Source organism: Nyctereutes procyonoides, unplaced genomic scaffold, assembly GCF_905146905.1.
Source record: "Nyctereutes procyonoides isolate TBG_1078 unplaced genomic scaffold, NYPRO_anot_genome, whole genome shotgun sequence".
NCBI lineage: Eukaryota > Metazoa > Chordata > Mammalia > Carnivora > Canidae > Nyctereutes > Nyctereutes procyonoides.
In genome coordinates, this window is record NW_026575155.1 from 4,375,648 (window position 1) to 4,447,736 (window position 72,089).

The 72,089-nt window shown below is 36.3% G+C and overlaps 4 protein-coding genes across 4 annotated transcripts; 2 read left to right on the top strand and 2 right to left on the bottom strand.

The window, feature by feature from the left end:
• Nucleotides 1–25,281: 25,281 nt before the first annotated feature.
• LOC129502161 (keratin-associated protein 13-1-like) lies at nucleotides 25,282–26,108 on the bottom strand. Its single transcript, XM_055313642.1, has one exon. The coding sequence runs from the start codon at nucleotides 26,050–26,052 to the stop codon at nucleotides 25,555–25,557; it is 498 nt and encodes a 165-aa protein (XP_055169617.1). The 5' UTR covers nucleotides 26,053–26,108; the 3' UTR covers nucleotides 25,282–25,554.
• Nucleotides 26,109–32,487: 6,379 nt separating this feature from the next.
• Nucleotides 32,488–33,348, top strand: LOC129502155 (keratin-associated protein 13-1-like). The gene has a single exon (XM_055313635.1). It carries the CDS (start codon nucleotides 32,531–32,533, stop codon nucleotides 33,056–33,058), a length of 528 nt encoding a protein of 175 aa, XP_055169610.1. The 5' UTR covers nucleotides 32,488–32,530; the 3' UTR covers nucleotides 33,059–33,348.
• Nucleotides 33,349–39,682: 6,334 nt separating this feature from the next.
• Nucleotides 39,683–40,579, bottom strand: LOC129502101 (keratin-associated protein 14-like). Its single transcript, XM_055313541.1, has one exon. The coding sequence runs from the start codon at nucleotides 40,525–40,527 to the stop codon at nucleotides 40,021–40,023; it is 507 nt and encodes a 168-aa protein (XP_055169516.1). The 5' UTR covers nucleotides 40,528–40,579; the 3' UTR covers nucleotides 39,683–40,020.
• Nucleotides 40,580–44,252: 3,673 nt separating this feature from the next.
• On the top strand, nucleotides 44,253–45,302 carry LOC129502203 (keratin-associated protein 15-1-like). Its single transcript, XM_055313724.1, has one exon. The coding sequence runs from the start codon at nucleotides 44,293–44,295 to the stop codon at nucleotides 44,734–44,736; it is 444 nt and encodes a 147-aa protein (XP_055169699.1). The 5' UTR covers nucleotides 44,253–44,292; the 3' UTR covers nucleotides 44,737–45,302.
• Nucleotides 45,303–72,089: the final 26,787 nt, after the last annotated feature.

Sequence of the window (72,089 nt, forward strand, 5' to 3'; positions counted from 1 at the left end):
GCAGACCAAGTACTTAAACTTGTATAAGACTAAGATAAATAGCAGGTTACTAAGGAATAAAAACAAATTACAAAAAGACATTATCCCTAAATAGTGCTATAATCAAGGTTCAAAGAATATCTTACTCATTATTTCCTTCGACCCTCAAATAGATCTATGACAAAGACTCCTTTCAAAATTCAGATTTGCTTGTTTGCTTAGAGACAGAGGGAGAGGAAGAAAGAATCTTAAGCAGGCTACACACCCAACACAGAGCCTGATGCAGGACTCTATTTCACAACCTTGAGATTATGACCTGAGCCAAAATCAAAAGTTGGATGCTTGAACAAGTGAGCCACCCAATGCATCCAGGTTATTTTAAATAGAAGGAAAGGAACACAAAGCAGATCAGAGGCTTCCTAGTCATGAAAGCCAGAATTGTCTTTCCAGATATTGCCAAATATTACCTGGGGGATAGAAGGCACAATCACTCTTAATTGAGAAATATTTATCTAAACTAGTGCATGGAGAGAAATGGAGATAAAAAATAGAGAAGGGAATTCATGCAAATATGGACCACAATGAAAAGATTTAACATACTTATATTTGGGGTCCTGAACCAAGTAAGAAAAAGAATTAGGGAGAAAATATATTGGGGAGAAACTGCAAAAATTTTCCCAAAAAAGTCAATATAGGCTGCAAACAAAAAGTTAAAGACAGAGAATACCATGCCTACAAACTAGTAAATCTGATGAATACCAATGACAGAAACATTTCTAAGAAATCTGAGAAAGAAAGCTGATTTTTTTAAAAAAAAAGTGACAATAGGACTAAGATATGAATTACTTACAAAGACGATTGAATAAAATATTCAAAATTCTGAAAGAACACAGATGCCATCCTAGAATAATATTGTGCTAAAAAAATGTGTGCTTTAAAATTGAAGATAATAAAGACAACAAAAAATTGAGAGAATATCTCAGCTTGAAAGAATTGCAAATAGGTTTTTAGTACCTAAAATAGGTACTAAAAGTTGTCTGTGAGAAAGAAAATATCTTTACCACCAATACAAAACAGTCTGAAATTCAGATATTAGCTGCCTTCTTCTTCCACTTCTTTCTTGGTCATGGTATAGCTTCCCAGTGGATGTATTTACCATTTTTGCAGGACACAAGTAACTCCTATCTACATTGAGCAAATATAACAGAAACACTTTCTAGATAACAAATAGATAACACATTATCTGATGGCATCAGCTTTAATATTCCAACTCATGCCTTTTAAATGCCTGGTTACTTGTTAAGATGATTCATCAAAGTTGAATCCTCTGGATGGTTAATAACAGGTTGAATAGCAACTCCCATAAAATAATTATATGGGTGGCAAAAGTAGGAGCTAAAATATATAATGGAAATCTGATAGTTGCACAAACCACAGATATGAAAAAAAAATGAGGTAGAATAGAGAGATAAGAATCAAATACATATTTGGAAGCCATTATTTCCACAACTCAGAGTCAACATTTTCATTAAAAAAAATGTGTGTGTGTGTATATATATATATATATATATATACACATACATAAATATGCATAAATATATGCACATGTATATGTTTTAGAGAGAGGGAGAAAGAGAGAGAGGGAAAGAGTGAGCATGAATGGGGGAGGGGAAAGAGGGAGAAGAGTCAGAATCCCCATACCCAGCATAGAGCTCTAGTCAGAGCTCCATCTCACAAACCTGAGGTCAGGACCTGAGCTGAAATCAAGAGTTGGATCCTTAATCGACTGAGCCACCCAGGTGCCTCTTTATCACTTACTCTTAAAAGTGGAATATTATGGTTTTTCTATCTCTACCTCAATATGGCATTCCAAATCTTTGAATTGGACCTGTTAGTCCTTTTATGTTTTATATATACTCATATGTATATATGCACATACATATATACATGAGTTTATATCTACCAACCTATAATTTTCCTATTATTTTATTTTTTAATTGCTATTCCTTTCCTTTTCTGCTTTTTAAATATTAGTTAAAAACCTTAATATTCTCACTTCCCCCATTTAAATGTAATATTTGCAGTGTTTTACTGATTTTAAAATGTTTTAGAAATTTCAATGTACATTCTTGATTTATTTCTGTTTTAATATAAATTATTATTTTACAACTTTCCTAATAATGCTAAAACCTTAGAATGCCTTATATGAAACGCATCTCTTTTTAAGCATTATTATCCTTGTGCATTTTAATTCTACATATGTTTTAAAACCAAAAATAATTTCAATTATTCGTTTGTAAATTTGTACTCAAATGTAGTTTATGTTTACCCACACATCTACCTTTTATTTCTTCTTACATTCCCATATTTCTTTCTGAGAATATTTTGTTTGTACCTAAAGAGAGTCCTATAGTATTTAGTTTAGAGAGCTCATTAGAACTAGGCATTTCTCCAAAGAGATACAACTGGCCAACAGACACATGAAAAAATGTTCAACATCACTCAGCATCAGGGAAATACAAATCAAAACCACGGTGGGATACCACTTCACACCAGTCAGAATGGCTAAAATTGACAAGTCAAGAAACAACAAATGTTGGTGAGGATGTGGAGAAAGGAGAACCCTCTTACACCATTGGTGGGAATGCAAGCTGGTGCAGCCACTCTGGAAAACAGTATGGAAGTTCCTCAAAAAGTTGAAAATAAAGCTACTCTATAATCTAGCAATTGCACTACCAGCTAATAACCCAAAGGATACAAACATAGTGACTCAAAGGTGCACATGGACCCAATCCCAATGTTTATAGCAGCAATGTCCACAATAGCCAAACTATGGAAAGAGCCCAGATGTTCATCAACAGATGAATGGATAAAGAAGACATGGTATGAGATGCCTGGGTGGCTCAGTGGTTGACCATCTGCCTTTGGCTCAGGGCATGATCCTGGGGTCCAGGATTGAGTCCCACATCAGGCTCTTTGCTGGGAGTCTGCTTATCCCTCTTCCTGTGTCTCTGCCTCTCTCTGTGTGTCTCTCATGAATAAATAAATAAAATCTTTTTTAAAAAAGAAGAAGAAGATATGGGGTATTACTCAGACATCAAAAAGGATGAACTCTTACCGTGTGCAATGATGTGGGTGGAACTGGACAGTATTAAACCAAGTGAAATAAGCCAATCAAAGACCTTATCCTATGGTTTCACTCATATGTGGAGTTTAAGAAACAATACAGGGTCATAGGGGAAGGGAGGGAAAAATAAAATGAGACAATGTCAGAGAGGGAGGCAACCATTAGAGACTCAACTATAGGAAACTAACTGAGGGTTGCTGGAGGAGAGGTGGGGGGGGGTGATGGGCACTAAGGAGGGCATGTAATAAAATGTGCGCTGGGTTTTACATATAATTGATGAATAACTGAACTCTACATCTGAAACTAATGCTACATTATATGTTAATTAATTGCATTTAAATAAAATAAGATAAAAAAAGAAGTAGACATTCAGGTATCCTGCACTGGAATACTAATCTTAAGGAGATGGTCCAGGGAAGAAAGAAGATGATTGACAATAAGTGAGAAAAATGTGAGAGAAAAGTTGATGGTGCTGCAAGGCCCAAACAGGACTATTTCAGAAGAGCGAGATGTCTATAAAGGCAAACTCTAAAAAGGTGCAATGTATTTAAAAATTCATAAATTTCATCCTTTGGAAGTGTTTTGATTTGAAGAACATTTATATCCAACGAATTATAAATTTAAAATAAGGTAGAGAAGCCTGAATGTCTCACTCTGTCCTCTGTCACTTACTTCTTCCCTTCACCTCAATTGATAAATGCTCTTTGATTCTCTTTTCATGGGCTCAAATTGATCTCCATTTGCAATTCTGTTCCAACATACTGCTCTTATATCTTGCTTCCAAATACTTGTCCAAGGTTCCTTCCGTTCCTAACCTCTCTCCATTCAATTTGTAACATTGTTGGGGCCTTCTTCATTGGGCATGAGATACTCTGTATTGATATTTAATACTTGAAAAATAATTTTTGGACAAAAATGAATGGTCACAAGTAGTTTTCAATCTTTTGAAGCCTTTTTTGTCAAGTCTAAAGCTCTGCTTATAACCAAATAACCAAATTAAAAGAAAGAAAGGAAAAGAAGAAAGAAAGAAAGAAAGAAAGAAAGAGAGAAAGAAAGAAGAAAGAAAGAAAGAAAGAAAGAAGAAAGAAAGAAGAGAGAGAGAGAGAGAGAGAGAGAGAGAGAGAGAGAAAGAGAGTCATTTAATCTCCACCCTTAGAAGGAACTCACACCCCATAAAAATGAGGATCAGGTACACATACGACATATACCAGGAAGAAAAGGAGGGGCATTCCTGTCCAGAATGGCATGGCCATTTATGCAAAATGACCATAGCATTTCTGACGTAAGAATAGTTCATGGGCTTTCTGTTATAACAAAATTTATTACAGCCCTCATAAATACCATAGATAGGAAACTATGCAACTGCAATTACAGAAATGATGATTGAGTTAATACTATGCAAATGAAGGAGTACAAATATAGGGATGAAGCTTTTGTTGCTTTCAACACCTACGGCTGAGAGTATATAAATGCCACAGTCCAGAAGGTAGAATAAACCTCAGAATATTCTCACTGTGAATTCAGTATTTTCAGTGTTTTCTCAGCTGAACTCACATATCCTATGAATATGTCCTACAGCTGCTGCTCTGTAAACTTCTCCCGCTCCTATGAGGGATACCTGCACTACCCAGGTTCCTCCTGTGGCTCTTCTTATCCCAGCAACCTGGTCTACTGCACTGACCTCTGCTCTCCCAGCACCTGCCTGCTGGGGCTTCTCCCTCCACAGTGGCTGTCAGGAGACCTGCTCTGAGCCCACCAGCTGCAGGACACCCTCCTATCACCCAAGGACCCCCAAGCTCTGCAGTCCCTCCTGGATGACTTCTGCTGGGTCCAGCTTTGGGTCTAGAAGCTGCTGTTCTCTGGGCTATGGACCTAGAAGCTGCTACTCACTTAGCTGTCAGCCCAGGAGCTTCAGAACCCTGCATTATAGAATCTGTGGCTTCCCTGCATTGGGCTGTGAATCCAGATTATGCTACCCAAATTATTTTGGTTTTTAGAATCTCCAGCTATTTTGCTACGAGCCAATCTATGGATCTGGTTTCTACAGAATAACTTGTTGAACATCCAGATCTTTTTGCAGAATGTTAACTATTTTATTGTCACAAGAAACAACGCTCTTTAAGGTGTCCAAAGATTAATTGCTCACCCACTCTATGACCACCTAGTTTAGGTTTCAGATTGGTTCTTGCAAAATGTAAAATTAAGCAATTAACCTAAGTTTTAAATCATATAGCTGCATTGGTAATGGAAATTGTTTAATTATTACATAACCTTCAATTTTTTAAAGAAATCTAATTATTTTAAGTAAATAAACATATTGAACCTGGCATCTATATATATTGTTTTTATTATTTATTACATATTTATTGACTAGGAATTTCTTTTAGTATTATTGGGTATAAACATGTACACCCATATATTATGTATATATTTATACAAGATTAATTTGTTTCACAAAGTAAGCTTTGAATTCATAGAGGTTGGGGAATTTGAAATAAAATTTTCATCTTTAGTTTTTTTCTATTTATATAAATCTTGTATAAAGAAATGTCTCAAGAACTAGGAAAGCCCAATCCTTTATATCATGTGAATCCTTGCATCTCTCATCATAGGAGAAGAAAAGTACAAAAGTTGGTGGATATATATGAAGTGCAGAAAAAAAAATAAAATATAAATATACTGGTAGGTTTGCACATAAAACAAAAATTAAATATAAATCTAACTTGTGGCTTTATATTTTTAGAAAATACTAAATTTAAAGCTTGAATAACATCCATTAAACTCATCTAATGTTGGCTGGGAAAAGTAGCCAAACCTTTGAATCCCAAGAGAATGGAATTCATTTCTTTATGGTATATAAGAAGGAAGCCAATTATCCTTGCTGTAAAGATTTTTGGTTCAGGATATGTGAATATTTCCTCTGTGTTCTCCAGTGATTCAAACTACAAATGCCTGAGAACCACAGTCTTCATGTCAGTGAAAAATGGAGATTATTTATTTACTTATTTAACTTAATATTTTTGGGGGTATATTTTTTACTGGAGTTCAATTTGCCAACATATAGCATAACACCCAGTGCTCATCCCATCAAGTGCCCCCCTCAGTCCCTGTCATCCATTCACCCCAACCCTCCACCCACTTCCCTTTCCACTATCCGTTATTCATTTCTCAGAAGTCTCTCATGTTCTGTCACTCTTTCTGATTTTTCTGACTCTTTTCTCTCCTTTCCCCTTAATTCCCTTTCACTATTTTTTATATTACCCATATGAGTGAAACCATATAATGTTTGTCCTTCTCTGATTGACTTATTTCACTCAGCATAATACCCTCCAGTTCCATCCACGATGAAGCAAATGGTGGCTATTTCTCATTTCTAATGGCTGAGTAATATTCCACTGTATACATAGACTACAGCTTCTTTATCCATTCACCTGTCGATGGAAACAGAGGCTCCCTCCACAGTTTGGCTGTTGTGGACATTGCTGTTATAAACATTGGGGTGCAGGTGTCTTGGTCTTTCACTGCATCTGTATCTTTGGGTAAACACCCAGCAGTGCAATTGCTGGGTCACAGGGCAAATCTATTTTTAACTCTTTGAGGAACCTCCACACAGTTTTCCCATGTGGCTGCACCAGTTCACATTCCCACCAACAGTGCAAGAGGGTTCCCCTTCCTCCACATCCTCTCCAACATTTGTGGTTTCCTGCCTTGTTAATTTTCTCCATTCTCATTGGTGTGAGGTGGGATCTCATTGTGGTTTTGATTTGTATTTCCCTGATGGCCAGTGATGCGGAGCATTTTCTCATGTGCTTGTTGACCATGTGTAGGTCTTCTTTGGTGAAATTTCTGTTCATGTATTTTGCCCATTTCATGATTGGATTGTTTGTTTCTTTGCTGTAGAGTTTAATAAGTTCTTTATAGATCTTGGATACTAGCTCTTTATCTGATATGTCATTTGCAAATACCTTCTCCGATTCTGTAGGTTGTCTTTTAGTGTTTCTTTTTCTGTGCAGAAGCTTTTTATCTTGATTAAGTCTCAACAGTTTATTTTTGCTTTTGTTTCCCTTGCCTTCATAGATGTGTCTTGCAAGAGTTGCTGTGGCCAAATTCATAAAGGGTGTTGCCTGTGTTCTCCTCTCAGATTTTGATGGAATCTTGTCTCACATTTAGATCTTTTATCCATTTTGAGTTTATCTTTGTGTCTGGTGTAAGAGAATGGTCCAGTTTCATTCTTCTGCATGTGGCTGTCCAATTTTCCTAGCACCATTTATTGAAGACACTGTCCTTTTTCCAGTGGATAGTCTTTCCTGCTTTGTCGAATATTAGTTGACCATAGAGTTGAGGGCCCATTTCTGGGTTGTCTAATCTGTTCCATTGGTCTATGTGTCTGTTTTTGTGCCAGTACCACACTGTCTTGATGATCACAGCTTTGTAGTACAGCTTGAAATTGGCATTGTGATGCTCCCAGCTCTGGTTTTCTTTTTTAATATTCCCCTGCCTATTTGAGGTCTTTTTTGATTCCACACAAATCTTAAGATTATTTGTTCCAACCCTGTGAAGAAGGTCCATGGGATTTTGACAGAGATTCCATTAAATGTGTAAATTGCCCTGGGTAGCATAGACATTTTCACAATATTAATTCTTCCAATCCATGAGCATGGAATATTTTTCCATCTCTTTGTGTCTTCCTCCGTTTCTTTCAGAGGTATTCTCTAGTTTTTATTTTATTTTATTTTATTATTTTATTTTATTTTATTTTTTAATTTTTTTTTATTCTCTAGTTTTTAGAGGATAGATCCTATCTCTTTAGTTAGGTTTATTCCTAGGTATCTTATAGTTTGGGATGCAATTGTAAATGGGATTGATTCCTTAGTTTCTCTTTCTTCAGTCTCATTGTTAGTGTATAGAAATGCCACTGATTTCTGGGCATTGATTTTGTATTCTGCCACACTGCCAAATTGCTATATGAGTTCTAGCAATCTTGGGGTGGAGTCTTTTGGGTTTTCTATGCATAGTGTCATGTCATCTGCAAAGAGGAAGAGTTTGACTTCTTCTTTGCCAATTTGAATGCCTTTCATTTATTTTTGTTGCCTGATTGCTGAGGCTAGGACTTCTAGTACTATGTTGAATAGCAGTGGTGAGAGTGGACATCCTTGTCTTGTTCCTGATCTTAAGAGAAAGGCTTTCAGTTTTTCCCCGTTGAGAATGATATTCACTGTGGGGTTTTAATAGATGGCTTTTAAGATGCTGAGGAATGCTCCCTCTATCCCTAAACTCTGAAGAGTTTTAATCAGGAATGGATGCTGTACTTTGTCAAATCCTTTTTCTGCATCTATTGAGAGGATGATGTGGTTCTTGTTTTTTCTCTTGTTGATGCTACATCATGTTGTTTGTTTCATGAGTGTTGAACCACCCTTGCATCCTGGGGAAAAATCCCACTTGGTCATGGTGAATAATCTTCTTAATGTATTGTTGGATCATATTGGCTAGTATCTTGTTGAGAATTTTTGCATCCACATGCATCAGGGATATTGGTCTATAATTCTCCTTTTTGGTAGGGTCTTTGTCTGGTTTTGGAATTAAGGTGATGCTGGCCTCATAAAATGAGTTTGGAAGTATTCAATCCCTTTCTATCCTTCAGAACAGCTTTAGTAGAATAGGTATTATTTCTTCTTTAAACGTTTGATAGAATTCCCCTGGGAAGCCATCTGGCCCTGGACTTTTGTGTCTTGGGAGGTTTTTGATGACTGCTTCAATTTCTTCCCTGGTTATTGGGCTGTTCAGGTTTCCTATTTCTTCCTGTTCCAGTTTTGGTAGTTTGTGGTTTTCCATAAATGCATACATTTCCTCTAGATCGCCTCATTTATTAATATATAGCTCATAATACGTTTTTAAAATCCTTTGCATTTCTTGGTATAGGTTGTGATCTCTCATCTTTCATTCATGATTTTATTAATTATAGTCTTTTCTCTTTTCTTTTTAATAAGGCTGGTTAATGGTTTATCTATCTTATTCTTTCAAAGAATCAAACCAGAATCCTGGTTTTGTTCATCTGTTGTACAATTCTTCTGGTCTCTATTTCATTGAGTTCTGCTTGGATCTTCATTATTTCTCTTCTTCCGCTTGGTGTAGGTTTTATTTGCTGTTCTTTCTCCAGTTCCTTTAGGTGCAAGGTTAGCTTATGTATTTTAGTTTTTTTCCAATTTTTTGAGGGATCCTTGTATTGTGATGTATTTCCCCCTTAGAACTGCTTTTGCTGTATTCCAAAGACTTTGAATGGTTGTATCTTCATTTTCATTAGTTTACATGAATGTTTTTAATTCTTCTCTAATTTCCTGGTTGACCCATTCATCTTTTAGTGGGATGCTTTTTAACCTCCACGTGTTTGAATTTCTTCCAAATTTCTTCTTGTGATTGAGTTTTAGTTTCAAAGCCTTGTGGTCTGAAAATATGCAGGGGATAATCCCAATCATTTGGTGTCCATTGAGGCCTGATTTGTGACCCAGTATGTGGTCTAATTCTGGAGAAATTTCCATGTGCACTTGAGAAGAATGTGTATTCAGTTGCATGATATAGAAAGTTCTGCATTTATCTGTGAAATCCATCTGGTCCAGTGTATCATTTAAAGCCCTTGTTTCTTTGGTGATGTTGTGCTTATAAAATATGTCATTTGCAGAAAGTGTCATGTTGAAGTCTCCTACTATTAGTGTATTATTATCTAAGTATGTCTTTACCTTGGTTATTAATTGATTTATATACTTAGCAGCTCACCCATTAGGGGCATAATATTCATGATTTTTAGGTCTTGTTGGATAGATCCTTTAAGTATGATATAGTGTCCCTCTTCATCTCTTACTATAGTTTTTGGGATAAACTTTAATTTATCTGATATGAAGATTGCTACCCTAGCTTTCTTTTGGGGACCATTTGAATGGAAAATCGTTCTCCAACCTTTCACTTTCAAGCTGGATGTGTCCTTATGCCTAAAATGAGTCTCTTGTAGACAGCAAATAGGTGGATCTTGCTTTTTTATCCAGTCAGAAATACTGAATCTTTTGATGGGATCATTTAGTCCATTCAGGTTCAGAGTAACTATTGAAAGATATGAATTTAGTGTCATCATAATGCCTATTCAGTCCCTGTTTTTGTGGATTATTTCTTTAGGCTTCCTCTTTCTTTTACAGAGTCCCCCTTAGTATTTCTTGCAGAGGTGGTTTAGTGGTCACATATTCTTTCAGTTTCTGCTTATCTTGGAAGCTCCTTATCTCTCCTTCTATTCTGAATGAGAGCCTTGCTGCATATAGTATTCTTGGCTGCATGTTCTTCTCATTTAGGACCCTGAATATATCCTGCCAGGCCTTTCTGGCTTGCCAGGTCTTTGTGGAGAGGTCTGCTGTTAATCTAATATTTCTCCCCATATGAGTTAGGGATCTCTTGTCTCTCACTGCTTTAAGGATCTTCTCTTTATATTTGGAATTTGCAAGTTTTACTATTAAATGTTGAGGTGTTGAGCAGTTTTTATTGATTGGGGGGGAACCTCTCTATCTTCTGAATCCGAATGCCTGATTTTCCCTCCCCAAAGTAGGGGAGTTCTCAGCTTTGTTCATGTATGCTTTCTGGTCCTCTGGCTCTTTCAGTGTTTTCTGGAACCCCAATTATATGTAGATTCTTCCTTCTGAGGCTATCATTTATTTCCCTTAACCTTTCCTCATGGTCTTTTAATTGTTTTTCTCTTTTTTCCTCAGCTTCCCTCCTTGCCATCAACTTGTCTTCTATGTCACTCACTCTTTCTTTCACCTTATTAACCCTCATCGTTAGGACCTCCAGTTTGGATTGTATCTCATTTAATTGATTTTTAATTTTGGCCTGATTAGATCTAAATTCTGCAGTCATGAAGTCTCTTGAATCCTTTATGCTTTTTTCCAGAGCCATGAGTAGCTTTATAATTGTAGTTCTGAATTGGGTTTCTGACATCGAATTATAATCCAAATTCTGTAACTCTGTGGGAGAGAGTACTGTTTCTGATTCTTTCTTTTGTGGTGAGTTCTTCCTTCTAGTCATTTTGGTCAGTGTAGAGTGGCTGTGTGAGTGGGCTGAGTCAGGAATATCAAGCATGAGCTAAGTAAATTTCACCCTAGATGTTTCTGCTGAGGTCAGAGACCAGAAATTGAAAACAAAGATCAGAATGAAATAAAACAAAGAACCACTAAAGTGAAAAACAAATTTTAAAACAAAGTAGTAAAAAATAAAAGGTGAAGAATCCCAAAAAAGAAAAAAAAAGAGAAAACAAAAAATAAAAAGAAGAGAAAAAAGCAAAAGTAAAGGGAAAAAAAAAGAAAAAAAGAAAAAAGAAAAAAAAGAAGAAAAAAAGAGGCGGGACTGGGAGATGGTGATACTGAAGAAGTTGAGGTGGAGGGAGAATGTAAACTACCTGAGGGGTCCTAGAGGGTGATCCTCTTGGTTCTGAGTGTATTAAGTTCTGTATGTTAGAAGATGTTCAGTTCCAAATCTTTATATACCAGCAATACTTGTAGAAAGCCCCAACATTGACCATCAAAACATAAACGAGATAAGGAGGGGGAGAATGGGAATGAAGAGAGAGTATAATCTCCCCAAATGAACCAGCATGGTATACCACTTGGCTCTGGGTGCATCCTGGTCATCCTGGGTTTTAGAAGGTATTAACTTCTGCCATTATAGAACAAAATGAGGCAGAGGAAAAAAAAGACACAAAACAAAAAAACATATTTTGTATATCTCCCAAAATTAAATTGAGTATGTTGAAGGGATTCCAGAAGTGGAAAATGTATCTAAGACATGTAATTGTAGAAACATGAAAGTCAAAAAGGAAGAAACTTTCTAGAAGTGAAGACTCTTCTCTCTGTCACATTCCAACTATTCTCTCTTTAAATCTCAGGTCGAATTCACAGGTGTTCAGGATGATTTGAAAGTTACCTAGGTAAGTTGCGGGGGGAGGGGTTCAGGTGAGTTGAGGACCCCTACTCTTCTGCCATCTTGCCCCACCCACAGAGATCCTTTATTTTTTATTTTTTTTATAGATGTGCTAATCTTTTACAGGCCATGTATTCCAGAAAACAATACGTTGCTATTTGAGATACAATTTGATAAAAGAGATAAATCTAATAAAAAAGAATTACCTTTGTGTTGAGATAAATAATGTTCAAATAATTATTTTAATGATAAAAAATGTTCAAATACATTTTCAGGTCATTATTTCTTTAGAATCTTAAGCAGCATTCTGGGGGGGGGGGCTGTATTTTATGTGCTATGTACTAAATTTCTTTTAAACATGAGGCAATGGAAGCTTAAAGTGAGTCAAGGACTGGCCAAAGATCCTAGTTTTATAGAGAAATCAATGTTCACAATTTCCTGAAAGAGGCTACCATGAAAAGCAAAAACAGAAATAATAGAGGGTGGAATAGAGGAGGTTTAGAAAGATAAAATGGAACGAACAAAGCAGAGTGGCATAAAGTTAGCTAGTTTGTATAGGGAGCATTTGAACAGTTAATTTACAATGAAGGGAGGGTTTATTTGGCAAATAGGGCTAGATATTAATAACAGCTGCATATTACCCCATCATCTTGAAGTCTAATTAGTAAATGACAATAATCCTAAATTGCATATTCACCTATTAAATTTACTGGAATACATTTCTAGTGATAACCCTCTGGTTCCTTGTCTATTCTAAATAATTTTGTATATATCACAAAATAAATATTCTTATTAACCATTCTCATATATAGAAATGTAACATGATATTTATACCAAATATAACTTTGACAGCATCAGACTAGATAGTTTAAATGATTTCTATGAATAAGAACCTTGGTAAAGCTTGATAAAATAATCTATGCACAAACTCTAGAGCACTATCAGCTCAGAATTGCTAGATCAAAATTAAGACAAGTTTTAAGTAAAAATAAAGGGATGCCTGGGTGGCTCAGTGGTTGAGTGCCAACCTTTGGCTCAGGGTGTGATCTTGGGATCCTGGGATCCAGTCCTGCATTGGGTTCCCCACAGGGAGCCTGCTTCTCCTTCTGCCTATGTCTTCCCTCTCTCTCTGTGTCTCTCATGAATAAATAAATAAAACCTTAAAAAATTAGGACAAGTTTCACGTTAAAAAAAAAAAATGTTGGTATTTGGGCTACTTGTCTTCCTGACTTGTCCACTGATTCCAAAAATTTTAATAGTCTCCTAGTGTGAGTGAATAGAATCAGATTCCAGAGTCTTTTTTTTAAAGACTATTTATGAATTTATTTATTTATTTGAGAGAGAGGGTGCCCAGAAGAAGGGCAGAGGGGCAGAGGGAGTAGGAGAGCGACAACCCCAAAACAGACTCCCCACTGAGCATGGAGCCTGACCTTCGCTTCATCTCAGGATCCCAAGATCTTGAAATGAGCTAAAGTCAGATGCTTAACCAACTGAGCCACCCAGGTGCCCCACGGCCTTTTTTCTAAGGAGCTTGGAATACAAGCAAACATTCTAGACTTTTAAAGACTCTACTAGAATTTTATGAGTAAGTGAACATAGAATGTGCTTCATAGGAACTAAAGTCAACTACCAAATTGCATCAATCTTGATATTGTGTTAGTAATCTTACCACAAGTTGGTAAAACCAAAGTAAATTCCTGTGCAAATAGAATCATTCAGAGCCTCAAATTACCGATGGTAATTGATAAAAAATTACCAATGATACAAAAATGCAAAACAAGACCAAACCAAGAGACAACATGGAGTATAAACAGACAGGATATCCAGATAATGTACATATTAGAAATGTACAGAAAAATAATTGTGGTTATTACTTCTAAGAAATTAAAGACAGATGATATCGGGCACGTTCAGGGTGGTATGGCCGGTGAATGGGTGACGGGCACTGAGGGGGGCACCTGACGGGATGAGCACTGGGTGTTATTCTGTATGTTGGTAAATTGAACACCAATAAAAAATAAATTTATTAAAAAAAAGAAATTAAAGACAAAGTTTAAGAATTTTGACAGGAGTACAAGAATATATAAAAATGAACATGAAAATAATAAAAATGTAAAACACGATGACTAAAATGAAGGAAACTCAAATGAATTCAAGGTCAACTGAAAGAATCTGAAGCTATGGGCCAGCTTCCCCTCAGCTGAAATATAGATTATACTGATGAGCTTAGATCAGAGTGGCAACATATCTGGTGGAAGTATAGGGAGTGTGGAGATATATATGAAGCTGATTTTAACTGGGGACAGTCCTGCTTGACTCAATTCTTTAGGGAATCTTACTGTTAAACCCTTTGCCTTTCTAACACACAGAAGGAAGGACTTATATTCTCCAGAAAACAATAAATCAATATATTTGTATATGTATGTTTTTGTGTATAAATGTGTATTGATCATATAATCATGTGTTTACAAATATAGTTATAACTCTATGTACTTATAAATATTTATATTTCAAAATCCACTAATTTTTGTTTACACTATCTACAGTTCAATGAAACTTCAAAGTGTGTAAATGATAGCTGATCAAAACAATCAATAGAAGCAAATTCATATTTACTACAAATATTAGACTTAGTTGGCACAGACTTTAAAAGGACTATGATGAGTATGTAAATAATTTAAGAAAAAGAGGATATAATTAATAAGTATATGGGAAATTTTAAGAGATGGAAATAATTGAAGAAAAACCTAATGGATATCCTTAGAAAGTTAGACATAAAATTAAGTTGAAGACTTAAAATAAGGTTAAGAGAATATTTGACAAAACAGAAACAAGGATAAGTGAACCTGAAAATAGATTTTTTTAAAATATGTTATTTAATCTAAACTACACAGAGAAATAAAGACTGGGGAAAAAAGATGGATTAAAGATTTGGAAACTTGTTCAAAAACATCAAGCAATCTAAAAAAAAAAAGTAAGAAAAGTCCTAGGGGGGGAAAAAAAAGACTATAGTAAAAACTTTTGTACATTTGATTAACAACAACAGAAAGCCAAGAACAAACAAATCAATAAAACCTCCAACTCAAAAATCCAAGATCTTAGGGTACTTGAATCAGAAGAAATCCACATTTAGGCACATTGTAGTGAATTGATTAAAAGCAAAGATAAAAAGAAAATCTTAAAGTAGCTAGAGGAAAAAAGAGACATTAGTTATGGAGAATAGTAATAAGAAATACAACTAATATTAACACCAGAATGATAATTTTAAAAGGCTGAATAGAAAAAAATATATATTCAGCCTCCTAGAATTTTATATTTTATTTTATCACAAAGAATGCCAGTCTTTGTGATAGAATTTATTTCAATAGATTTTTCTCCCCAAAATGAAATTCACATGATTTACATGTAATAAGCTCTGTAATCCAAAATGATGTGATGGTCTCTTATCTGCTTATTTTCTACCTTTGGTTTGTTGTGTATTTGTGAAATTAAAATGATAGAATATATTTTTCTGTGAATGGACCTTGAAAACTTGTCTGTGCAAGGTCTTAACTGATATCTTTAGGGTTTTAATTATCTTAAAGCAGTAATTTCCTGGAAGTTCATAGTTTGAAGGTACTAGTATCTCTAATGATAAATCTCAGGAGCAGAGGAAAGTGGAATTCACTCAATGAACAACTGATCGTGTGTCTATGCTGACAGAATGAGGAACTTAAGAAGCTGAATCTAGAAAACAAAGAAATAAGTTAGTTTATATGATTTGGTCCATCAAAAAAAAAAGTAAATAGAAAACTATGTGTTTGAAAATTGAGAGAAAAAGGCCTATGAGCTTTAAGGAACTAGAATTGAATTTTCCTCATTTTGGTTAAAAGTGTCTGAATTTTGCATTCAAACAATCAGTTTCTAGCCTGATTCATTTCTCTAAGTCTGTATAAGGAGACAATCACTGAAGCTAGGTGGAAAGGGTCCAGATTCAGAAGACATGGTTCCATCTTGGTGCCTTCCCAAATGAGCTTCTAGAGCAGCCTATATGTCTGTTTCAATTGTATCTCAATATGTAATTGTATAATCTCTGATTTTTGTATGATTCCTTTCTAAACTTTTGTAAATACAATATTTCAGGAAATGATAAGATGCTAAAAATAGGGCTTACTGCAAATGTGCTAAACATAAAAATAAAATGATATCTTTGTGTTAAGCCAGGGTATATTTAAAGAAGTTTTCTGCACATTATACCCACAAGCATACCAGTGTGGAACTCACTCATTATATTCTAAGGTCCTTTTTGCATATGAGAAAATATAAGCTCAAACAGAATCATAGGCTTGTCAAAAGTGCCATTTCTTTAAGAAAATAAAATGTCCCACTAATACATTAATATGCATTAAATATCAGATACATGAGTGACTGTATAGATCACCAAGTTAAACTTATTATATAGACATGGATCTTGAGATCTAGAAGAGTTATTTTCTAGATCTCACAGAGAGTTAATGGTAAAGCTAAGGATAGACCCCTGGTTCTTAAGTTCATTTTAATGCAATTTCAATTGTGTCATGTGATCTTATCTTCTGTCTTCTCCAGTCATCCCTCTTCCTTCTTCTGCTCCCCATTGTCGTCATGAGTTTCTGGAACCCAATCTTCTCTTATAAGGACACCAGCCATGTTGGATTAGAGCCCACCCATATAACCTCATCTTACCTTAATTACCTCTTTAAGATCCCATTTCTAAATACAATCACATTCTGAGATACTGCGGGTTAGGACTCCAACCTAAGAATGTTGGGGTGCGGGACACAAGTCAGCTCACCCATTTGGTCAATGTTGTAATCATTCAAGACCATGAGGTGACAAATATAAGACTCAAAGTCATCATGTTGAGGAGAGTGGAGTAGAAGAGTTGAAAAACTCATCACCATTGCCATTAGGTAGCTTGAGAAATTACCATGATTTCTAGATTGTTACTGGGAAATCTTAAAGGAATTGTAATTATGAGAGAAAATACAAAAACAAACAAACAAACAAACAAACAAACAAACAAACATCATTTGGCTTTCCCTGACAGAAATAGAAGTGGCAATGCTCAGTACTCCTCTATGCACTTATTTTGATTACATTTGCCATGATTTTTGAAAATAGAATAATAAAAATGATCCCCACATGCACATTTCCACATGTGGGCCAGTCATTTTAGAGATCTGGACCATAGACAAAATAGAATTAACATGGAAGATTACTTTTTGACTAAATTGGAACTATCTCTAATGATTAAAAAATTATCTGATTAAAAATGTAAAAGTGGTTCTCTGGCCCAAGGAAATATTCTAGCTAAAAAGCAAACAACCGGGCAGCCCTGGTGGCTCAGAAGTTTAACGCTGCCTTGAGCCCAGGGCCTGATCCTGGAGACCCGGGATCAAGTCCCATGTCAGACTCCCTGCATAGAGCCTGCTTCTCCCTCTGCCTGTGTCTCTGCCTCTCCCCCCACCCTCTGTGACTCTCATGAATAAATAAATAAAATATTAAAAAATATATATTAAAAATAAAAGCAAACAGGCTTTTAAAGACCATCCGGGACTGATTTGATAGTCATTACACCTCAATATAATGAAATACACACAACCCCCGATTACAATGTTGAAGATAGAAATTTGTAACATCACAACTGATACTGAAGTTAGATACAATGTCTCATTTAAGGATATCAGCGTGAAAGTATAAAAACTATCATTACATCTTAAGAAATTGTCTCAATCCCAAATAAAAGCTGCTCTAGAAACAGCCAAGCACCTACCCCCCAAGTCTTCTGCAACATACCAGGATTAAAGTACAGTTCTCTCTATAGTCAAGCAACAGTGTGATTCTTGTTTCCTACAAAGGGAGCCCTGCTCTCTACAAATTCTTACTAGATCTCCCATAGGTCCTGTCCCTACCAAACTTCTGACTTTGTCTTGCTCTATTTCCTGCCCATCTGATATACTCACTGGCTCTGTAAATTTTGAACCTGGGAATTCAGTTCCCAAGGTCCTGCTGCCTAAGCAACTCTATTTCCAGGAATTGCCAGTCTTCTTTTTACCAGCCAGCATGTGGTTCTGATTTCTAGGGATTGATGTATTCAGTTTCCCAGGAAACTCATCATGAGTCATTTCTATGCAATTGATTTCACCAATTCCTATTTATTTATTCTTGTCACATTAGTGATTACAGATAACAGCTTTGTTCCCCTTCAACCTTGACTCTCATATTTTTTATTAGTCATGCCTCGGTAGTATGTTGTCAAACATCTTGTCGATACTAGTCAGTTCTCAAAATGATATTCATTCAGCTCTGCTCATAAGGAATGCATGATGAACAAATGTTCCATCATATTTTTTTTCAAGGAGAATGCATTCATTCATCTGTTACTGTTAGTGAGAAAATTTAAAAACAATATTTAATGATGTGCTTCCTGTTTCTTTGAACTTACCATCTAACGAGGTTAACCAAATAATTACTAAATTCCAGCAGCAGGTAAAGCTGTACACAGCAAATCCTCAACATATAAGAACATTTAACAATGAGATCCTGAATGTCTTAGAAGGCAACAAGGCCTCCCAGATAAAGTAGTTTATCCAGCTGCAGCTGGAGAATGAGCAGTACAGCTTGATCAAGGTAGAATGTGGAGTGAGGACATCCGATTAGAAGATGATTGTACTAATTTGAGTGAGAATGAGAAAATCTGGAATAATGAGGGCCAATAGCATCACATGTACACATCCTGCACTGCTTTTATTTTTTAACACTGTCTCTCAATTTCTACATAAACCTCCCTTTACTGTAAACCAACTGAACTTTAATTCTTCCCTGAACACACTGTATGCATTTTCCCTGCTCTGCTTTGGTCATTTCATTTCATCATCCTATACTTCCCCTTATCTGTTCTCAGAGTTCTCATGTCTTTGATATTTAAGAACGTCCCAGCTTTTAGATTCATTTTTAAATGCCATTTCCTTTATAGTGCTTCCCTCACTAAGTAAAGGTTATCTTTCAATCTTCTGAAATTGGGCTAAACTGAATTACAGTGAAATTTGAAGTGGGAGATGATAGGGATGGAACGAGATAGTGACTATGCCAATCTTGAGTTAGGAGAAATTCAATGAGTAAATTGCTATGTGTAAAGTTCCCATTTCCTGATCTGAGGGGAGTTTGAAAACAGAGTTCCCAGGTGCACTGGGGATGTGAAAGCAAGGATTTTGCTGCAGATGTCCTCTAAATTAACTCAATTAATAGTCAATTTCCCCCCATTTCCATGATTGGATATAATTTGATACCATAAACAACAGGCTCTTAAAACTAAAAAGATACATCTTTATTAATGCGAGCAGAGAAAGTAGCTCATTACACACTGATACATATGCACACAAAATCAACCACATTAACATATCTCCACATTTTTAGTCATCATTACATTATAGATTTTAGCCAGAGCAATAGAATAAAATGAGTAAAAGGCATACATATGAGCAAGGGAGAGGAAAGTTTTCTGTATTCACAGAATGACATAAAAATCCAATGAATCTATAAAATTACCATTAAATCCATTTTATTTCTATGTAATAACCAAAAATATATGAAAAATCAAATCTAAAGTATAATAAGAACAAAACATATAACCTAAGGGACACATTTCAAGATTCAAGTTTCTCATATTTAATACTATAAGATATTGCAGAAATAAATGAAATAAGACCAAAATAAATAGACAGACATCATGGATTTAAAGATATGTATTATGCCTAATTTATAAATTCCACACATTCTGAACAAAAATGCCAGCAGGCGTTTTTATAAAAAATGAAAACTGATTCTCAAATTTGTATTAAGCAAGGGAGCAAGAATGATCTTCAAACAGAAGTAAAGTTAGAAGACTTTCACTTATTTCAGGACTTAATATAAAGGTGTATTAAAATACTGTGGCACTGAAATAAGTATAGATAGATAATTAATCAATGAAACAGTATAGAGTTCTAGAATAGATTCATATGTATACTGTCAAGTTTTTTTACAAAGATGTCAAATCAACTCAAGTGAGGAAAAATATCTTAATTAATTAAAATATTAATGGATCCATTAATGGCTACATGTAAAGAACATATTATCTATATGTGTGTATATATATATATGTTGATATATGTCATAGACATATCTAAAAGCTGAAATTTTAAAGCTTCTAGGAAAAAAATAAGAGAATACCTTTCTAATCTGTGGGAAGCAAAACTTTTCTTGGAGCATACAAAAAAGTACAATAAAAGAAAAATAGGGATCCCAGCAGTTGAGCATCTGTCTTCAGCTCAGGGTGTGATCCTGGAGTCCCACGATCAAGTCCCACATTGGGCTCCCTGTGGAGCCATGTCTGCCTATGTCTCTGCCTCTCTCTCTATGTTTCATGAATAAATAAATAAAATATTAAAAAAAAATCCCCACCACCAACAAGAGAGCATTTAAAGATTAAAAGAAAAATAACTGATAAATTTGATTTAATCAAAATGAAAGCTTTTGCTTATCCAAAGTCATCATTAAAGGGTGCTGGGTGGCTCAGTGAAGTGTCTGCCTTTGGCCCAGGTCACGATCCTGGGTTCTGGGATCCAGCTCCCTGTTTAGTAGAGAGTTTGCTTCTCCCTCTGTTCTTCTCCCACCCCCTACTCATGCTCTCTCTTTTGAGCTTTTTTTGTCTCTCATAAATAAAATCTTTGAAACAAAAACCCAACAAAGTCATTATTAAGATAAGGAGGCAAGTCACAAATATGAAATTACTAACAATACATAAATCTAACAATGGACTTATTTCCAGAGTAGGTAAAAAATTCTAACATATTAGCAAAAAAAAAATTAATGCATAAAAACATGAATAAACACTGTACAAAAGAAGTCAAGAAGATAACCAATAAGGACAAGAAGAGGTTCTCAAAATCATTATTCACCAAGTAAATGAAACTTAAAAATCACAATGAGATAGCACCTTCATCCAGCAAATGGTTAAGAGAAAGATGATATCAATGTTGATGAGAATGTAGAGCTCCTAGAAATTGAGAGGATTGCTGGTGGTAGAGTAAAATGATAAAACCAACTTTGAAAATAGCATTTTCTAATGACTTTAAGCTTATGATCACTGTATGACCCAGAAATTCCAATTGAAGTTTTTTCTTAAAAAAACAAAAAACAAAAAACAGACACAAAAACACATCATATGTCCACAAAAAGACTAGAACAATCAATGTTCAACTGCAGCTTTATTGATTAAAAAAAAATTTCTTCAATCTTGAAACAATTCAATGTCCACTCAGAGGTGAAGGAATAAACACATTGTCGTCTATTTCCACAAGGGACCACTGCACAGAAATAAAATAAATAAAACATAAACACCATAGAGAATTTCAAGAATATTATGTTGAATGAGAAAAGCTGGGTACACCTAAGGACAACCAGTTTTGTCTAATTTTTATGAAATTCTGGAGGCAAAATCATTTTATAACAACAGAAATCATTACAGTAGTTGGCTCTAGTTGGCATGGATTGATTTAAAGGAAGCATGAAGATATTTTCTGGGACGAGAAACTGTTCTGTATCTTGATCAGGTAGTTATAACAAAAGTGTATGTATTTGTCAAAAGTATCAAACTCTACCCTTAAAATATGTTCATTTCATTTTGTGCAAATATTAATTGAATAACAAAGATTATTTTAAAAACTAACAAATCAGACAATCTCAGACTTCTGCCTCAAACCATTCAATGACCCTCATTGCTTTCAGAAGAAAGTGCAATTCTGAGTCAGACCACAGAAGACCTACAAAGAATGGCCCCCAAAACTTTCTGACCTAATTTCAAGTCCTTCTTTCATTTTCTCTCACTGACAAGACAAAATGGCTTTCAGTTTGATAAGACACATCTCAAGATGTGAGTCCTAAAAATACTTCTCCAAGTCCTACCTATCCAAACTCTACTAACTCTTCCAATCTTGTTTCAAATGTTATTCCTCTGAAACTTTTCTCGACTTCTAAGGCTTGGTAAGTTTCTCTTGACATTATTTTAGTATCAAAAACTCATTCATAATTCATTATTATTATAATTAAATAATTATTTATTTAGTGTTTGCTTTCTGTCTTTGACTTTCAGTCTGGATAGAACAGAGATTCCACACATTTCCTTAATATATTTTAAATTATGGAGTAATACACAAATATAATCTCATTTTAAAAAAATACATTCACTAACACATTTCCATTCCATGGACTCTGACTCATGGTAAAGGCTCAGTGAAAACGTCGTGAAAACTAATGGTCCTAAGGAAAAGTTTGACAATGTGTTCTGAGGCGCAACTAATTAGAAAAAAACAAACATGAAGGCAGGGAGTTGGGGAGGATAAAGCTGCTCTCTGTAATCACTAATGAGATAAACATTAATAAATAGAAATTGTTGAGATCAAGTGCCTAGGAGTGATTCATGAGAGCATTTCCTGGGAAACTGGTTACACTTATTCTTGGAAGTCAGATTTGGAAATGAGTTGGCAGACAGATGATCAGCAGCTTCTGGAATTATAGTTGTGGGGCATCAGAAGCTTGGGACCTAATCCCAAGGTTCAAAATCTAAGATGGTAAGCATTTGTCAAACAATGCGGCAGGAGGAAGCCAGACAAGTGCCAGCTGGTCTCCTGCTCATTGTGAGGAGTGGGATTAATTTGGTTAAAACTGAAAGATCACAATTCACTATGCTGAAATATAGAAAGAAGAAAGCCTATACTCTAGGAAATTTAGACCTGGAATGGAGGAAGGGGCAATTTCTTAAATGAACATGGCAAGACATCAGCTCAGGAGTCACTAAACTAAAATATTACTTTTCTTATCTTGGCTATCAATGTGAAATGGGATTTTAAAATTTCAGGTATAACTGTGGTATTGCCAGTTTGCTGTCCTCACCATTGAATTTTGCTCTTTGTCTGTGAGCGCTTCATAACACAGCTATTTACAATCAGTCTCTGAGGTTTTCTGGTTGTTGTTGTTTTAAGTAAACTTGCTTATTTACTAGTGTTGGGAGGCAGAATAATGATCCATCAAACATATCCATATCCTAAATCTCAGAATCTGTGAATATGTTACTTTATGTAGAAAGGTTTATCAAGGAAGTAGATGGAATTAAAGTTGCCAATCAGTTGACCTTAAAACAGGGAGATTAGCAAATGGGCACAACATAATCTTAGGCATCCTTAATAATGGAAGAGAGAAGCAAAAGAGTAGATCAGACTTGACCCACCATTGCTGGCTTGACCCACCATTGCTGGCTCTGGAAATGGAAGAAGGGGAGCATGAGCTAAGAAATGCAGCTGGCCTCCAGAAACTAAAAAAGACAAGAAAGTAGATTTTCCCCTAGAGCCTCTAGAAAGGAATGCAGCCATGTTAGCATGTTGATTTTAGCCCATTGAGACTGTACCTGACTTTTTACCTACAGAACTGTGGGACAATAAATTTGTGTTAAGCCACAAATTTTGATGGAATTTATTTTAGCAATAATAGAAAAACTAAGATGCTAATATATTTCTGAAAGCCAGAAAACTTTCCATTCCAACATCTAAAATCTGGAGACATTAACAGATGAGGCCTCAGCTTGGCCAAAAAGCTCCAGCTGCTTCTCATGACTGCTCTGCCATTGCTTATGTTTTGGGGTACAAAATTGGATTATTTCTCTTGGTTGAAGATAATGGGCAGGAGACCAACTTGGATCATTAAAATTCATGAGCAGGACTGTTTACAGAGGAGTTTACTATTTTAAATTTTATAATGCAATGGCTGATGAAATTTTTCCCCAAGTCTCTTTTTTTTTTTCATGATTCCTTTATGTTTTCCTCTGGCTATGTCAGTGTCAAGACTATTTTCTAAATATAGTGGAGGAAGAGGAGGAGGAGGAGGGAGAGGAAGATGAGGAAGAGAGGAAGCATATGAGAAAAGAGAGAGGATTAGAGAGAATGCATGGAATAAACAATTCTACTAAAAAAAATAAAAAAATAAAAAAATAAACAATTCTACTAATAACTATAATAACTTACTGTGTAAACTTGTAAAATTCTATCTAGCTCTTTTTTTCTTGCAGTTTCCACCTCTGTAGAGTAAGTAGATTGAATTTGATGAACCCTACTGCTCCTCTTATATTTCATATTTTATTACACTGGTAGTAAAGGAGGAATTAAAGAGAGCATGGTGAGATATACCAAGATAAACTTAGAAGACTGGGCTTTTCTCCAAGCTTTGAGGACTCTGCATTCTATTCCTAATTTCAGGGATGTTTGAGGATCTTATAAAATAAAGAATAGGAAAAAAATATTTAAACATTGCTTGTTCTATATGAATATCATGTCTCCGGTTGTTATCGTGCTGTCTACGTTAGTTTGTCATGCTATCTGCATCATCTACTATGTGGTTAGTATCTGTGTTACATGTTAGTACCTTCCATTTATAACACTCAGATGTAGGAAAGAAGAATGGTGCAAATAAAGGATACCCAATTTTTATTTCAACATGTAGCAGAAACAGTCATTTTCAATGATATTAAAGATTTATCATTTAGCTTATGTTCTCATCTAGTTAGATTCAGTGTATATATTGGCAAAGAACCCAGGTGCAACTTCACACCTGCTGAGTCTAGTTCCTTCCCAGCTAAGTTTGTTCCAGCTAAGTTGTTCTTATACAAATGGGGATAATTTGAGCAGATTGAAGATAGTAATTGGAGTACAGGGATTTAGTCAATTAAAAAAAATATGTAGCATCCCTTCACTGTGATTAGCTAAAGCTCATAGGTGCTCTTTTTTCTAAAACTTTACACCCACACACTAGTCTTCCATTTGAATAACCTGCATGCAAAGGCCTCATCATGTAAATCTAAATTTTGTTCCTATACTCCTCAAATTTCTCTGATACACAATGTCTTAAAAACAATGTCTTTATTATATCTTTGTATGCATAGTCTATATTCATTGTATGAACAAGATATTCAAATCTCTTGAGATTTCATTGAGAAAAAGGCTATACCTAGAAGCTGCAGGTACCCCAGGAACTGCTTAAACGGGGAAATATCCAAACTCTACCAAAATTAGTGCACAGCCGTTAAAATCTGAGCTTTCCAAAGCCCATGAACAAAAGCAATGATAACACAAATCCTAGTTGACGCATTACTAATAAATAATAACATTAACAGCATATTTGGATGGCAGTGTAAAGATTTTATTAAAATAAAATCGTTTGACTTTCCGTCTATATTTGGGAAAAATGTGAAATCATAAATTCTATCAACAATACCATTTAATTATTATTAATCTTGCAGTTTGACAGAGTTCTTCTATCAATCAAGGTTTCAGGGTTGATGAGGTAAAGTTGCTGGTGATCAGGAATTATTAGATAATTTTTGATGTAGGAAATTAAGATAATAGATAATCTCAGGACAGAACCTGTATTTCTCAAATGGATTTTGCTCTTCAACACACTAACTGGTAGAAGCCAGATCTACAGCGTGGCCAGTAAGAAGATGAGCAGAAATTCCTGGAAGGAAAATACATTGGGTGATAGACACTGGATCCATAGCTCAGAGAAGGGAAGCCATAGACTCTAAAACCCAGGGGTCTGAAACCCTGGGATCCATAGCCCAGTGAGTAGCAGCTTCTGGACCCAAGGCCAACAGACCCAGAATAAGTAGTCCACCAGGGACTGCAGAGCCTGGAGGTGCTCGGGCGGTAGCAGGATGTCTGGCAGGGGCTGGACGCCACACACGATGTCTGGAAGCTAGCAGGTTCACAGCAGGTCTCCTGAGAGCCATTGTAGAGGGAGGATCCCACCTGGCAGGTGCTAGGAGAGCAGACGTCAGTGCGGTAGACCAGGTTGCTGGGGTGGGATGAGCCACACGAGGAGCTGGGGTAGTGCAGGTATCCCCCAAAGGAACGGGAGGAGAAGTTTCCAGAGCAGCAGCTGTAGGACATGTTGGCAGGAGATGTGAGTTCAGCTGAGTGACAAAAGATTCTGTGTTTGAATTTCATCTCTGGACTGGTGGTGCATTTATATATTCTCAGCAAGAGGTGTGGTAACCTACATGGTCATCTTTTTCATAGTTGTGTACCCTCATTTACATATGTGTAACTCCGTAATCTCTGTAATTGCAGGTGAATAGTTTCCCATATCTTGTATTTACAGGTGCTATAATTTTGGTGTTACAGCCAAAGCCAATGAACTACTCCTATGTCAGAAATGCCATGACTGTTTGACATTAATGATCATCCCATTGAGGCAGGAAAGCCCTTCCTTTCCTCTTGCCATAACCTTCATGTGTTTTGTTTCTGGCAGTAATGGGCACATACTTTTCTCAAATGGTAGGAAATGAGATATAGCTATTTTTCTGCTTTGTCAATTGACCAGAGGCATAATTTTGGCTTTAATAGGAACAGACTAAATACTGACCTTACTTGTCACCATGTTTTCTCATTTTCCAAAATTATTGTCCCTCCATATCCACATTCTATTACACAGTATGTCTCAGAGGCAATGGAAAGGAGGGAAAATGTCAGCCAAAATACAAATTAGATATCATTGATGTTTTAAAGACATAGAGAAGCCTGGACATTTATTTGGAGACATGGTTACAATGAAGGACAGAGCTAAGATAGAGTCACAAGTGGAGATCAATTGGAGCCCTCCAGAGGAGAACCAAAGAGCTAAACAATATTGAAATGAGGGGAGAAAATAATTGGGTTTTAGGTTTAGTGTGTCTGATATGAGGCCTATAATCCTAACAGCTTCCCATCCACATGCATATCAACCCTGTGACTTTACTTCTCAGATTTTCAACTGCAGAAGGCTTAGTTGACCAAGGGGCACATGTGCAGCAGAGATATTAGATAGGCTCTGTCCTGGAACACATGGGATTTCTCTGATGGCTGTTGGCTGGGGATTCCCCAATGGCCTTGGGGAGTTTTACCTAGTTTGTGTGGCTGCCTTAGGCACTGTGGTCAGCCTTGTACCCAATCTGACAGCTCTCGTAGCCTTCTTCACCCCCTATTCCAACTCCTCTCACAGACATTTCCCAAATGAAATTCTTATGCCTTTAATTCCATCTTGATGTCAAGCCAACTCTACTCATATCTTCCATCAATTTTGGTAAATTCTCAGCTACAGTCTCTTCAAATATTATTTGTCTCATTTTCATCTCAATTTTTCTAGATTCTAATTATAAGCAAAATATACTACTAAACTATGTTACATATGCTTCTTATCCTCTTTGTTTTCTTTCTTTTTATGCTTTACTTTGAGAATTTCTTTTTATCCCATCTCCCAATTCATTAATTGTTCAGCTTTGTTTCATCTCCTGATAAAACATATCAATTAAGTTTTACAGATCAGTTATTATATTGTAAATTTCCAAAATTTCTGTTGCATGACTTTTGGTTTTCTGACAAAATTCCCAATCATATCTTTATTTCCTTAAATATCATTATTCCTTGATAATCTCTATTTCCTATTGTTAAATTCTTTACATAGGTATTTTAATGTCTGATTTTGGAACATGGATTCTATTCTGATGTACTCTTTTGTTTCAGTCTTTTCTTCTCATATTCCTATTATATATATATATATATATATATAATAGGAATATATAAAAATACATACACACACATCTCAGAATGATTTACCTTCCTCCAGAAAGAATTTACTTATGTTTCAGGCAGGCTGCTAGGATAAGGTCACCAGCATCCTAGATCATTTTAATCCAATCAGGGATTGAGATAATTCAAATCTGGGCTTCAGTCCTTATGAAGAGCTGTTTAACAGCACTTCAGTTTTACCTCTAGGAATTGGCTCTCTAAGGTCTGGGATATTTGCCATGATCTCAACTCTGCTAGATGCTGAGTTCCAATTTTAATTCTTTTTTTTTTAAAGATTTTATTTATTTATTCACAAGAGACAGAGAGAGAGAGAGAGAGACAGAGAGAGAGAGGCAGAGACACAGGCAGAGGGAGAAGCAGGCTCCATGCAGGGAGCCTGATGTGGGACTCCATCCCGGGATTCCAGGATCATGCCCTGGGCCAAAGGTAGACACCCAACTGCTGAGCCACCCAGGTGTCCCTCCAATTTTAATTCTTAAGTCCAGTGAATTTCTGGAATTCTCTTAGCCTCTTGGTCACTATTTTAAAAATCAACATATAATTTTAAGGGAATAGCAACTCCAGATGTTGGTTCATTTCTTTTGACTTTAGTTGTGGCCCCTGTAGTACCTCTGAGATTCTGGAATACTTAGTATTTCTCTGAAGTTTTCAGAGATGATGATGATGGTGATGATGATGATGATGATGATGATTTTATGTATTTTCACTATATTTTCTATTCTCATTGAGAAGAAGGGTTCAATGTTTTAAGCCATGTTAGTTTGCTAATTTTACATAATTTTGAAAGATTTACTTATTTTTAAAATACACAGGAATGTTTCAAATAAGTGAGGACCTACAGAGAAGGTGGCCATTGAAAAGTCTTGTTACAGTAGTTTCACTGGTAGATGACAGCTACCAAATTTCAGGAAATTCAAATGCTCTAATTGTGGATATCCAGCCTTTCTTTCCAACCCTGTCTTCCATTTCCATACCACATATGCTTTACATTGTGTCACAATACAACCTAAATTCACCACATGCCTTTATACCTTTATGCTTTTCTCATCCCATTTTATCCTTCCAGATCTTATCTTTAATCCTTCCCATATTTATTGTATCTCTGCTTTTCTAGTGACATCCCATTCCCAACAGAAGCTGTCACAGCCTGTCTATCTGCCTTGAGTAGTCATCTGTAAACTCTGAAGCTTACTGATTACCAGGGATATCTATAAAACTCTACCCAAGGACTTTTCCACTCCACAGGGGCTTTATGAGCCTGATGTGGGGAATTCTCCACTAAGATTGAGCCTCAGATGTCTGCAAATGTGCCTGGCTCACTAACACACCCCACATTGCCTTCCTTCCATTGTCTGCCAATTTCCCACTCCCCTGCAAGTAATTGCCAGTATCCCCTCCCAAATAAACAATCTGCATTTGAATCTATGTTCTTGACCACTATTTTTGTATAATTTATAGACAAAATACATACTTGGATACCTTACTAATATGTTTATTGAGAAATCATCAATTTTTCTCTACCTTATAAGACTTAAATGAAATGATCCCTAGGGAGAAATACCAAGAATATATTACAGAGAGAAATGTGCTTTAATATTGCTTATAGCACATTTAAGAAACGCAGCCATGATATCTTTGTCCAATGAATATATTTTCAAGAATACAGAATTTAAGAGTCTTCTAATCTATGTTGGAATAATAAAACATTTTGTGGCTATAGATCATAATACATAGTGAGTCAAGAGAATATTTAAATAAGAAGTATTGGCTTTTGCTTACTGAACATCTAACCCATTTAAGTAGTAAAAGAAAGATCTCCAGCCTGTTAGGGACTGTTAATTTGAAAAAGAGTAACAGGTGGGTTTCAGGTATGGATGAGATTCTTTTGGAAACATGCCTCAAATATCAAAGCCATTTTGTTCATAGCCTAGTGATGGGACTCTGAAATCAAAAGACCAGAAGCTACTGGATGCACAGCCCAGAGTGATAAATTTTATGTGAAATGTAATTTTTTAAATTGTTGATAAACAACTGGTGGAGGTCTGTGTTATATAGAACAAACAATATAATCATTGGGGCTAAGGTTAGGGAGTTAGTCCATAGTTGGGGAGTTGATAAATCCTTTTGAAATTTATACTAACTTAATGTCGATGAAGGTTTAGAAATTTAGAGACGGGATCCCTGGGTGGTGCAGCGGTTTGGCGCCTGCCTTTGGCCCAGGGAGTGATCCTGGAGACCCGGGATCGAATCCCACATCGGGCTTCCAGTGCATGGAGCCTGCTTCTCCCTCTGCCTGTGTCTCTGCCTCTCTCTCTCTCTGTGACTATCATAAATAAATAAAAATTAAAAAAAAAAGAAAAAGAAATTTAGAGCCAAGGGAAAAGCAGAATAACTTTTGTCAGAAGAATGATCCTTGAACAAGGAATCTGGAATAATTGAAAACAAATTCACTAAATTTTGTGGTTACCTAATAAATCTATGCTCCCTTTCTAACTCATAAGTTTTACCTTCAAGATTATTTTACTTTTTCTAGCTTTATTGAAGTATAAATGACAGATAAGTTATATGTATTTAAAGGATACAGTGTGATGTTTAGATATAAGACTAATTGTGAAATGATTATCAAAATCAAACTAATAAAATATTCACCATTTCACATGCTTACAATTTTTGTGCATGTGGTTAAAACACTTAAGATCACCTTTCTTAGCAAATTTTAAGTATACAAAAATGATACTAACAGTTTTACTAACTACAGTCATCATGTTGTGCATTAGAACCCCAGAATTCATTCATCCCACATAAGTGAAATCTTATATTGTCTGACCAACATTATTTTAAAGAATTGTGTTTGAAGGGAGAAAAACTGGGGAAATAAGTGTCCACAGTATTGTATCAATAGGACACTTTACCTACTTGCTGAGACACAAAGCAAGGAGCAATTTCTGTTCTGTTGAAGAACAGAAAATCAAGGACTCAGCAAGTAGCTATTTGGGTTCATTTACATCTTTCCTCAGTCCTCTTCCTTCTGGAAGGTCTACATTATGTTACTTTTAAAACTGCTATGAATTTTGTTTAGAAAATTCAATACTTTTAACATTATTTTTGTGACTTTACTACAGTTTTATTTGTAAAATAAGAAAATTTTGCTGTCAGCCATGATAGTACATTCTCCTGGCCCTAGAATATTATTCAACTGGTTTTATTTATTTAATTAATTTGTTTATTCATTTATTTATTTTAGAGGTTGGGGGGCAGAGAAAAAGGAAGAGAGACTTCCACATCTAAGGTGGAACCTGACATGGGACTCAATCCCACAACCCTGAGATCATGATATGAGCTGAAATCAAGAGTTGGATGCTTAACCAACTGAGCAACCTAGGCACCCCTAGTTTACTCATTTTTATAACTGATTTTACTTTAACATTGAACTTAGAAACAGCCAGTTGTACTCCAAGAATAAGATAAATTATCAAACTCTTTGAAAAACATTGAATCTATAATTAAGCAGTGGCAAAAAAAAAAAAAAAAGACAAAAAAAATAGAAAAAAAACAAACTTAGACACAGAAAAAATAAAATTAAAAATGGTAAGGAGACAGAGTTGGGGAGGAGAAAGACAAGGAAGTGGAGAGAGAGAGAGACTTCCATGTACCCCACGAGGAAAAGGGACCTGATAAAGAAACACTTAGGCAGGAAAATGTGGGGTGGTACTAGGCTATGCAAGTGCCAGAAAATCATTCAAAACCTGTGCAGTGAAAAGCTAAGACATTCTAAGACAGTAGAAGCCTGGATATTTATAAATGTAGATGATAAAGTGGATAATACATCAAACTTCATAAGATATACTAATTTTGAAGAGTTCTAATTATAAAGACATTAGCATGGCACAGATCATCATTTAAGAGTGCTTTAGAAAAAAAAGGATGAAATCTCAGCTTTCTCTGTTCCTCTTCCAGCTGTTTCCTGCCCTCATCAGACTAGTGTTTTCTTCTTGACCACCTAGAGATAGGCCTAGATTGATCTTCCCTGGGATTGTTTCAACTGAGCCCTTGCGTTGTCACTTTATACTTAGATGTGTGGCAAGGTGTCTGTCAGTGTCTAGCCATCTCTCTCCCTCTTTGTTTTATCCATTTTTTGTGTCTCTTTATTGGACAAGAGATACACTGGGTAACCATTACTTGGTGCATTCTTTCTCAGTTGCTGGCGTAACAAATTACCGCCAAGTAATTTTGGAGCATGGGAATGTATGGTGACAGGGTGGATCATTCCAGGAAGGCCCCATCCAGGTGGAAACTATGTCTCTGATCCATTGTACCAGAAAATAAATAAATAAATAAATAAATAAATAAATAAATAAATAAATAAATAGATAGATATCTCATTCCCCACTCTTAGGAGGAAAGTATCCATCAGAAAAACCAGACGTTGTTACACAGGAAGTACATGCAGGTCGCATAAGGCCAAGGAAAAGCTGTCCTGGCTGTGGTGCTTTCTTCAACATGATGGGATGAACATTAATGCCACATAATCACGGCATTTCTGACATAGGAGCAGTTCATTGGCTTTGGCTGTAACACCAAAATTATAGCACCCGTAAATCCAAATGCAGGAAACTATTCAACTGCAATTACGGAGAAGACTATTGAGTTACACATATGCAAAAAAGTAGATTCAACATAGGAACCATGATTCTGTAGTGTGCCACACCCGTGGCTAAGAGTATATAAACACCCCAGTCCAGAGATGAAATTCAAACACAGAATCTTCTGTCACTCAGCTGAACTCACATCTCCTGCCAACATGTCCCACAGCTGCTGCTCTGGAAACTTCTCCTCCCGCTCCTTTGGGGGATACCAGCACTACCCCAGCTCCTCGTGTGGCTCATCCTACCCCAGCAACCTGGTCTACCGCACTGACGTCTGCTCTTCCAACACCTGCCAGGTGGGCTCCTCCCTCCACACTGGCTGTCAGGAGACCTGCTGTGAACCTACCAGCTTCCAGACATCGTGTGTGGTGTCCAGCCCCTGCCAGACATCCTGCTACCTCCCGAGGACCTCCATGCTCTGCAGTCCGTGGTGGACCGCTTACCCTGGGTCTGTAGGCCTTGGGTCCAGAAGCTGCTACTCCCTGGACTATGGATCCAGAAGCTGCTGTTCACTGGGTTGTAGATCCCAGGGTTTCAGACCCCTGGGTTTTAGAGTCTGTGGCTTCCCTTCCCTGAGCTATGGATCCAGATTCTGCTGCCCAACCTACTTCACCTCTAGGAGCTGCCAGTCATCTTATTACAGGCCAGCCTGTGGCTCTGGCTTCTATAGATTAATTTGTTGAGGGTCTGGATGCTTTTGAGTATTGACCTCAAAGTCTCTACTCAGTATAGCCATTGTTTTCATTTCCACCAATTACTAAAGTTCTTTTATTCCTAAACCATCAGTTTCTTGCTGCACTGACTTTTGGCTGACTCTGAACTCAATGAGTAATATCAAATTAAGACCTAAATTCTGTACTATTGATAGAATGTATACTATTGGATTTTTATTGAAAAGCAATTGAAAATGAAAAATTTAATCTAATAAATTGTTGTAATCTGGCATTCAAATATATTGTTCATCTCATTATTATTATTATTATTTGCCTATAGTTTTTGTATTTTATGGATTTGGGAGATTTTGATAAAGATCAATATGACTCAGACTGGGTTTGGGCACATACAGTATGATAGATTTGAGCAAATTTCTGTTGACTTTGGATATGTTTCCTGTGGGGAGTATTCATTTTCCTGGAGGTCCATATTTTGCATGTCTCAATGTCAGTGACACTTGCCTGAGACTAAAGGTCATGTATTTTTGCTGATAAAGGGAAACAAGTAAATTGGTACATAAACTAGAAATGAGACAACAGGAATATGATATAATTTATAAGGTGAGGTTACACATCAATAAACACATACCTCAAAGTCTAGCCTCTGAGTGTGGATTTTCAGCAGAAAAAGGATGAGCCTTAACTCCCAGAACAAATGCTATGTATGCTTTTTGTTGATTAGTCTAAATGCCCTGATCCCGACCTGCCATAGGTGAAATGTTCCTAAGCCTTACCAAAAAACACATGCAAGGTTTGAAATGATCTTAGGTGGTGATAGCTGGGTTAAGGAAGTGTGTATAACCTCCTGATGCTTCTCCAAGTTTCAACCTTTCAAGCTAAGAGCAGCATATCTGAGCAGCATTAAACAAACATTTATGTTTATTGGTCTCAGCCTTGATCCTTGTCTCCCCAAAATAGAACTGAGGTCAAGAATTTGGGGCAGGTGGTTTACTCGGTACAAGATCCCAGGGAGTGGGTTTGGGAAATCATGGAAGGTTAGAGAATCAGAGAGGAAAATCTCATAAATGGCCATATTTCTGTAATTAATATTATAGTGGGCAATGGGGACTCAATCCTTCTGGGCCCTTTTAGGAACATATAGAATAACTCTCAGAATAATTTAACCCAGGATCTGACCAATAGATACTGCAGAAGCATGTATCTGTCATCTGTGGTCTCTCTCATTGGTTCAATGTTGTCCCAGATATATGTTAACTTCACTGTGCAAAGGAGGATTCACATAGGCTCCATTTGTTTTCCCAGCTGTGACCTCAGAGAAGCTCAGATAGAGAATGAAAGAAATGCTGTGTTTCGGGGGACAAACTGTCTATGCAAAGAGAGTTGAGGTCTGTGTGAAATTGTTCACCATAGCTGTGCCTGGGATCTGCCATGAGAGAATGAGGATATAAGGGAGGCCACAAGAGGTATCAGATATACCACTTTCATTTAATGCTCAAACATCCCTGTGAGAAAGATAAACATTATGTCTTATAGACCTTTCCAGACATAAGGGAATAAAAGCTCAAAAAGATTAGAAGCTTGCCAAAGTTTATAAATCAAAGATCTTGTAGAATTTGACCTCTTGAATCTATCTTTTATTATTATTTCTGGATTTTTTTTTTAATATGCAACTCTTTGCTTAACCAAAGAGTACTCAAGTACCTCTGGTACTACAGAAATTTCTTTATATGAATAGGCTTCAACTCCAACAGGATCTCATTTCATTAGCCTGATGAGTAGTATCCAGAATAAAGAGTAGGAATGAAACAAATTTAAAAGAGTGTGAAGGAAGGGTGAATTAATTTCATTTGAAAATATTTATATTAACTATAATACCTAATACAAGACTGAGAGAGAAATATTTGATTACCTTTCAGGACGAGATCACTGGAAATCCTGAGTGCTGTGACAAATCCTATATTTTCACTTTAATTATTATTATTAGTGTCACATCATGATATTCCCTTCCACAATACCTAACACTATGAACAAAAATAATTCTTTAAAAAAAGCCCTCTCACATCTCACTTGGTATATTCAAGTTCAATATCAGAACCACAAATTAGAGATGCTCAGCTTCTTATTAAATTTTTTTAAAAATAAAGTAGAGTATAAGGACGATTCTTATGTAACTTGACAGATTTTTAATTTCTCTTCAAACTCCCCAACAGCAACACTGTCACTCTAGAAGCTTTTCCCTGATTAAAAAAAAAAAAAAAAAAAGCTTTAAAGAAAAAAGTAAAATTGCCAAACTTATGACATCTTCCAGAAACTGTAACTGCACTCACATCTTGGTGATTCAGGTTGAAAGAGTGGAGGCAACCTGAATAAAATCAGGGAAATTCTGTAAGTAGAGAAAAGGAGTACTATTTGCACAGAAGTAGCATAAGTGTGTGTGTTGGGGGGTGGGGTGGGGGTTGGGGGCAGATTTAGAATCCAGCATTGCAGAATGAATAGTGGCCCAACCAAGAACAGAAGAAAATCCCTAGTGTGTGCTTTGTTATGTAAAATGACATATAACAGTCTAAAAACCAGCAACACAAAGGCACAAGGATAATAACACAATAGAGTTGATTGATGAGGTAAGAAAAAACATTGCTTGCCAAACTAACCTACTATGGGTATAAACACGACTGCTTTTAAAGTTTTAAAACTACTGCCTCCACTTTAATTAGCAGAATACAGCTTGTGTGGGTACAATTATGAGTTATTTGTTTATAATACTTACAACGGTATTTTTCTCCATAGAAATCTTACTTGTCTTTGCCATGATATTGTCCTTCATCAGATTTCTATTTTTTGCTATTACTGAGGCAACTAAGAATTTTATCTTCAATGTTAACTTCTTGAAATCACTTTACATCAACATTGTCAAATAGAACATTATGAACTTTCACTAGCCTTACTTGGTTTCTCCGTACTGTGTTGGGGAGAAGAACAATTCACTTCTACTCTTGAGTTTCTGTGGCTGGTCTAATAATCAAATGGATATAACATAGATGGAAAGGAATAAAACAAAAGTTGAATAACTTACATAACTTCTGTATATAAGAGAGAGTAACCCCTTGAAATGGCCAAAGCCGTCAACTTAAATGCCATCTTCAGCTAAAGACAAAGGTGGATGTTGGTAGTAGGGAGTCAGTTATGGAGATGGCCAGGAAAAGCTCAATAAACAAGGCTAAGGTTGTTATGCAGATTGAGGGCCTCACATTCTCCACTGACAAAAGAGTTTCTAGATTGCTGAGTCCTTGCCCTTTTCCTGACACAGGGTGGGAGACACTCTTACATTAGGTTTCCCTTGTGAATGTAATGTCTCTTATAAAAGGGTAATTTCTACTCAATTTTCAGATCTTTTGTGTCTGTATTTCTTAAAAATAACCAACTTAAAATAATTGACGGGACAGGAAGCAAATTTTGAGGTGGCATATTTTTCTCCCCTTCAAATGGATGAAGAAATCGAACGATTACTAGAATTAGTTCATTTTCAAGTGAAGCATTTGACAATATTCACATAAAACTGCCTTCATCTAATCCTTATTGAAGTTATCCTGCTGCTAATGGACTAGCACATCAACAGCTATTGTTTTTAGATGTGTGCTGGTTTTGCATGCACAGGAAAACTTAGGGTTTAGCATGAGTGAAAATCATTTAGAATAGTTATTTGACCTAAATGAAAATGTATGCATCCAAGTGACCTATTAATACATCTTTTGCAACTGCTAATGATAAATCATCATCTTTGGAAGCAACTGGTGATACAAATTTACCAGAAAGAGAACTTTAATACAAAAGGAAAATAAAGTCTTACCCAAGTCCAAATTAGGACAGCTGCCCAGGAAATAGGATCTTAAGGAGAAAGAAAGTGCTCTGGAGACTGAACAGTCTTTACAGGATAATGTACTTTTCTACAATTTGGAAAAGCTCAAAAAAATTATAGATGAGCCTATAGGCAGAAATCCCAAGTTTTAACATTATGGAATGAGGTAAGTAGAAGCATTGATTGATACCTCAAGGTCAAGATGGTTTTCCTCAGGCTACTCATAGACAAAGCAGCTGTACAATGCATGCATGGCGGGCCATAAATCAGGCTGCTGGTTTGAACAAAGTTTATGTGCAGTCATGCTGACTTAGAAAGAAGTCTAAAATGGCTTCTTTTGTGTATCGGGCCTTTAGAAAGTTTTTCTCTCTTCACAATCATCTTTAAAAACTGCTGCTTTTGGGGCACGTGCCTGGCTCAGTTGGAAGAACATGAGACTCTTGATTTCCAGGTCCTGAGTTTGAGCCCCATGTTGGGTGTAAAGATTACTTACTTACTTACATAAATGAATAAATACAAACACACAGATACACAAACACAAAACCACTTCTACTTTCTTTTGAAGTAGTTACTGGTATTTCTTCAGCAAAGTTTTCTCTAACTTTTCATGCAGTCAGTGACACTGTGGACTCCCATGGTGAGTAGTAAATGGCATCAAATTGTTGTACAAATTAAGTATTCACCATCAACTTTCATTAGGAATGGAAATTCGATATTCACTTTTTTGATTGAAGATGAACTTCCAATTTTAGCTCATTGCTCCTAAAAATAATTTTGTGAAGTTTAGAGAAGAAAGATGTTCCCAAACAAAACAAATAATTGCATATTTAAGCAATATAATATGTGGTCAGGTCACCCCAGCAAAAGCATGTAAATTATTCTTTATATGCTGCGTGGCAGCCTCAATTTCATGCTCATATTTCACATACAACCCATTGGTAATTCTCAAATTTCTCAGCATCTCCACCTACTGGTAGCTTGACGTATGTTATTTTGCCTGTTGTAGCCTATGGAAAGAGCGATAGCAGTACTGGGTAGGATAAAAAAAACAAATGACCAGCCACCAAGATTTGAATGTGTGAGTGGTCCTACAGCTTGCATCTGAGGGTAAATGTCTTTCAGGGATCCCTCTGCACACTGTCTTTGAAAGAAAAGCAATAGTTGCATTTTATTAGAAAAGGATGAGCAAAGGAAGAATAGGAGATGACTTGTCTTCTTTTATATTTAACATTGGTTAAAGTAAAAACTCTGCTCACTATGCACGCTTCTTATACTTCATGAGCTAAAAGCATGACCAAAACAAAGTGGAGGTCTCCCAAACCAATCTCATGTTAATTCAATTATCACTCATCATATATAAAAAGTAAGGAAACTAAGACTGTTACCAAATGAGGCTGGATGCTGAGACACCCAGAATAAACCAAGACATATGGTTACCCTGTAAGTAAGAATCTAGTTATCTGTGTCTCTAGTAATGTTGTCCTTGACTTAATAGATAAAAGTTTGGGGCAGAATTGGTGATTCAAGGGTTATCAGCTGCCTGGATGTTTAACTGAGTGCTGTAACAATAGACTATTTGCATTGGTTTTGAGTTTTGTTTTGTTTTTGTTTTCAAAAAAGTGTTATTAACTGAACAACCCAAAAGCAGGAGCAAGTTGGGACTTCATCAACCCTACAGGACTGACTATATTGGGCCTACTTACTAATAAATGTTGCAATGCGTTAGATATTTCATTTAGATACTTGATTTCTTTTTTTTCATTATTATTATTATTATTATTATTATTATTATTATTTAGTTTTTATTTTAATTCCAGTGTAGTTTACATACAGTGTCATATTAGTTTTAGGTGTACCATACAGTGATTCCACACTTGAGACTTGATTTCTTATGTCATTTGAGTGACTAGAACGCTTACCAAATCTAAGTCAATAATATCTAACTTCCTACTGGAAAGCTTCACTCCTCTTTCACATGTATTTTAGGATATATTTTGTTAGAATAAACTTCTTTATAAAATTATGCAGTGTACTGGGACACCTGGGTGGCTCAGCAGTTGAGCATCTGCCTTCAGCCCAGGACATGATATTGGAGTCCCAGGATCAAGTCCCACATGGGGCTCCCTGCATGGAGCCTGCTTCTACCTCTGCCTATATGTCTCTGCCTCTCTCTCTGTGTGTCTCTCATGAATAAAAAAATAAATAAAATTATGAAGCATATTTAATACTCTTTATTATTTATAATTACTTTATATAAAAATATTGAAATTTCTAACTCCCTACAGAACAAAAGCCATAATTGTTTGTAGTCTTAAAAATATGTTTCTAGGTTTCATCATATGAAGGTATGGAATGGACATTAAAGATGAAATAATTTCTTTCAAACCAAAAAGACAATTGATGATTTTATTTTTTAAAAGTAAAAGAATATATATATATATTCTTATATGTAAATATATGTATGTATATACATATATTTACATACATACATATATATTTATTTATTTTTGAAACAGAGAGAGAGAGCACAAGTCAGAAGGAGCAGAGGAGAAACAGACTCTGTACTAAGCACAGAGCTGGACATGGGGCTCAATCTCACAACCCTGAGATCGTGACCTGAACTGAAATCAAGAGCTGGACATTCAACCGACTGAGCCACCCAGGCACCCCTAAAGTGAAAATTTCTTGAATGGTAAATTCAAATACAGAAATATCCAGTCAGATATTTAGAAGTAGTTTTGAAGACACAGAGTAAACAAATAATATGAAAACATATATGTGAATGTCATGTAACATATTTTTATTTAAACTTACATTTTTTTTCCATTTTGTAAATTTTGAAACAAATGCATCAATAGAAATGACTAGGAGATATTAAGAAAGAAATATGTTTCTTAATATATAACTACAAGAAAGCTGTTTGAACATCTTTCCTCAATGAATGTATTTTCCAATTACTGGAATTCAAATTCTTTCAAAACCACAGTAGGTAGCAATACAAGTCAAATTTATAAGCTAATGATAAAGACAGAGATCAATGGATAGCATGGATCCTGACATAGTAAATATTGCAATAAATTTCTAGACAGAGTAGGTATTATGTTTGAACATAAGATTAGAAGAAGCCAGATCCACAGGTTGGCTGGTAAGCAGTAGACTGGCAGCTTCTAGAAGAGAGGTAAGTTGGACGGTAAAAGCTGGATCTACAACCCAGGGATGAAAAAGCACTGGGACCACAGCCCACTGATGGGAAACCACTCCATCCAAAGCCCAGAGAGGGAGATCCACAACCAAAAGATTGAAAGCCACTGGAGCCAAAGCCCAGAGACCCAGTGTAAGTCGTCTGGCAGGGACCATAGAGCATGGAGGTCCTCGAGGGGTAGCAGGATGTCTGGCAGGGGCTGGACACCAGGTAGGACGTCCGGCAGCTGGTAGGTTCACAGCCGATCTCCTGACAGTCACTGTTGAGAGAGGATCCCAACTGGAAGGTTCTGGGAGAGCGGAAGTTAGTGCCGCAGAACAGGTTGCTGGGGTAGGAAGAGCCACAGAAAGATCCTGGGTAGTTCAGGAACCCCCCAAGGGACTGGGAGGAGAAGTTTCCTGAGCAGCAGCCGTGGGACATTGTGACAGGAGATGTGGTGTACAATGGGAAGGTTCTGAGTTTGAATGCCACCTCTTGGACTGTCGCATTTATATACCCCTATCTTTGGGTGTGCCATCCACATGACACATAAAAACAGGTTACCTTCTGCTTTTAATTGAACTGAAAAGATCATCATAATCAAACATATGTGGTTTTTGTGGTTTTACAACTGGAAAGTGCAGTAATGTTTGTGCCTTGGAATTCAGGTAATGGTGTCGAATCTTCAAAGCTATTAGTCATCTCTCTCTACCAAAGGTCACCCAGCAGATCACTCAGAGAACTGCTTCAGAGGTAGACAGTGACTGGGATGAGGAAAGCTTGCTTAATTAAAAATAATTGATACCCCTTTCACAATCTGTCTCAAAATTGTTGCCATCTGGATAGCAAAGTTGCTAACTAACTGATATATTCATAGTCATTTCTTTTAAACAAAAACACACATTGATTGTTGCCAAGCAAGTTTACATAATGAATAGGGTCATCAGGAAGCAGCAGTGGTAATATGCAAGATGTATGAGGATTTTTTTAAAAAATCAGATATCAGTTTGAATGGCTTCAGTGAAGATTCCCTTATTTCCCATGTTGCTGCTTAAGTTGTATGCGACTGGTAAGAGTCAGTCTTCGTTCTTACTCCTTGTGTGTGTGCGTGCGTGTGTGTGCGCGTGCGCATTTCCTTGGCATAAGTAAAATATTAAAATTGCTTTATATCATTTTGGAATGTTAGAGGTGATTCATCTAAGAAGCTGAAAAAGCATTAAAAATGACAAAAAAAAATGGCAAAAAAAATGCCCCATGTATTTCCATCTCTAATCAGAGGCACTGTTTCACCCTATTAAACTTCTCCAGAAATTGGGAAATGTTCTCGTTCTAAAGAAAGTTTAGAAGGTAATTGCCTTGAAGTATTGGACCAAAGGAGCCATCTTAAGGAGATTCTTCCCAGCCTCAGAAAACAACATACATCACTTTGACTTAAATTGTTTTCAGGTGTTCCTGACAAGTATTACAAAATTTCTAAAATAATGGTCATATTTTTTCTTGTTCTATGACTTGTGTTCCACCTCTATGTAGTAGGGTAATGAAGATTGATACCTTGAGGAAGAGGAGAGATTGAGAAGGTTTATCTTGCGGTGACTCCTGTGCTGTTTGATTTGTCATTTCACACTAAAGCATTTCCCTTCCACTTCTTTTTTTCTTTTTTTAAAGATTTCTATTTGTTTATTCATGAGAGACACACACACACACAGAGGCAGAGACACAGGCAGAGGGAGAAGCAGGCTCCATGCAAGGAGCCCGACGTGGGACTCGATCCTGGGTCTCCAGGATCACGCCCTGGGCTGAAGGCGGCTCTACACCGCTGAGTCACCCAGGCTGCCCTCCCTTCAACTTCTGAACAAAAATGTTGGAGTGCAAAAACCTCCATTTTGTTGAGAAAAGACATTTCCAAAATTACTGAATATCTGACTCATAGAATATTTTCCCACAGAAAGAGCTGATCTAAGAGTGGATGACATTGAAGCAAGCAAGCAAGCAAATTCAGTTTAGGGGAGTTGAATACTTATATGGGTGTTTTGATGTTCGATATTTTACTCACAAATAAAATGGAAAGGTTTGGAATCTGATAGAATGCTTTTTTTCATGATTCGTAATTAAAAAGCCTGATAAATAGGAATTGTTTATTTTTTAGAAATAGAGGACAAACTACATTAAGTGACAAATGAAACATGCTTGAAAACCAATCTGCCTACTCAAAATGTTCAGACCCATAACATTTACAATTGGGGAGTTTAGCAATTATCTTCAGTCCTCCACCAGACTGGAATCTCACTTACAATATTCGGACAAGGGATATTGTAATTCCCAGTGCCCTCAAGATGGAAATCTCATTACCTACAATAGTGGCTCATTTTATTTTTTATTTTATTTTATTTTATTTTATTTTATTTTATTTTATTTTATTTTATTTATTTTATTATTTTATTTTATTTTATTTTATTTATTTTATTTTATTTTATAGATCTTTATTTATTTATTCATGAGAGACAGAGAGAGAGAGAGAGAGAGAGAGGCAGAGACACAGGCAGAGGGAGAAACAGGCTCCATGCAGGGAGCCCGATGTGGGACTCGATCTGGGGACTCCAGGATCGCACCCTGGGCCAAAGGCAGGCGCTAAACCGCTGAGCCACTCAGGGATCCCCAGTGGCTCATTTTAGATTTTTACCTCAATCTTCCCTTAAAACTTCCACCTAGTAATCTCAATTCTTTCTACAATAAGTTTTAGCTCATTTCCATTGGACAACGTGTCAATTTTCGGAGATGGGTGTCTTATGAGGTTTGCCCATTCCCACAGGTTATTTTAAACCATATCCTGCACCCCTGCACTACTCTACTTGTGGTTGTCAATGATGCATGTGATGGGAGATCTAGAAAAATACTTATGATGCTAGTCCTCCAGGCAGAATATATGTCACTTGATACATGTGTCGCATCAGGGGTCCCAAAGGCATTCATTCTTTATTTCACATTATCATCTGTTCTGATTCCCCCCTCACCCCATTTCAACTTACAATGATCATTTATAACTATGAATGCTTCCAACACCTGATCTTTCTTTGAAGTCTACATGGGGCAGACACTTCTCTAATTTCTTGCTTTTCTTTACCTTCTGTTATAAAATCTCTGCCCTATAAAAAGAAAAGAAGAGAACAAAGGCCCATATTTTATGTGCAGTGCTTATTCTTTTGTTCTCAATAACATCAAACCCAACAAAATTTACTTAAACTTTAGGGATCAATGACTTATATCAGAAAGCAAGTCGACTTTAGGGCAAGGATTCTTTGACTTCAGTATTTTTACAATATAATCTTCAAAGTACTCCTGCAAATATTGAACCCTTCATTCTTTTTCTTTTTAAAAAATATTTTATTTATTTGAGAGAGCGAGAGCATGAGTGGGGAGGGGGCGGTGAGGGCAAAGGAGAGGGAGAAGCAGACTCTTCACAGGGAGCCTGACATGGGGCTGGATCCCAGGACCTCCAGATCACAACCTGAGCTGAAGGCAGATGCTTTAACTGACTGAGCCACCCAGACACTCCTGGACCTTTCATTCTTAAATCAAAAACTTATACACACAAAGCATATTGGAGACTTGTACTGTAAGGAAAACAAAATCCAAATGTGTAGGATACTCATTTAGCTTTCTCCATTAAGGTTTCTTAGTGGGTTATCTTTTCTTCATCTCCATAAAATTTGGGAGACGAAACAGATATTGAGGATTTGGGTCTTTTTTTTTTTTTCCTGTTCTCAACTGGTTCCTAAACATGGAACAAAATAAATATGCCATCCAGATGACAAAGTATTTTTTTAGAACTTTAGACAGAACAAAATTCTCACTGTGTTGCCCATTCGATACAATATCTTGAGGGAGAGGGTAAATAAAACACCAATCTTACAGGGACAATTGCCATACAATTATATTCATCTACCCAAGCCAGATGAATGAGAGATGACATCTTCATGAACAATTGCTTTGAAAAACTAATGAAATTCTTTCATTTAAAAGTCTGCGTTCATTAAAACAAGGCCTTTGAAGGTTAATGTATTTCATTTTGACTAGAGCCTAATTAAGCATTCATTAAAATGGGCATATGCTACTAACCTATTGCTAGGGTATATAAGCATCCAGTAGAAGGTAACAGTTGCCCTTACCAAACCTCTCTGCAACTCAGCTAAAGTCAGAACTCCCAACATGCATTACAAATGCAGCCCTGGAAACTTCTCCTCCCACTCCCGCTCCCCTGCAGGTTACCTGGGGTACCCAGTTTCCACCTATGATTCTTTCTACCCCAGCAATGTAGCCTACTCTCCCAGCACCTGCCAGCTGGGCTCCTCCATCTTCGGTGGCTATCAGGAGATCTCCTGTGAACCTATCAGTTGCCAGACATTTTACCCTGTGTCCAGACCTTGCCAGACATCATGCTTCCATCCAAAGAGTTCCATCTTCTTCAGTCCTTGCCAAACAAATTACACTGGATCTCTGGGATGTGGAAATATTGGCCTTGGGTCTTTTGGTTTCCAGTCTATGGGCTGTGGGTCCAGCTCCTGTCATCCAACTTACTTCTCTTCCAGGAGTTGCCAGTCAGCTTGTTACCAACCAGCCTTTAGCTCTCGCTTTTTTGGATCAACTTGCTGAATATCCCTCATTATCTCACCATTGTGTCTGTACCTTATGAAACTTTAACATGTAGCCTGTCTGATATCTGGGATTATTGACCATCTGCATCACCAGGACTTGCCATCACCATCTCTCCCAAAAGTATGTGATTCACTGTCACAAAGTAACCTTGACCTGTGGCCTTTTCTAAATCAGATATATGAGATAAATCTTGACTTTTCATTCTTATGTCAATGTTCAGAATACTTTTTGGTATTCTGAAAGATTTTCCTCTTATTTTTCTCCTAGAATTCTTTCACTTAAGTGTATTTCAAATAGAATTGGCACTTAAACTTTTCTATACTATGAATAATAGCATTCCATTTCTCTTGTTCATATTGTACATTTGTTGAATGTATCCAGTACCTTCAACTGTCTTCATTAGGTAATCACTTTTTTGTTTTGTTTGTTTTATAGGTTTTATTAATATGTTACTGAATAGAAAACAAGAAATTGAAAGGATAGTTTAAATATGTGACATGTCCTACATGTTAAGGATTTATGTACCCTGATAAATGAATTTGTTCATCTAATTGCTTTAGAAAGTTTTGTTATTTGTTTTTAGTTAGGCATTAACTGCAAAAGAAAATTTATTGAGTTTTGATTCTAGACCAGGCATTGTGCTAAAGAAAAGGATAAATTCCCTGCCTTCATGAAGTTTACACACATACAATTCTAACTCACCTTCATGTAGCAAGTGTAATAATGGGGACAAAAAAAATTGAGTTTCAATAGGAATACAAAGAACAGGGACTTCAAAAAAGTGTGAGGAAATCACATAATACTCATTATCAACAATGCAAAGGTCACCATTTCATATTAAAAAAAAAAAATCTTGCTGACCAAATGTGTTAGTTGTAGTCCTTTGAGAAATAGCTGCCAAACAGGGTTTGATCTAATAGAAATTTGTTGGAAGAAGTGCCTGTCAGGGAAAATGGAGAAGTAGTTGGAGGATTCTGGGAGAGTCATCAGACCACCACGCAGATCTGAATTCAGTGAAGGAAAGAAAGCAGCAAAGAAGAAAGGTTGAGTTGGAATAATGTTCTTCAGGACAGTTCCAAGAAAGCGTTGGTAAGTTACCTATTAAAGGAGTTCTGTGTCTCACAGAGATGGCCATGAATGTGGTGGTAGATTCAGAGACTGGCAGCTGGAGATGTCAATCAATTATGTTCCCCACAGAGGGAGGTATGAGAGCTATGTCTTCATCGCTTCCATGATGTTTATTCTGATTTTTAATGAAGTCAAAATAGTGGTGAAAGGGTGAAATGATAAATGAAAAGATGGAATTTTTCATGAAAGAAGTTCAATATCTTTTTTTAACTTACTTTGATCAAAAAATTAATTACTGTAGCAAACCCTATGTAGAACCCAGTGTGTGAAACTCTAATTCTACAACTGAATATGAGGAGGGATTGAGAATTATTGGTCATCTTTGATTTTAAGTATAACTAATGTATTAAATACTCTGGACTCAGTAGGGCATAATTAGGAAATTGCTTCCTCTTTCTCCTGCTATTGAATTTCACACTTGACCTGAGGGCTCTGACTTGCCTGGATCTCTGAACAATTCCATGGCAGATCTATGATCACATTAAGATATTCAGAAATATCTTTATTTCACACTAGTAGTTAAATCCAATCCAGTATAAATTAAAAACCAGCCTTACAGCTATAGCAAGGCTTCTTCCTTTTCCTTAATTTAGGCCTGTCAGGTGATTCTACAGGCCACTGATGGTGGCATAATCATTTTATTTAACTTCCTTACTCTATCTTTTCTTCCATCAATGTACTGCTTCTGACTTCTTCTGTTTAAACTAGAGAGAAAGGACAGGAGGAAAGAAAATGACAACTCAGGTCGTTTGTCTCAGCATGCTTTAGACCACCTATGTCAACCTAAGTTCTTTGTTGCAGGAAACTTTTCCTGGGAAAAGATGAGATTAAACCAATGAATCATTTCACTGTAGGCTTCAGGAAACTCCTATGGACTAGCTTATTGGACAATATGGTCTGTACACCTGGAAAAACAGAGCCCAAAGTAACCACTTACTTATTGAGAGACTTGTATCAGTACATTCTCTTTGCTATGCTCACCAGTCCTCAAGAATCATGTAATAGGTTTTTGCAGTCCCAATCAATTTCCTGCCTTGACACCATTTGAACCCATAATCTCACTTCTAACACCCATCTTTGGAATCACAGCTAAAATTCTACAAGTGTCCCTCCTCACTGCAGGAAGTTTGAGTAAACTTCATTTTGCTTAAGCTTAGGTAACATTATTTGGTGATACTCTAAGGTATACAAAGGGACGTAAAAGTCTACTTAACCAGTGCTACCTGTTATTCTGTCTTCGCTGTTGAATATCCTGTTTTCATAGGTGTCTGAATACGGCTCTTTCCCTAGTGGAGACTGTGGTGTGTATTCCATAACCCACCTTCTTATCACCCTAACCAACTCCCTGGAACTTTCTGTGCGGAATCATCCACCGACAGCACATTCTTTCACAATGTCTTTTAGCTCCTCAACCTCAGTTCTTGTCAACACCAAGGCTATACACCGTCCAGCTTTCTTCTGCTAGCATCCATTTGCTTGGTCCAGAGGAAACACACACACTAGCTGCCTATCAGTGGAAACAGAGTTTGTTCCTGGAGCAGGTTTCTCTTCACTCAGCTAACGCTAATGACTCACAGTAGCTTTTTAAGAGAGAAACAGAGAATACTAGTCACCATAACTCACAGCCTCCAAGAATTAGAATTTTCTGCCTTGTCCCCTCAGTAGTGCTATAAAACAAAACCTCACAGATATCTCATCCCTTTCAGTAACAGCGCATTTAGTGAATGAGTCCTATACTTTCAACTGTCTTCACTAGGCCAACATTTTTTGTTTTCTTTGTTTCGTATATTTTATTAATATTTTTTTGCTGGACAGAAAGGAGAAAGGTTAAATAAGAGTTGAAATATATGATGTAGCTCATGTTTTGAGACATTTATATTCTCTCATAAGTGCATTTATTCATCTAATTGCTTCAAAAAAATGTTTCAGCTAGACATTTCTTGAACAAACATTTGTTGAGCTCCTATTGTGTAAAATCTTCCTATTGTAGACGATAAGATTACTGTTGCCACTTCTTGCAATCCACCACACTGTCCATACATGGCCCTTATGACCTCTTCCCTCACAAGAAAGAAGCACTGTGTATGTGTAAAGGAGGGGTGAGGGGTTGATACCATTCTACCAGAATGAACTGCTTGAAAGGAAATCTTTCTACCTTATGAATGTCTAAAGCTTCTCTTGATGGTTAAAACTTTCTCAAAAACTATAAAACTGTATGGCCACATTGTAAGGATGTGACTAGAGAAAAAGAGAGACAGAGAGAGACACATACAGAGAGAGACTTAAGGAATTGGCTCACAGGACTGGGAGCACTGGCAAGTCCAAAAGTCCAAATTCCTAGGGTAGGCAAGGGGGCTGAAAACTCAGGCAGGGTTTCTATTTACAATCTTGGGGCAGAATTTCTTCTTTTAGGGGAAACCTTTGTTTTTGCTCTTAAGGCTTTACCTGATTAGATGAGGCCCACTCACATAATCTAGAACAATCTCTTTAGAGTCAACTGATTGTGAATAATAATTAAATCTACAAAATGTCTTCACAAAGACAGCAAAACTAGTATTTGACCAAACAACTGGGCACCATAGCCAAGTTCAGCTGACAAATAAAAATTATCTACTTCAGTCTCTGTTCTCTTGAAAATTTGGGCTGGAGGTATCTATGTCATAAATATACAGTATAAATTAATGCATAAAACTTCAAGGAAGAATTAATTAAAATTTTATTTGTAAATAGCCTTCCTCTCAGTTTATAAAATTATTTTCATACCTTTTTAAGATCATTTTTCAGATTCTTAAGTCTAATTTGTAAGAGAGATTTTTAGGAGTTTCACAATTGTTCACTGGGATATTGAAACCTCTTACTATATGTCTATATGTATTCATAAGAATAATTTCTTTTCTGCTGGTGATCTCTCCAGTGCAGTCCTCCTAGGAATGCAACTCTGGCCTAGCTGTGCACATGAGACATATTACAGCAGAAGGCAACGTTCAGAGAATTTATTTCCATGATAATTTTCTTTTAAAGATTAACTTATTTATTTGAGACAGAAAGAGAGAGAGCAAGAGAGCACATGAGTGGGGGGAGGGGCAGGCAGAGAGGGAGAGACTCTCAAGCAGACTACACACTGAGCAGGGAGCCAATGAGGGGCTCCATCTCATGACCCTGACATCATGACCTTAGCCAAAATCGAGAGTCACCCACTTAACCAACTGAGCCACGAGGTGCCTCTCTCAAGATATTTTAATCTATTTGCCCATCTTATGTTATTTCTGGTCATCATATTTCTCATGTTTGCTTCATTCATTGGCTTTTGTCATGCTCCACCCTATTTTTATCATGCCTGTCTTTTACCATTCTCTACCTTTCTACTGTGTTTCCTGCATTTCTGCATCATAGTTTTCATATCTCTTGGCACTACTAGCATTTGTGTTGGGTACTTTTTTGTCAGGATAGGGCTGCCTTGTGCATTGTAAAAGTGTTTAGCAGCATCTTTAGTCTCTTCCACTAGATGTCAGCAGCACTGCCACCCTCCTCCGCCAGCATCACCCCCCCCCCCCCAGCCAACACACACTGTATGCCCCTTGTGAAAACCACATATGTCTCCAGACGTTACCAACTGTCCTCTAGAGGCAAAATTATTCTTTGTTTGGAACCATTGACTTAGATGGGTATCTGGGGGAATGAACTGCTTGGGATAGTTCTTAACTGTGAACACTGGACCTATTTCTCTTTTGGGATAGAGATAGGGCAGTGAAAATAAAATATTATATTACTCCATGCATGAATACGTTGTTATAAGTGATGACTACTGGATAAATGCATGGATATTTCATAAATCTAAGATAATGTTGATCTACTTACTTGGTAAATATTATTCCACTATTGCACATGAATGTGATAATTGTATGATGTTCATAATTGTAATGACCTGTTCACTTGCAATTACAGGGGAAAAGTGGCATTTTTTTGGTGACCAGCTTCTCAGTTCCAAAACATCTAAGTTGTCTGCTAGGATCACATCTACTTTTTGATCATCCTGGACCAAGGAGAAATAGCAAGATTATCTTCTCACGGTATTTTAGATAATTAAGACAAACAGACCAATTTCTGGTTTATGGGCTCTGCTTTAATATCTTTGGGTATTCTGAGGACTTTTTTCAATTTGTCTGACTCATTCTGTGTAGCTCTACAAAAAAAAAAAAAAAAGACTTCAACTCTTTTAGTATCTACCAGCAGTGATAGAGCTGATCATAAACTACATTTCTTCATTTTGAAGCTTTGAAGCTGATATCACAGGTTTTTTCTTCTCTAAGTATCTCAACACCTCTTTTCAATTCATCACATGAGCACTTTACTATGAACTTTTTCAGCTGTGTCTACCAAATATTTCATGCTAACAAGCATCTACTCAAAGGGATTCATATTTCAAATACAAGAAAACAGGTTCATTAAACAAATATTTATTTGTCCCTGATACATTAGAGGATATGTGCTTAGTCCTGGAAGATGCCGGTTTAAGCAACAATGTAATGGAATTGATTCACGACTATCAACATTATAAGCTAACTATAACTTTAGTTACAATGGCATAATCTGAAGAAAAAAAGATGTAAGATTGGAGGACTTTTTCCAGAAGTAGGAAAGTTCAAGTTAGGACCTAGAGGATAATGCATTTGGACAGGCAGAGTTAAGTCACAGGAAAGGAAATAGGACAAGAACGATGCGCAAAGCACTTGTTTGAGGAAGGACAAGGACTCTCTCTTTCCCTTTGTATGTGGAAAAGAGCTTTCACTAGAAAGGCTATTTAGCCATGGATAGCATGCTAACAAATTTAAATTCTATTACAGAAGGGACTAGAGAACAGTGGAGACTTCTAAGTAGTAATTCTAGAATTCCCTTCTGTTACCTAAATTTAACATGCTTTTGGGGGGCACATTTTTAAATGAGAACTTTTATTTCATTGTTTCAGTCAATATTTCATTTGCAATGGTATTTCTTTTTAAAAAAATTGTATTTATTTATTGTGAAAAACACACGCAGAGAAAAAGAGAGAGAGAGAGAGGCAGAGACACAGGCAGAGAGAGAAGCAGGCTTCATGCAAGGAGCCTGACTTGGCAGTCGATCCTGGGTCTCCAGGATCAGATCCTGGGCTGAAGGAGTGCTAAACCGCTGAGCCACCCGGGCTGCCCTGCAATCATATTTCTAATTCATTTTTTATCCCCATGCTTTTTCTTTGGAATCCTTCTGGCCAGAAGGTACTGGAAATATTTTGTGGTTGTGCGCTATATCCTACTTTCCAATTCTTGCTAGCTTGTCTGAAAGGACCCCTCAAGACAGGGACATGATCTTCTACAAAATTTGTTACTTTCAGAGTGTCATTTAATGAAATGTTAGCAATTGATTAATCATTGTACCTAAAAATAAAAAATTAGTTATGAAAATTGAGATCAGTAGTCTATTAATTTTTATGTTATTTTTAAAAGCAAGTTGTCAGGCAGCCCAGGGGGGCTCAGTGGTTTAGTGTTGCTTTCAGCCCAGGGTGTGGTCGTGAAGTCCTGGATTCAAGTCCCACATAGGGCCCCTGCATGGAGCCTGCTTCTCCCTCTGCCTGTGTCTCTGCCCCCCCCCCACTCTGTCTCTCATGAATAAATAAATAAAATCTTTAAAAAAATAAAAATAAAAAAATAAAAGCAGTCGTCAAAATTTTGTGGGCTTCTGTTTTAACTATGCATGTTATAGCAATATATTTTTATAAACCATAAAACAGTACAAAGACCTGGGTTGTGTTTTTGGTTTTATTGTTGTCTATTTTTTTTTTCAATAAGACATCTCAGATACAGAGAAATTTATTTCTCCAAAGTCACACAGCTTATCAGTAGTATATTATAAGCTCAGTTCTACTTTTAAAACTATTTTTAAAAAATTTTATTTACTTATGATAGTCAGACACAGAGATAGAGAGAGGCAAGGCAGAGACACAGGCAGAGGGAGAAGCAGGCTCCATGCACCGGGAGCCCGACGTGGGATTCGATCCCGGGTCTCCAGGATCGCGCCCTGGGCCAAAGGCAGGCACTAAACCGCTGTGCCACCCAGGGTTCCCTAAAACTATTTTTTGAAAACCATATAACCCTACATAATGAGTACATATGAAGAAAGAGAAAGAAAGAAAGAAAGAAAGAAAGAGAAAAAGAAAGAGAGAAGAGAAAGAAAGAAAGAAAGAAAGAAAGAAAGAAAGAAAGAAAGAGAAAGAAAGAAAGAAAGAAAGAAAGAAAGAAGAAAGAAGAGAGCACTCATCTTGATGACAGCAAGTTGTCACAATCTTCCAGGTAATAAAATGTCTATTTTACTTAATAACATTTCTTTTTTTAATTAATTAATTTATTTATTTATGATAGTCACACAGAGAGAGAGAGAGGCAGAGACACAGGCAGAGGGAGAAGCAGGCTCCATGCACCGGGAACCCGATGTGGGATTCGATCCCGGGTCTCCAGGATTGCGCCCTGGGCCAAAGGCAGGCGCCAAACTGCTGCGCCACCCAGGGATCCCTTAATAACATTTCCAATCATTTGTCATCAAGGAAATACTGAGCATTACTTTTTCAAAAATCTTGCATAATGTAGCATTCAGTTATTAGGAATCTGTGCCATTAACAAATTACATTTCTACAAATTTATTTTATGAATGTCTGCAAAAGGTAAATGAATGCTAAAACAATTTTAAATGGATATGGCAGGACATATGATGAAATATTTAAGAATATTTATTGGAGCAAGTGGAACACAGATTGAGGAATGATAATATGAAAGAGATAGTCTAGAGAATTGGATAATATTACACACAGTTGAAGAAAGGTTCTACCTAGATTTACGTATCTGCTCAAAGACAGGAGTGTTCACACAGAAGACCTAAGAGCAGTCTTTTTTGCATGAGGTACAGTGCATTTTCAATAAACCCATTTGGCTACTATATTCTCATAACTACTAAATTAGAGATTCCTAACTATTATGATATTGATTTAAGTAATTGGATTTTACATAATTGTAGAGGGAACACAAAAAGAACCAGCAAGAAAATTAAGAATATGGAACATTTTAATTTTGCTCTTTCATATGTCATGCTCAAAATACTTTTGCTGCATATTGAAACAAAGTAATGAAAGTCTATAATGATAAATTTTAAATTGCTCAAACTCATAGTACCAGGCTGCTGTGAAAGAATGGTCAATTAATCGTAATTCATTCTATTTCCTTAAAAATAATGAAATATGTCAATTTTGTACAGATTCTAGTATGAGAAATTAGGATTTATTTAGTTTGACTATTGTTCCCTGCAACCCCCAAAGATGTCTTGTATTTCAATGGTAACTATTCAATATTTATTTATATTTTTTATTCTGATGCATATATAACCATTTTATGTATACAATGATGTTGTATTTGATATATAAAATGGGCTCTATTGAGAATAAAACTTGACATGAGCTCTATTAAGAATAAAAATGTTGGGATCCCTGGGTGGCGCAGCGGTTTGGCTCCTGCCTTTGGCCCAGGGCGCGATTCTGGAGACCCGGGATCGAATCCCACGTCGGGCTCCCGGTGCATGGAGCCTGCTTCTCCCTCTGCCTGTGTCTCTGCCTCTCTCTCTCTCTCTCACTGTGTGCCTATCATAAATAAATAAAAAAAAATAAAAAAAAAATAAAGATATACCTTTAAAAAAAAAAGAATAAAAATGTTTTCCTTCTGAAAAAGCATTTTCTAAAACCAATAGACTGGGGCTCCTGGGCAGCTTAGTCGGTTGAGCATCCAACTCTTGATTTTGGCTTAGCTCATGATCTCAGAGTCATAAGATGCAGCCCTGCCAGGGGCTTCATGTTCAGTGTGGAATGTGCTTGAGAGTCTCTCCCCCTGGCCTTCCTCAACTCACCCCCTACTCCCCCTCACACTCTGTCTCTAAAATAAATAAATACATCTTTAAAAATAAAATAAAATCAATAAGACTAAGTAACCAAAGAGAAAGGGGGGAGAGAGAGAGAGAGAGAGAGAGAGAGAGAGAGAGAGAGAGAGAGAGATTGGTAGACAGAGACAAAAAGAGACAGAGACAGAGAGAGGTATTTATTGAGAGGCTGGGAGCCTGAGTATTCTGAGCTGGGATGTAGTAGAAAGATGACTTAAGATCCCATCTTCTAGTTTCCACAAATTCTTGAGAAATCTACTTAAACTTTTTTCCTTTAAACTTAGTTGTCCATGGTGATTTTTTTTTTTTTCTGGCATATGAGCGGGTGACCTTTGGTGACTTACGTCCTAGTCTCAATTTCTTCATTTTTACAATTGGAGAAAATCATTTATTTGGCAGGATTAGTCTAGGGATTTAAAGGAAATATTACATTAAAGAAAAAAAGACACTTGTTATCTAATGGAAGGCAGCTGATAAATATTAGATTCTTCCTGCTATTATTTTACTAGTTTTAATTTACATGTCTTAAGCCATGGAGACTTCTTCAGTGGATAGTTAATAAACATTTACTGAATGTCAACTGTATGGCAGTCCCTGCACTGCCTTTAGATTTACAAAGATGAGAAGATAGTTCTTACCTTCAAAATCTTACAGGGCAGTTAAAAAAAAAAAAAGTAGTAGAAAGAAAATCCCCATGTGTATTTAAGTGCATTAGAAACAAGTTTTATCTAACTAAAGAAGAAAATTGTTTTCAAATGTTGTTCAATTCAAATGGACACTTGCCATAGGGATTTTATTACTTCTCATTCTATGTGTGTGAGTCTTTAAAACTGTATCCAAACAGCTCTGCTTGTAGTGTCCACACCATAGGGTTGGGTGCCGAGGAAGGTTCTTGTAGAGCAGAGGCTTTCAAATTTGTGTGACCCTGACCCATACTGAGAAACACATTTTACTTTAGAATTTATTTGTCTTTTTCTCTTCTTTTTTCTCTCTCTCTCTGTATTTCTCTCTTTCATTCTCTCCCAAGAACCAAACTTTCAGAAAAAAAAATATATAAGATGACTCTACTATTTTCTATCCTCTCTCATCCCATCCCATCCATTCCATTCTATTAGTTTTCATTTGAAGAAGTACTGATCACTATCAATAAATATACAATGATACAAGACTCAGATACAGGACACTTTTAGTATTGAGATTACCTACATGGGAGTTACTAAAGCAGCTAATTCTATGTCTTCCTGCTTGAAATAATCTCAAAAAATTTCTTTCCTTTATGTAACTGCCCATTGTCTTTCCCCCAGTAAATGGAACAAAATTCCCATTAAACTGTGGTTCAACCACAGGTCACTAGACATCCACTGAAGAAATCTTAGATTTCTGGACACTTTTATTACAAGAAATTGCAAACCTTGAATTGAAAGATAGTTAAGACAAAATCAGAGCCTCTACCCTGAAAAGGATAAGTAACAATTAGAAAGTATCTTGATGCAAGTTTAAATCAATGTTTGTTTGTTTTTTAAAGATTTTATTTATTTATTCATGAGAGACACAGAGAGAGAGAGGCAGAGACACAGGCCAAGGGAGAAGCAGGCTCCACGCAAGGAGCCTGATGCAGGACTCGATCCCAGATCTCCAGGATCACCCCTGGACCGAAAGCTGGTGCCAAACCGCTGAGCCACCCACGGATCCCCTAAATCAATGTTTTTAAAAATAACCCATATATATCTCTGCTTAAATTAGTGCCCCAAGAAAGATCTTGATGAAGTAGATATTCAAGCTTGAATTCTTTCAAGTAATACTCAACAAAGGTTAATGTTTGTATAATTTTACAGTTTATATGGCCTGTAATACACATAAATTATCTCATGGGCACCACCTATTGTATTATAGAAGACATTTATTACTTTCACAAAGATATTACATTACAATTTCCTCAGAATGGAGACTTCACAGATTACTAATATTCATGCCTGGAAGACTTCTTGAAAGAGGGCCAGGGCATTGATTGAGAATTCCTGCAATTTTAGTGGTAGGCCCTGGATGCTTCAAAATCAGTCACAGGTGACCAGTTTCTCCATAGGGTCAGATATCACAGGTGTTCATAACCTAGTGATGGGAACCCAGGGATCCTCCTCTCAGACGGTAGAACCCAGTCCTATAATCCCAAGATCTGTTATAAGCTCTTTGCCAAAGATGGGAGAGGGAGAAAGTCTTGGATGGAAATACAGGGACTGAGCACAACACTGGTAGGCAGTGGCATTGTAGAAATAATCATGGCAGTCACTATGGAATTGGATTGGGAACTACCTTGAAAGGTATTAGGAAAACAATAGGTAAAGTGGCCTGGATAGGAAGACTATAGGAGAGAAGCTAATGGGTCCCCCCAAGGATTGGACTGATATTTCCAGAATAACAGATGATAGTGGTTCCAATGAATTCATTTTTAGAACATGGTCTGAGAGTGTATCACCTAGTATTCTAACCCATAAAGGATTATTAGTGGGTATGACATCTAAATATGATGATTTGGAAAAATCTAGTACATTAATGAAAATGCTAGCAGGACTATGTCACATGCATTAATATTTAGTTGAATTTCCTGCAAGTTGGTGGTAAGGAAAACCTGTATATATATTCTAAATCTTATAAAATACTTTTATTTTTGGAAATCTTTTACCTTTTTAAAGACATTGTTTAACATAATTATAGCCATTAATTCCCAAACATTGAATTGGAGCGTTTTCCATGGCTAAACATCTAGTACAATCAGAGCAACTGGATGCCTGAAAGGTAGGCCTTTAAAAATATTCCAATAATACAGCTTTATCAGATGAAAAGCTATAATTTAAACTAATTGCCACCCACCTTTCTTGAAAATCTTTAAAAAATATCACATGTATTCAAAGGAACTGTGGGAAACCAAAAGAATTAAAAGTCAATACCTCACCTCCCACCATTTTGATATTTAGAATTCAGTTAAGGAAATAAGAGGTGAGTAAAATCCTAGAGCAGGTGAATCAGAAAGGACTTCTCCATCAATGAGCCAATCAGTCAGCACCCCATTATTAACCCATTATGTCAGGCAAATTCTGGGTACCGAGTGGTGAACAAAGCAGAGAAGATTCCTGACCACAGAGAGCTTACATTCCAGTAGCATTACCAGGTTGAGTCTTTAAATCAATAATCAAAGCATTCATGCCGATGCTGATTTTAGCATAGAGACTAGCTCATTACTGGTTTGTCCTGGGCAAAGTAATGCCATATCGCTGGCCCCATCTTACCTCTGGCTTCAGCCTGACCCTTCCTATCACTCAGGTAAATGTTAACTAAAAAGAACATGAGTGTGGGGGAAGGGCAGAAGGAGAGGGAGAGAATCATCAAACAGACTCCCTGCTGAGCAAAAAGCCCCCACACAGGGCTCCAACCCAGGACCCTGGGATTGTGACCTAAGTCAAAATCAAGTCAGATGCTTAACCAGCTGAGCCACTCACATGCCCCAAAAGAAGGCTCTATGTTTTTAAAAATAGGAAACAGCATATTTCCTTATGAAAGAAGATCATTTCTACATATTGAATGCATTAAGTGTGTCTGTGTGAAAACAAAACCAACCAAATACAACCCAAGATAGCTTTTGAAATAAGATGTCCTGAATCCTTTCTTGTGGCTCTCATACCCATTTATATAAACAACAGGGCTCTCCTTACTGAGTGCCTATGGAGTCTGGTCTTTGCATGAAGTATCTTACTTAATTTTCACGACTCTTAGTGGAAGGTACCCAAGATCAGAGAAAACAAATAACATGCCCAAAGATACATGCTTAGTGGTTTTTGAAGCTATGGCTTAGCTCTGTCTGCTTTTCATTCAGTACAGTTCTTTCACATAAGAGTCTTTGATTTGATCCCAAGCTGCTTTTGCAGATTCATTTCTTACCATACTCCAAGTTGTTCATTAATTTCATCTTAACGCCATGCTGTAATATACCTTTGCTTTTTGGGGGGGGACATTGCTCTGTTTTTATATGTTGAATTGTTAGACTCTCTGTTCATACTTTCACCCTCTTGGTTAGAGTCCCTCTGCTTGATGAGATGGTACTTAACATTTTTCTCCTAGTACCATGGCCACTCATGCATGTTTATTTCCTACTGTTTGAGTATTACCTTCTTTAAAAACTAATACAACATCCAGCCCAGTTTTTTTGTAATCATTTAGTAGATATTCCATTAATATTTATTTCATTGTATTTATAATTAGAAAAGGCTTCCCAGTCAGTGTTTTAAATAATGATCCCTGCAATATTACTCTTCTTGCCAACTTTATAATCATTAACTAATATAGAAATACTCTGATACAGTGATCATTTTCCTCATCATTTACTACTTCTTCAAGAGACAGTAGATGGTGTTCTGGTGGGGTGAGGAGTTGACATCACACTGAAGTACATGCTTAGTTTGTAATGGATGTCCCATAAAATGTGAATTATTGAATAAGTAAATAAATATTGGAACTTCATGTGTAAGCATCACTAGTTCATCATTGATAGTGGGGTCAAAAGGGACTTGGTCCTCTCTCCAATCCTCTCATCCTTTCACCAAAGAAATAGGGATGTGGTCACTCAGTGATGACTTCCTAAAAGGTTCAACAATTGGCATTTCCTTATGAAAACTATGTTGCTAAGCAACATTTGTGCATTGGTATATTTCTTTCCAAAACCTTCTATCATGAGAACAGTCCTTTAGTTTTTTCACTGTAATTATCAGAGTCTCTTGAGAAATAAGCCACAATCCAGTCACTAAGCTTTGCTTTGTAGTTTGCATGGAATTTAAGAGGAGATGAGTACTCCACTTGACCTCTGAGAACAGAGGTGACTACCAGCAGAGACCTTTCCAGAGTGCAAATGGAGTATGATTGATGACATACCTCAGAAACAACGTCAGTTGCTGCTCTCTGGTATGTTCCCTAATTCTGATCTGTAGGAGGTACTTGCCTTACAAAGGCTGTGCTCTGCAAGGCACATAGGAAATCATGTTTTCTGTTATTGAGACACAACCTCTGTTTCCTTCAGGTTCAAGTGTTAAAAATCAACTGGCTGACAAAGCTCTTTCTCTACAATATTGGTTTCCAATACACTAAAACTCTAAAATGTTTCTTCAAGAAAGTATAAGAATAGTTTTTCATATTCAATTTTACATTTGCCATGTGTCCTGAAATTATAACAAACTATATGTATTATAATATATAAACCATACATAGTAATAAACTATATATAATATATAAAAATTTATATGTGTAAACTATATCTATTGCAATAAACCATATATATATATTTATATATCCTTTTATTTTTGTTAACTAAATAGTACTATCTGTACACCACAGGTTATCATAGTTTCAAAAATCTATGCTCTTTAATAGGTAAAAAGAAACAAGTTTTATTAATGAAGAATTTTTCTTTAGGAGCCATTAACATTCTAGGACATTTGTCTCCTAATCTGGCATTGATATGTAATCACAATAGTTCTAAGTCAAGTCCAAGAGATCCTCAGCAAGCTAACATTGGAGGACAACCAGCCAAAGCATAAGTTATGGAAAACCAGGTTGGGCTCATCCTAATTTGCACCAGTTTCTACCTCAACAGAAATGTCAGGCTTCATAGACCAAAGAATTTAGGCTTGGAAATAAAGAATGGAAAGTTTGAAAAGTTTTATTCCAATCTTAAAATGGCTCTCAGTTGGCCTGTAAATGATACTTAAGGTAGAAACTTCCAGCCTACTTCAGATCTTCGGGCTCCAGAATAATATTAGAAGAGACAAGGGGGAGTCTTGAAAGATATTCACATGATCAACGAGATGACAACGGACAGGAGTGAATGAAAATGCTCGGGACATTATTTAAAAATCTCAAAATTTGGTGAGAAGAGTGAACAGTTGTAATATGCCCCCTGGTGTACAAAGGCACCATTGCAGCCATTTCGCTTTACCCCCAGAAAAGTACATGACAGATGTCTCTCTCTTATCAGGGATTTCCCGAGAATCTTGAGTGGTGAGAGAATCTCACAGATCTTCTCAATTATGATTTTTTTTTTTTACTTCAAATTGTTTTCTTTTTTACCCTATCTAATGAGCACCTCATTTACATTACCTGTGCTCTTCAAACCATCTGCCCTCTAGTTAAATCCAATCACCTTTAGCACAGAGAAGCTAGATTTTATGTGTTAAGCAATATTGTAAATTAGGAAAATGCTCTGTGAAGGGGAGACTCCTTCCTTTTTTCAGAGCTTTCTGTCCTCTGGGTTATCCTTTTAAACTTTCTCCTTCCAAACACCTAGCTTATCTCCTGTAAAATGCTTTGTTTTCTCCATGGAACATTTTTGCAAAATGCTTATCTTCCTTAAAAGGTATCACATAGGGTTTGAGGCATCATATTTTCCATGATGAAAGGGAGAAGGACAAGAGGAGAATGTGAAAAGATTAGCATTGTCTGCCCTTCCTTCACCATGTCCCACTAGACTGAGTCCCATTGTTGTGGTCCTGAGCCTAGAGAATTTTCCTCTAATAAAGTGACCTTTATGTCCATTCTCTATTTAGAATTATGGCTCTTGTTCAACAGCCCTGCACAAAGTATTATTGATATCTATTCCAATTTATCTAAAATCAGGTTTGCTAAAACAGATTGCTATAGAGAACTGTGTACAGTTGGCTTATATAGAGTCTCCTGGATTTTACTCAGATGTGCTCCAATCAAAAACGTGTGATCTTAAGCAACTCATTTTCTCTCTTTATTTTATTCTTGTCTCTAAAACCCTATTGAATTTTACCAATTTATGCTCAACGTAAGTTTACCAATGATGACTACAAAGTCAGTTTACCATTTCTCATAGTCCACAGTGAGAGTTTATTTTAATATCACTACTGATGTGTGATCTCTGACAACAGCAGGATGTAGTAAAAAGAACAAACATGGGTTTTGGATACAAATTCAAATCCTAACTTTATCACCTACTACCTATGTAGTCTTGAGTAAGTTACTTAAATTTTCTGATTCAATTTCTTTAAACTTGTAGTTGGGGATTATAATGTTTCCAGAGCTTATGTAAGGTACATTGAAAATTTTTGGCTTAAAAAAAAAAGTTTTTGACTTAAATTGAGTAATGAATAAGTAATGGCTATACCATTTTGGCATATTATGTATTTGTTATGCTCACAAATTCTAAGGTTCTTGGTTTATTTAATGCTAGTTAATCTCATTTCTCTTCTCTGCAACCTCACTTTTCTCCTTATTAATCTTCTTGTATAAGGTCAACATGTTATAAAGTCACCATGGAAACTTCAATACGTTTCACTCAAAATACAAAGAACAATATCCACACTCCCACTTTCACTGAGCTTTATTCACAATAGCCAAGACACAGAGGCAAACTAAGTGTTCATCAACAGACAAATGGATTAACAGATGTGGTATACACAAACAATAGAATATTATTCAGCCTTAGAGAAGAAGGAAATGTACCATTTGTGACAACTTGAATGAACCTGGAGAACATTATGCTAGAGAAATAAACCAGATACAGAAGGACAAATACTACTTAATACTCTTACATGAGAACTCTAGCACAGTCAAAAATCATAGAAGCAAAGAGTAGAATGGTCATTTCCAGGGATTAAGGGAAGGAGGAAATAAAGAGGTATTAGTCAAAGATTACAAAGTTTTACCTTTGGAATATGACAATACCAGGGATCTACTATACAGTGTAGATAACAGTGATGTATTGTTCATTTAAAAATTTGCTAAGAGGATAGATCCTATAGTAAGTGTTTTCATTATCATCATCATCATCATCATCAAGAGGATGAGAGGAAACTTTTGGAAATTATGGATATATTTATGGCATAGATTGTGGTGATGGTTTCATAAATATATTCTCATCTCCAAATTCATCAAGTTGTATGCATTGAATATATACAACTATTTGTATGTCAGTCATACTTCAATAAAGCAGGCTTTGAAAAACAAAAGAGAAAGAAATAGCAAAGCAGGGAAGAATTGCACCAAATAAGGACTGATAGAGATATATAAAATTTTCCTTAGGTCTAGAAATGTATATAAATTTTCAAGCACTAGTCATGGTAACTTGCAGTTTCAGAAGAACATTGATTGTATAAACAGGAGTTTATTAAACTTACCAGAAGCTGGTTTTTAATCACTAGATGAAAGATAAATGTTGTGACAAATTCCCAGTGAGAAATCAGGTACATATGAGAAACTGGCAGACTCCTTCTGACTGTGATACCGTTTCCCAACCTTTGTATAACAAGAGTAAATGCAATTTAGGAAAACATTTCTATTTTCTCTGCACTTCTCATTTTGATTTCCAAAAACTCAATTCTCTTCCTTCAGAGGCTTTAATAAAAGACATAGTAGGGGATGAATCTAAAGTTATGTCTTCATAATTTCAGTGACACTAGCTGAGGAACACTCAAGCTGAAACAATCAACTTTAATACTTTATCAACTCATATAAAAAGTACTTTCTTTTTAAAATTTTTTTCCCGCTCTTAGGTTAGATTCTCAAAAAGCTTTCAGGCATCCAAAACTGAATATATTCCTAATATTAATTCAGATGAAAATTAATACAGATTTCACATTTAAGCAGTCTGCATAGGGTGGTCCTCACATATAGGAAGCTCAAAATCAGATATAAACAAAGACATATTGTATTTATTCAAATGCAAACATGTACTTGATATTTACCAAAAAGAAGTTATTTTTGATACTTGTGGTTTCTGTCTAATGTGTCAAGAAATGTTCTAGTTGATTCTGTGTATTTTTGTATCACTTTGATTTAGAGATATAGCGTACTGTAGGAAGAATTTAAGGAGGCAAACATGTTGGAAAGGAATTCTTTTCTGTCTGTTTCAGTAAAGAAAATGCCTAATGGAAATGTTTAGGGGAAAAAATAGGAAATTCAGACCAAGGTGATAAGATAAAGTGATATAAAGGAGGTATAATGAAAAAAGGAATTAGACAAACAAAAGAAAGTTGGTAAAACTAAGAGCATTTTGAAAACCGTTGCCTTGTTTTGAGGGGAATAAAAACTCTAATGAGGTTTATAAGCAAAGGGGTCTTCTGGCTTCCCCTTCCCTCTTTACCTGTATAATGAAGATGAAATTTTTAGCGTAAAATTGCATATATAGATGGTGGATTTTTTCCAGTTTATTGAGGTATAATGAATAAACATTGTGTATGTTTAAGGTGTACAACATGATGTTTAATGTATATATACATTTTGAAATGATTACCACAGTCAACCTAACCAATGTATCAATTGCTTCCCATTGTTACCTTTGTGTGTGTGTGTGTGTGGTGACAACACTTGATATTTACTCTCTTAGCAAATTTCAAGTATACAATGCATTATTCTTAACTATAATCATCATGTTGTGCATTATGTCCCCCAAACTTTCATTTTTTAACTAGAAGTTTGTATCCTTTGACCAGTGTCTCCCCATTTCCACCACTACCAGCCTCTGGTAACCACCATTTTATTCTATATTACTATGATCTTGATGTTTTCAAATTCCACATATAAGTGAGATCATTTGTCTTTCTATGTCTGGTTTATTTCACTTAGCATAATGTCCTCAGGTTCATCCATATTGTTGCAAATTATTCAACTTTAAATGGTAGATTTTTTTATTAAATCCATGTGAATTGATCTCAGGTGATTAAAGTTGAATCCAGCCAGACTAACAAAGTGTTGAGCACTATAACTCAAACTCATTGAAATGCATATGTTCGCTTGTTTTATTTTTGGCAATAAACATCAATTTATGATGCGAAAGAAAATGTCTTGAAAATAAAAATCAGTTAACCCAAGTTATATCAAGTCATGAATTTAAATACTCACTAGATTCTTCAGTAAACACTGAAGAGCAGTTATTCTTTATAGCTTTGTACTTTAGGTAAAGCAAAAACATATATTTGGCTTGAAAGCTGCAGCATTTTCCTTAAGATCTTACAGGCTACTTAATAAATAACCAGACAGCCAATTGAGACAGGCAATCAACATTGCAGGAGATTCTCTTATGATAAAATAAAAAAAGAAAAAAACATTATGTAACATTATTATTATGTAATAATTTGTGGTAGTAATAAGAACTCTTAGCCATTTGTCTTAAACCAAAAATATATACCCATTTTAAAGGTTTTTGGCTTTATGTTCTAAATAAAATTTTAGTATTCAAAAAGAAACTCTGCTCAGTAGCAATAGAATAAGAATCACAGAATGTCAAAATACCTTGGTCATGAAACGGTACAACACCCATATTTACAGAGGGGGAGACTGTAGTTGGGTGAGCTATAGAAGTAATATACAGATGTGAGCATGGCGTGTAAATGATGTGTGACGTATTGTGCCACTCTTTGGAATAAAAGTAAAAAAAATTGACTCCACAGATAAAGTCACGGTTAAAGTTACCATGGACTATTTACTGCTGTTTCTGAAAGGAAAGAACTGTGTTTTTGTGTTTTTGTTAAGAGTTAAAAGATTATTATATCAGTTACATCATTTCAATTGGCTTTGAAAAACACTTGTGTCTAGTCATTTTAATCAGGTGTCTATGGGAACAACATACATTATCTCTAAAAATAAGAAATCATTGCTCACTTAGAAGACCCAATCAACACCAGAGAAGCATGATACTCAGAAATCACTGCTTTTTTTTTATATAACAATAATGAGTAGATTCAAACTGAATATACAAAGAGAAAAACAATGCCTCACACAGTCTTTGTGAAATATATAAACTGAATATTCGGGGTCAAGGTTGGTAAATGTTATGAAGTCACTGCACAAATACAACCACAAAGTTAAAGGAGCTGTGAGTAAAACTGACCTCCTAAATTAAAGAACTGTACAAAATTGGGTCAAGTACGTTGTATCCAATGCCATAATGTTCTTTACTATTATTTTTCTTAAGATCTTGTGAGAGACACAGAAAGAGAGAGAGGCAGAGACACAGGCAGAGGAAGAAGCAGGTTCCATGCAGGGAGTCCAATGTGGGACTTGATCCCGGCACCCCAGGATCACGTCCTGAACTGAAGGCAGGCATTTAACCGCTAAGCCACCCAGGCATCCCTGTTCTTTACTATTAAATCGTCATTGTGATTAGGTTGCCATATCCTACGAGTCTTTTGTCATGTAGGTTTTTTTCCTCAAAGACTAAATATATAATGCATCAAAAACATTAAGGAAAAACAACAGCATTTCTCAACATGTTGCAAAATGAGCTTGTTTGATTATTTCCTTGGACTTATTTGTTTTAATTGGTATAGACTTGGTTTTTCACTAGCATCCTATGTTACTCTGGAGTACTAGTTAAACATTTCCCTTTTGGGGTTTTAAATATTATAATGTTTCTATATTTTCCACCACTTAGAAAAAAAAATAAATGAAAGACTATCCATAGCAACCAAATGTCCTTATAAGAAAGAACATAACTGATACAACCCTCACATGAAATAATCTATCAGAAAAATAACATCCTTTGAATAATGCTGTCACATCTCATCTCAGGCATGAAAACACCTCATGAGTTTATTCCCTCCTTCCCATAAAAACTTCATTTCGAATGATGTATCTGAGGTAGAAATTAAACAGCCTGGAATACAGCAATGTGATTTGTAAGCTATCAAAGTTGAGATACGGTCTATGACAAATGCTAAAAATTAAATACAATTAGATAGTCACTCAATGAAATCATTTGGGGGACAAATGTCATGCTTTAAAGATTTCAGTCTACAAGTGATCAAAATAGGTCCCAGTGATGGGACAAAGATGGTATTAACTCAACGAATACAGGATATGAACATCTTATTAATGAGTGTTGAATTGATTTCTAAGAACATATACCCTTCATGACCAGAGGCCAGAATATTATTTTCACCTGGCCTCCAAAGTCTTTATCTCCAAGTCCAAATGAGAGTGGTGAGTAAAACCCTGAGGTCACGATACCCATTGCAAAGTTTCCGTGGAAGCCTGAAGTGTCAGTGACCTCAGCTGACTCTCTATTACAGGTATGTATTCAGTTGACTAGTAAAGGCCAAGTTACTTGAGCTTAAATGTCACTCTCTATACAGGGTCTTGACAAATCCTCAGAAGTGAAGCTAGGAAAGCCTGTAGCCTCTACAGTTCAAATGGCCTCTGAACCCCCCCCCCAAACTATTTAATACTCCCTTGATTCCAGCATGTTTTAATTTAGTATTCCTTTAATCAACTTTGTGCCTATTAGAGGTAATTTTTCCATCCTCAAAGCCTTAGCTTTTATCCTACCTTGGTTTAGATTCCCATAAACTCGCTCCATGACATGAGGTAATAATCCCAACTGTGTTTCAAAAGATTATTTGGGTTCACTAATTATATATGCCTGCTTCTGCCACCCTCTGTAAGAACATATCTTATGCAAATGTGATCTGTCCACCATTCCTCAAAACAAGCCTCTATTGAAGAGTTAATGACTTCAACAGAGTCCCTGAGACAGACACATCTGTCAACTTGGTAGTAATAATAGTAAGAATATGAATATTAAGTATTTATTCATACTTCTTTTGTGCCAGGAAATCATCCTATGAGGTAGATACTATTACTGCCTCCAATTCAAAGATGGCATAGAGAATTTAAATAATAACACATGCAAAAACATCACAGCTATTCAGCACACAAGTTGGATATGACCTTAGGTGAATTTTAGACTCAAGAGCCTATGTATTTCTACTAGGCTACACTGCTGATTTAGAGAACCTTCCAGAAGGGGAGTAAGATGGACACTTGATGGTGTTCTGTACAACACATTTAGATCAATAAAAGCTTAGGGCATATCCTTTTTTTTTTTTTAGATTTTATTTATTTATTCATGAAAGACACACACAGAGAGAGGCAGAGACATAGGCAGAGGGAGAAGCAGGTTCCATGCAGGAAGCCCGATGTGGGACTTGATCCCAGGACCCCGGGAGTACGCCCCTCAACTGCTGAGCCACTCAGGTATCCCTTAGGGCATAATTTTTGTAGAGATAGTTGACCTTCGGTGACTCCTTATCCATTTCCTTTTGGTGTCTGCCCCTCACCCTTGTTACATCTTTTCTTAGAGCTCACTCACCACCGGCTATCTCCTAGGTTCCGGGTCTCTCACTGTGGCATTCCACGTGACCCTCTACTCTTGACACTACATCTCTTGCTGCAGTTTGTCTCTTCATTTTCTCCTTCTCTTCTTTGCTTTTCCTCCCCAGATTTTTGTGTCTAGTGTCTGGGGACAGGTTGGTCTTCCAGTTGATCTTCCTCTTAACCCCAGGAAATGGATTTCCAATTTTAACCATGATCACATATCATAACCTTAAGTGCTAATTTGGATTTAGTGGAGTTTTCATCAACTATGAAAACTGGAGGAGTTGTACCAGAGTCTCCAGATAAATTGAATCAATATTGTGTGTGTGTGTATACTATTTTAATATATACATTTATTCTTATATGTAGTACATACTATACTGTAAAATATATATATGGACATATGTATAGTGTGTGTGTGTGTGTGTGTGATCTCATATAATTAGATGAAGAGATTTATTTTAAGGATCCAGTTAACAAGATTGTGGTGGCTGGCAAATCAGAAAGGGGAAGGAAAGGCTTGCAGGCTGGAAATTCAGGCAGGAGTTGATACTTCTGTCTTGAGGGAAAATACCTTCTTTGGGAAACTTTAATTTACTGTTAAGGTCTCTAATTGATTGAATTAGATCCACCTGCATTATTCAAGGTGATCATCTTTACTTAAAGTCAACTGATTATAGATGTTAACCACATCTTCAAAATACTGTCATAGTGTAGTGTAAACCCTGACAGTTGTTTGTTGTTGTTTTTCTTTTTGTCATGCAAGTACCTGACTTAAACTGATTGCCATCACTTCAAAGAGGCATCCACTGCAAAGATGGTGATCCTGAATAAACACATCGCCAGCCACACCACACGAGGAATAAAGAGCCAATGATGAGCACTGGGTGTTATACACAACTGATGAATTATTGAACACTAACGTCTGAAACTAATAATGTACTATATATGTTGGTTAATTCAGTTTAAATTAAAAAAAAAAAAAAAAAAAAAAAAGCCAGGTCACCTCCTCACCCTGAGTCTTCTTGGTTTTAGTTGATTTCAGTAACTGGCCATTTTGCCCATCTAATTTGTGTTTGTTTGTTTGTTTGTTTTTCCTTTTTCAGTTTAAATACCCTCTCTTATGTTTTAAATTCACCAATAGTGATCTGCAAAACTCTAAGCTCCCACCTCTGACCAATAAAAGCAGAATCCCAAGCCTATGCACTCTCTCTCTCTCTATGACGTCACTGTATGGTCCCAGATGTGTTGTGTAATTTCTAGGTCTTATAAGTAATAAACGTTTATTTTTTTTTTCAGTTTCATGATGATTATTGCTGAAGGACATCTTGCAATCTTCATAAGAACCCCAAAGGCTGGTCCAGTCACAACACTAGTTATTGGTAGGCTAAGACCAGCACACAAAAACAATAACAGTTAGATTACTATTTGATAAATCACTAAATACCATAGAGAAGTCAAACAGAAACATAAAACAAATCATAACAGGAGGTATGATTGAGAGAGTAAATAACTTACCAAATCACTTAGCTAAAAGGACCATGTACTTATTTTTTGGGCTGAATCTGATATGGAAGAAAACGTGTACTGTAGATTAATTTCAGCTCTCTATCATTGACATTACTCTTTTGGGAGGAGTGTGGGGCTACTCAGTATCTAAGCTTTGTTCCAGAAGAAGGAAGTGTTGTAATTCCCAATACAGACCCTAAGGAGGACTAGACAATTCATTTTATTTTTCCTAGTAGTGATGTCTTGGATGCATGAATTAGGAATTAGGATGTGGGCAGCCCTGGTGGCGCAGCAGTTTAGCACCACCTTTGGCCGGGGTGTGATCCTGGAGACCCGGGATCAAGTCCCACATCGGGCTGCCTGCGTGGAGCCTGCTTCTCCCTCTGCCTGTCTCTGCCCCCCGCCTCTGTCTCAATGAATAAATAAAATATTTAAAAAAATTAGGATGTTACCTGGTCTTGGATCTTAGATGAAAGTGATGCAAAGACAAAAGAGTAACTCAGAATTCATCCAAAATTGTGGTGCCAGTCATGGCTAAAAGCAGTCATAACAGTAAAAGAAAAAGTGATATCATAACAAAACTTTTGCCGCTGTGTTAGCTTGGTCACTATTCCAGCAGTCTTTACATCCCTGGGTCCTGTCCAGCCTGTCAACCTCATCACCCTGCTTACCAACAGGTTCTTGGAATTAGCCACATTCTCAATAAGTTTCTTTTTTTAAAGCAATTTCCATCTCTTTCAATGAAGAACCATCCGATAAATTGTCTTTCTCTTCATAATCTTACTTCTGAAGAAAAGTATGCAGTGAAGATAATATACAGGTCTGGTATCTTTCCTTCAATTACTTCCTTGCTAATTTGATAGTACTGTTCTAGGACCTGTGAACAGAGCCTTGGAGTAGACTGGTGGGGAGAACTTGGGTTTGGGTGTCTTCATATGATACAAATGACTGCTGGAATGGAGATTCTAATAATTTATTGTACTTGCCTTGTGCATTTACTGTCTACCCAGAAGCAATCTGGTGTTCTATATGGGCTGTTTAAATTTTTTTAGTAACTTATTTTAGTTATCATTTGAACATAAAAATATAGCATGAAAGAAACTCAACTTACAACAGAATCATACCAAGTTTAATAGTCATCTAGGATTACAGCCAGGAGTGAAATAAGAAAGTAAGACATTTCACTACACGAGTCTGTAATGAATTTCAATGCAGATACATTAAAGCTGAGTAAATTCAGACTTCAATAAAGAAGCTCACTATTGAGAAGGGGAGAAAGATAAGCAAACATCACGTTATATAAAAAAAGTTTGTTGTGGAAAAAAGAAAATATGTGAAAAGAATATCATTGAGGATAGATAGGCTTTTTTTTTCTCTCTCAACCATGATGTAAGGGTAGTTTTTATATTCTAGTGCTTAAAGGATGAGGAAGTGTTTCTATGGGATGAAATACAGTGAGGGAAAAAGGTATTATATGGGGATAAAAGTATTAAGGTAATAATAATAGTTATAGCTAATATTGTTTGTGTCTGGCCATTTCTTTGTGCTTTACCAACCTAATCTCATTTAATCCTCTCCACATTACAGGGAAACAATGAAATCATCTTCAATATACAGGTAACAAAAATGAGACTTAATGAAGTAAAATAAATTGTCCAAGGTCTTGGAGTTAATCAATATTGATATTGCAACCCAAGCAGTCTGACTTCAGACTTTGGGTTTCTGACCAATAAGACAGCCACAAAGAAGACAAGCACCCTACGATATGAAAGAGATAAAAGAGGAGTTAGGATGACCCTTAAGAGAGAATATTAGGATGAAGATATGGAAGACTTGAAATAGGAAAGGAGAACTGATGAAGAAAATGGGACCTCTTCAAGTAAGATCTGTTTTATTTTTTTAATTAATTATTTTTTTAAAAAGAGAAAGTAGAGCAGGGGAGAGGGGTAAAGGGAGAGGGTAGAGAGAATCTTAAGCAGACTCTGCGCTGAGCCACCAGGTGGGGCTCAATCCCAAGACCTAAACACATGACCTGAGGCAAAATCAGGAGTAAACATTAATACAGATTGTGCCACCCAAGCACTCCCTCTTTCAGTAAGATTTAAATGATAGAATTAAGGAGAATTAATGGTCAATGAATGAAGAGAGGAGAGAAATTGAGAATTATGTTCATTACTGATTTTTCAGGCTTGGGGTACTGGGTGATAGAAATGCTAGAATGGAAGGTCTGAGGGCAGAAAGGGTAACGTGAGAGAATAAGCTATTCGGGATATGTTGAGATTCAGTTGCCTATATAGACACACATTTGAAAACACTCTTCAAGCAGAAAAACATCAGAAGAGAAGCCAGATTGGGAGAGATACCATATTGTACAAACAAAAATACAAAGTGCAAGCTACATTTCAATTTCAGACAAACAACTTTTTACTGCAAGTATGTTTCATGTGATATTTTGCAGATTCTTATTTTTAAAACACAGTTTTTTTTATCTGAAATTCAAATTTCATAGGTTGTCCTGTGAGGGTAGACTATGGGGTCTGTGATAGAATGCTAAGCATTGCCCCCTCTCCTCTACTCTGCCTTATGAGTTTGTAGTGTTCTCCCATTCTGCCTCTTGGCTCAGTCATATAACATGCTTTAACCAATAACATGAAACAAAATTAATGGTGTGTCAGTCCTGGGTATAGGTGCCCAAAATCATTGCAGGTGTCTACTTTGCTGCCATACTCCTGCTAGCTCTATGAGAACACATCTGGTTGTCTATTGGAGAATAAGGGACATGTGGAGCAGACCAAAGTCACCCACCTACTTGCACCAACAGTTACCCCTAGTCCTGTTAGTGAACCCAGCTGTCAGATAAATGAGTATCAAACTTATGATTACATAACGTTGAAGTTTGTGGTTGTTATGCAACAATATCATGGTGGCAAGCAAGTAGCATTCTTATACTTGTCTTTATTACATGTGCTCAGGTATTTGTTCAAGGGACAAATGATGATTATAAACTTTAGAAAATGGGTAAATGGATAAAATGAAATATGTGCAATAAGGAGGTAGCATAAAAGTTACCAAATGCTCGCAGAGATGAGAGAAGAGACATAGGAAGCCTCCACATAGCAAGCCACTCCAATACAGACCTGAGTGGCTGTATGGGTCATGGTGCCACTATCAGCCAATTGAACAATAAAGCCCAGATGGTTCCTATAGCCCACAGCAAGGTGCTTGTCAGAAACATAACTAAATGTATAATAATAAGCCTCAGTATCTCCAAGTTCAGAGCTAGAGCCATAGATAGATCCATAGTTTCACCCTAGTCCTCTGTATTTTGGAGACCAACATTATATTTGTTGTATATATAAATATACATAAATTTATATATATAATATAATATAATATAATATAATATAATATAATATAATATAATATATATATTCAGACTTAGAAAAGTAATCAGTTATATTGATTTTTATTCTATTCACATATATGATAAAATATTTACTAAACTTCCCTTTAATATTGTTAGAGCACTTTTTATTGATTAAAGAGTTTTCATACTGATTTTTTTATCATTAGATTGCCTATAACCAATTTGAAGTCAGTAATGA

Coding starts and splice junctions, on each gene's coding strand:
- LOC129502161 (XM_055313642.1), bottom strand. CDS start 26,052: ATGTCCTACAGCTGCTGCTCTGGAAACTTCTCCTCCCGTTCCTTTGGG.
- LOC129502155 (XM_055313635.1), top strand. CDS start 32,531: ATGTCCCACAGCTGCTGCTCTGGAAACTTCTCCTCCCGCTCCTTTGGG.
- LOC129502101 (XM_055313541.1), bottom strand. CDS start 40,527: ATGTCCCACGGCTGCTGCTCAGGAAACTTCTCCTCCCAGTCCCTTGGG.
- LOC129502203 (XM_055313724.1), top strand. CDS start 44,293: ATGCATTACAAATGCAGCCCTGGAAACTTCTCCTCCCACTCCCGCTCC.